Consider the following 59,706-nt stretch of genomic DNA (forward strand, 5'->3'; position numbering starts at 1 on the left):
CTGATTTGCAAAATATAAGGAATGGGCATTCAGTTATTCACAGGTTATAAAGTATTTTTTTATTTTGTCAGTAAGTATGTTTGACTACTAATTTATGACGAAGTCCCTCTAAAAAAGTTTGTAATTTGGGGCGCATTATCTCGCTGAAACAGGACAGGGGGGCCGGGGTGACTTCACTATCCATCCATCCATCCATCCATCCATCCATCCATCGTCCGCCGCTTATCCGTTCCCGTTCCCGGGTCGCGGGGGCAGCAGTCTCAACAGAGATGCCCAGACTTCCTTCACCCCAGACACTTCCTCCAGCTCCTCCGAGGGGAGTCCGAGGCGTTCCCAGGCCAGCCGAGAGACATAGTCTCTCCAGCGTGTCCTGGGTCTTCCCCGGGGTCTCCTCCCGGTGGGACATGCCTGGAACACCTCCCTAGGGAGGAGGGACATGCCTGGAACACCTCCCTAGGGAGGATCCAGGAGGATCCGGTACAGATGCCCAAGCCACCTCAGCTGACTCCTCTCAATGTGAAGGAGCGGCTCGACTCCGAGCTCCTCCCGGGTGACCGAACTCCTCACCCTATCTCTAAGGGAGCGTCCAGCCACCCTGCGGAGGAAACTCATCTCGGCCGGTTGTATCTGCGATCTTGTCCTTTTGGTCACTACCCAAAGTTCATGACCATAGGTGAGGGTAGGGGCGTAGATTGACCGGTAAATCGAGAGCTTCGCCTTTCGACTCAGCTCCTTCTTCACCACGACAGTCCGGTACATCGACCGCATAACTGCGGACGCTGCACCGATCCGTCTGTCAATCTCACGCTCCATCGTTCCCTCACTCGTGAACAAGACCTGAGATACTTGAACTCCTCCACCTGAGGCAGGACTTCTCCACCCACCCGGAGAGGCATGCCACCCTTTCCCGGTGGAGAACCCTGGCCTCGGTTTTGGAGGTGCTGATTCTCATCCCTGCCGCGTCGCACTCGGCCTCAAACCGCCCCAGCACATGCTGGAGGTCCCGGTCCGATGAAGCCAACAGGACAACATCATCCGCAAAAAGCAGAGACGAAATCCTGAGGTTCACAAACCGGATCCCCTCCGGCCCCTGGATACGCCTAGAAATGCTGTCCATAAAAGTTATGAACAGGACCGGTGACAAAGGGCAGCCCTGCCGGAGTCCAACATGCACTGGGAACAAGTCTGACTTACTGCCGGGAATGCGAACCAGACTCCTGCTCCGATCATACAGAGACCGGACAGCCCTTAATAGAGGGCCCCGGACTCCATCTCACTCAGCACCCCCCCACAGAATGGCACGAGGGACACGGTCAAATGCCTTCTCCAGATCCATAAAGCACATGTAGAGTGGTTGGGCAAATTCCCATGAACCCTCGAGCACCCTGCGGAGGGTATAGAGCTGGTCCATTGTTCCACGACCGGGACGAAAACCGCATTGTTCCTCCTGAATCCGAGGTTTAACTATCGGCCGTAATCTCCTCTCCAGTTATGCAAGGTTCTGTAGTCTTCACAGTTTTTAGTCAGTTAGTTAGTTAGTTAGTTCATTTTTATTTCAGTCAATTATAAGCATGAAAATCAATAAGCAAGATAATAAACATTTACAGGTTTTTCTTTGGTCAACATGTCGCGGCTGACGGCGACTGAACTGTGATTTTAACTGTTTTTTATTGAAAATGCTGTGGACAGTGAACTGTGTGCAGGAGAGCAATTCAACTGGGACTTGGCTGACAATTGCGCAGGGGTGGGTGTGTCTTCCCCTGTTGTGCTCTCTTCACAGGTGAAGCAAATCTTGCAATCAAGGCTCTCAGGTGGAGACAGCGGTGATAAAAAGGGGAAACAGATGCGGCGCAGCTGTTGAACGCACGGCAGAGAGACCGACAGCGCTGGAGGCTGAACGCAGAGGGAGATTCCTGCTTGCCTTCCTGGACGTTGAGAGGGACCCCCGCTTGATCACCTCATTTGTTGGGAACATCGCTCTCTATTCTCTCACATAGAGGAACGGTCTACCCTGGAGCTTGAACACGAGTGAGTGTAACTTCTTATAACTCAGTCCACTGATTGCACTCTTTTCCTGCCTTCCAGCCTGGTTTGACTCGCCGACGCTGTTCCTCTCCTGAGAGTCTGCCGGACCACGCCCCCTCACCTGCCGGACTGATCCCACGTCTGTTTTCCTGGTGCGGGACGCCAGAGCTCCCCCAGCGCACACAGTCAGGCGCGCAGAGACTGTAGGCCCTGGGCGGGCCAGTACAGACTGTTGGCTCATTGTATGGCCACAGGTTTTTACCACTGACTTTTATCATAGTTTTACTTATTGTCCTTTTTATTATATTGTCTCGGCTGAGCATTTTTAATTCCTATTCTTATTTGTTTTAGGGGCCACTGACTGACATCATTATCTGGGGGATACAGGATTTGATTGTAGGGAGGGGGGTTGAAGGGGTTTGGGCCACTATAGATGTTTCACGAGACCTGCTTTTAATGGTGTTTGCATGTGTTTTGGAAACTTATTGTTTGGTTACCATTGGCTAATGCCGTGATCCTTATTTGATTCTGATATTGGTTTCTTGCAGTGGTGTATCTAGGTCTCAGTCTAATTCTGGTGGCCAAGCTATTTAATTTGAGCCCCCTCCTCCCGTTGTTGTTTTTAATATTATTAGTGGCAGATCTTAACCCCCAGATTTCTTTTACCCCAGTGAGCCGAAAATATATTACTTGTTGTTCACTATTGAATAAAGTGTCGTAACCTTCCACCTGCTTCTGTGGTCTATTGGGGATCGAAAAGAACCTACCGATTGTGACAAACATGGTGATTATTTTGACCGAAAAGGTATGGGCTTGAAGCATAAAGCTTATCTTGCCCACCTTTTAACATAATACAATATGCAAAAAGAACAAATGAAGTATCATGAGGCTGCAAAAAAAATAAAATAAATGTAAAAATAATAGTAATAATAATGATAGCTCTGAAAACAGAAAGTGAAGAGATGCTAAAGAAACCGACAAAACCAATTTAGGTTGTCATTTCATCTCATGCATGTGCATGCATGTTTTTAGGAGAGATTTAAGATGCGTTTTATCAGTTTTAGCAAAATTCCTTTTTGAATGCCCAACATATTATATGCTTGGTATAATTTCTAAATGAACTGCAATAAATCTAACTATAACACTGGAAACTTAGCTACAGAACTTCATCAGTACTTTCTGAGGTCTTGCCGTAAAGTGATTCAGTTCTCTTGAAAGTTGACGATGATGGGAGTCCATACTTACTTCAGGTTGGTTTTACAGAAAAAGTAACTGAAAACTGCTGGAACTAGATGACTCTTCATAAAGATAATCAAATATTCCTCAAAATCAAAGTTAAAACTGATATTTTAATCTGAAAATGCTTCTTACTCTTGCTGCTGACCTCACTGACCTCTTCATTAAATGTGTTACTTAAAGGAGCATGAGGCTCCTTTTAAGAAATGAGACTCATTAGCGCCACCCTTCACCACGACAGCCGTTGGGGGTACTGCAGCCAACAGTGAAGCCGGCACGGGAGAACGTGCATGCAGCGTCATTTGACGTCACATCCGCAGGACAGCGCGGGAAACTCGGCCCCAGCACTGCAGCACATTTTGCAGCACACAGCCGGTTCAAGGCAACGGAGAGATATACTAGAGGGTTCACTCTTTTTGGTTTTGAACGCTTCATCTGACATTATTACTCGAAAACGTTTACAAATTTTTTTCATAAATCCTGCCTCAATCCTGCCTCAAGCTCCTTTAATATACTTTTATACCGTCATGTGAATTGCTGCCACTATTTGAAAACTTCACATCACACAATGTTGTAAGAATACAAACCCCTGTCAGGCTTCAACTGTAATTGTAGATGATCTAAAGTGATCTTAAAGGGCATCACACATCCCTTTAGTGTATGACTTATGTTAGGACAGCCCCGTTGAGTGCTGTCACTTATCTGCCCGTGATCAGCACCCTGAGATGCCCAAATACGTCAGATTAAACCACTGTCCTACATACACCAACAGAAAACCTTAACCACAGTTTACTCAGACGTTGTGCGTCGACCTTTGTGGGGGTACAGAGCCGTCCGGGAACAATTTGCATTGGTTTTTATTTCCATTCTGAGATGATGGAAAACAAATATACAAGTGGTTGGTACCATGATTTGGTAAGAACCTTTATCCACGACGTGTGTGCGTGGGTGTGTGTGCGTGTGTGCGTGCGTGTGTGCGTGTGCGTGTGTGTGTGCGTGTGTGTAATTTTTGTTTATCTTTTACTCTGTTGCCTAGTTCCCTTTTCTTTTTTGGGTTTCACAGACAATTTAAGTGAAACACAGGCTTGGTTTACCAGACAACTTTATCTCTTTTTCCTCAGAAATATTCACCAGATGAAGGATTTCTTGATTGCACAAGCTTGTACATTGGCTTTTAGTTTACTAATGTTAATTTGTGGATACTTGACTGTAAAAGAAATCCTACATTTGTATAAATTTGCAAGATACAATTGCAAGTTTATCCTTTTGCTGGTATACTAATTTGATAAATGGCTTTCTTTGAGTACAGTGATACATGACTGCAACACATTCCAACTGATTTGAAACCTTTAAATAGTGAAGAAAGTCAGAACCTTCTGTGTAAACATTTTTCTTTTCTGAAGCAGTAATTCTAAGAGGAGTTACACACTGATGCATTACTGACCTGTCACTGGTGACAGTTATTAGTCTCATTTGAGTATTGACCGCACTTTGCTGTTAAAGAGCAATATGGAATGTAGACTTATTTATGAATAACCCGAAAATCCTAATCAAAATGCCTTCAAACATTTTTATTTAAGGTGGGTGGCATTAAGATGGTCGCGGGGCTGCATTTGGCCGCGCAATGCAAACCTGAGTTTAAATGTACACAGGACATTTTTCACTCTCGTGCTGTGCGGAAAAATAAATCTACTTTGTATTCACAAAGAAACACGAACAAAACAAGTTCAACAGTGATGGCTAACTGTATAAAAACAAGTGCAACATGCAGTGAATGTAAAAGTCTAGACAGAAGAAATTTCAGTTTAAAAAAAATCAAAAATAACGAAATAAATGTCGGACTTGTTGCATCTTTAGTGCAACGTTCCTACTAACAGAAATCCAGAGGGAAAATATATTTATTGGGATTAATCTAAATGAAAGAAGACCTACCACAGCTATAATAATAATTTGTTTAAGCCTGCTCAGCCTTACCCATTCACAGCCATTTCCACCGGTACATAACGTACCAAATTAATCGTAATGGAGCCGGACTTCATGCAGTAACTCATGAGGTGACAAGATTTCAGCAGAGTCTCTGATAACACCTTAGATCAACAAGTTTTTACTGCCAAACCGACATCCGTCATTCACTGGTGTTCCCACTGGGTGTGCCGACCCCACATGCTTCATTTATCTGACTGGTCGTATGCCTGCCAGAATTAGGATGGGTGACTAGGTTAGTTGGGCTGTTTAGTTCCAAAACCTTGACTTCTCTTCACATTGTGAGTGGAAATACTTTTATATTACTTCTACACATACATTTGGCTGTGAGATCTATAGTTGAGGCTAAATTACAAAAACATCTTAAGGCTGACCGTTTCATCTTAAAACAGGTCTCAAGAACTAAAGAGAAAGTGCATTTAATAAAAGATTTTTAATTTAAAACTTGAACAATAAATCTTCATACATGGAGTTTGTTGAACATAAATATTTAAATACTGTAACACCTTTTAGTAGTAATCAGCCATTACATGGCAACATCATCAACACCAGTCCGTTCAGATCCAGCATTGAAAAACTCTGATCAATAAACTGATCAACTTATCAATTAATATTAATACTTAACATGGATATTTAAATACTTAAATAAGCTCTCAATTTAAATAGATAAATAAATAAGTATAAAAGTTGTGGCTTAAAAAAAGTTTGAATGAGATAAAAATGAATCAGTTGAGGTGTCGTAAAGCATTACTGCACGCAGTTATCGACGAGGTAGGTGAACAAGATGTCGATCTCTCCCACTGCTTTGTTTATGCCACGCTCGCGCTCCATCTGGAACAACAGAAACACACAAGATCAGTCCAGCGATCAACAACAATTGTGCGTTGTCTTGGACATTACAGAAACTAAACCAAATGTTAAATAGTTCTGAATGTTTTGGTTGATCATTGAATCATCTCTGCTCCAGATGATCATTTTTCCAATGTATGTAATACCTCAAGTATCAGTTAACAAAGTCATTATCTTTAGTTTATGTTCAGATGATACTCTGAATACACTGTGATAATACAATAATAATTAGTAATAAGAGACAATGAGGCGTAAAACCTGGCGTTGCTTCATGTTTAAAACAGGAAAGTCCTTTGGAAAAAACGTAGGAACTGCAGAGTTGAATGTTTTTAAATCTCACCTTTTCGAGCTTCTTGCGGAACTCCACAGTGTGTTGATGGTCGTGGTAGTGAGTTACATTCTGCAGAGACAGACAGGTTGTTCAGGTTATCGTTCAGCTCTCTTTGATCTATGTGCACACACACACACACACACACAGGTGTGTGCACAAGTTGTGTGTGTTGGCTTTGTATGAGCCAAACCACAGAAAGTCATTATCCATTTTAGGATCCACCGCATTGCTACCACAATGGATCATATTGCAAAGAAAAGCTAAATATTCATGTTTTTTAGTCTTAGAAAAGAAAACAAATACAGTTTTCTTATCTTTAATTTGTGTGCTGAGACACAGCTGCAGACGATGAAATTAATTATCCCATTTGACCCCCCATGAACCCCTTGAAATGCTGCTCATATATTAAAACACATGCATAAGTTACTGCAATCTTTTTAGCCTCAGAGACTTAAAACAGAAATGAAGGGAAGATTTCACATTTAGTGATTACATATCAACACACCATAAGTGATGTGCAGCTGTCAGGAAAGTTAAACAATCTAAGGTTAAAAATGTAATTCCTCCCATTTTATTCTAAATGCCGTTTAAAATGTTTCTACATGATTCAGTTTTTGGCAACAAAAAGCTTCACATCTCTTGAGTACGACTAAGAAGCTTGTTAACTGAATGAACAAAGTTGCACTCACGCAGCCACTGGTCTGCAGGTCCTCGCTGATGCGGTGGAGGTCCGTCTTCAGCTGGTGCATCCTGGGATGCTGGTTGCCATGGTGATGCAGGATGTTGTTCAGGTAGAAGTTGAGGATGTTGGCGTGAAGGCAGCAGATTTTCATGTGGTCCTGAAGGAGGGGGAGAGGTCAGAAGCTGGCTCGTGTTTGAAGAGTGTTTTCATAGATGTGAGGAAATTGGACTCACCGACTCGTCCGTTCTGGGTATCAGTCTGACGCTGGTGTCCTCCTCCAGCTCCAACTTCTGAGCCTGGAGAGATTTATTAGGAATTAACATTAACCTGCTGCAGGATTTCAGGTTTAGAATCTTAGTTTCCAATGATTACATGTAGCCCAAACGTTAATCAATTATACTTTAAAAGTGTATTCATAACTGTTTGTATATGCGTAACACAAGCCAAATGACTATTGGGATGAAGTTATCATTAAGACTAGACTTGGACTTTTTAAATGAAACACTCACATTTTGCGACACTTCTCGGACGGCGTCATGTGTCTTGGGGTCTCGTAGCGGGCTGCTGAGGGACTGGTGAGCTGGATGGGCTGCTGCCGGCTCAGTCCAGCCAATCACAAGTAAGAGGATAAAGGCAGCGGCAGCACCGACTGCTGGACGAAGGAATGAGCCATGTGCGGCAGTATCGAGCTTCATGGTGCAGGCAGAGGAACGACCTTAATCCACTTGTTTGGTGTAAGTTTTAAGCTGCAAGACAGAAGCACAATGTAAGTTATGCTGAACACTTAGAGTTAAATGAAGCTGCTGCATCCGAGCGTGTTCACTAACCTGTGAGCAGGTGCTGTTGTGAAGACGACTCTGAGACCTGGCCCTTTATACAGATCAGCCCTCCACCCCCACTGATAGAAATTGGGACAGTCAAAAAATCCCCAGCCGCACACACACACTTTCTCTGTCAGACACTTTCCCCTCGTGCAATCACAGACACACATGCGCACACGCAGGTCAGTGCTGACCTGTTACTATCTCTGTTTACTGTCATTTATACAAAAAGGAAATTAACTTTCAGTGAAGGTGTGATGACTTATAACAACCGTCATCAATTTGTTAAGTGCATTTTAATTTTGGTGTTGAGCATAGGTCTCATTTCCTGTGTGTTTGTGTGTAAGTGCTCCCTGGGGGTCACAAGCTGGAAGTGACTGTAACAGCACTGTTACAAGTTTCTATTGCAGATTTATTGTCGTTTCATTTTGTGATGTCTGATGCACTTTAAGGAATAATTGCAGATAAATGACAGGATACTTTAAGTGACTGTACAATCCAACGCTGTATTGTGTGTTAATGCTTTAACCACATGCTTCTAGCTGCAAGTTTCCTATCGTATTTAATGATACCACACAAAACTTGAAACAAATAAGAAAAGCCAACTGTCCATCCAAAAGCACTGCAAACACCAACTGCATAAACAATGGTTTTCAAAGGATCTGGCATCTTGTTATGAGTCCAGACAAGTCCAGACTGCTGATATTGCAAAAGCTACAGTTAATAAACACAAAGGAGGAGAGACTGTCACCTCTGCTTGTTACATTTGTTATTTTGTCATAAACATACAAGTACCGATCCAACTCTATAGAAGCAGTTCATGTAAAGCAGTAACACCTAGTAATTCATTTCCAGCTCACTAGCTGTAAAGCAGTTAACCTCCTGCAGTAGCTGAATGGTAATTTAAGAGCCAGAGCATCAGTCCCACCAGCTGTTTTACTTCTTAAATTTGTTAAACAGTTGATGGAACCAATTATCAATTCATATTTTACTGGAGTTTGTTGAATAATTGAACCAAATGTTCGATGCAAACTACTCTCAGGGTTATTATGGTAAGGAGTAGATATCTCTTACTACAGTTTAAAATACTTGGCATTGCTATTGCCTGAAATGCGAACAGAGAATATCCAAACAGTCATTTAAATATTGACTAGAAATAAGGAAAATACTTAAACGGCAAACTTTGATATAGGAGTTTCTCGACCACATGAGGATGAAAATTGATGAAAACTCTAAAGGCAATATTCCCCAAAAAGTCAAACAAAAATCCAAAAACAAAGGGACCCAGGATTTTGTGACAAGTACATAAATATCATTGTTCATTGATTGATGCCAACTCCAATCAAAAAGTAGAACATTTATCAAATGTCATTTATATAGTGAAATTGTCTAAGTGTGTGTTTGGAAAGTGTCATTTATATAGTGATTTAAAGCTGCCAAAAAGGAAACTAAAGACTGTTTAAAAGAATACAAAGGAGCTCAGTATGATTTTCCACAACACACCAGTCACTAAATGTGTGCTCTTTGTATCATCTTTAAATCTGGCTCCCCATCAGTGATTCCCTGGTGAAATCTGGTCCTGTGGGCATATAACCACAATGTTTACACATTCTTCTGGTTAATACCAATGCCTGGTTTCCCCTCAGCCTCTCATCACTTTTTCCTGGTTAGCTTTTTTTCCTCAATTCAAGGATCATGTAGCTGGGTCCTTTTTTATCTTTTTTTTCACTCTTTGTATTGGAAGTGGGCGTGTGTATCCTCCGGAGACTTGACTGCAGGATCATAAGCACGACAAGAAGCAATCACATGTCCTGTTTAAGACTGCAAATTTGCTGCAAGCTAGTGGTTTGTTTTTTGTTGTTTTTTTTTTATTGATAAGTTATATACAAAGAACATCAGACAAGTGCTCCAATATATATGTAACAAAAAAATAAATTCCAGTGAAATTAACAGAAGTAGGGAGAATGACACATAAACGAGTGAATAAATAAAATATGAAAAAGAAAAAAAAAGTAAATGAAAAAAATAAATAAGTAAAATGTAAATACAGTATTCATCTTTAAAAAAAACTTCTTGTATATACCGGTGGATGTTATACTTTGTTTGGTGTCAATTAGTTAAAGGAATTTAATGTACCGTTTTAAACTCAAGTAAGAAAAAAAAACCTTTAAAGTGGGGTGGAGTAAGCTAGTGGTTCGTTTGCAGCAGTTATTAATTGGCTTTTGCGTCACTTCCGCCTCATTACTCATGATATGTTGCAACATATTTTGAAGAGACTGCAGAGTGAAGTGGAGCACCCAGATAACAATTAAAGGAAATAAACCTCAGCAAAGCTACTGGGTTGTGACGTCTTTGGTAATGAGGAAGAGATGCTGTCTCTTATGGAACTTTTAAGTCAAATATTTAGATTTTTAGTGTGTTATTCCGGTCAAATGCTTTCAAACTGATTACTTATCATGAAATAAGTAAATAAATTAGTACTTATCATGAAATAAGTAAAGAAATTAGTACTGAATCCAAGTCTCGTTTTAAAGCATGGTGTAAAAGTAATAAGATTAAAGCTGCATTAGCAAGACAAATTTGTTTAGAATCTTTGAGTTTTCATTAAATTCATTAATGAGCTTTTATGTTAGTTACTGCCATTTATGACAAAATATACCGCAAGTAACATTTTTGTTTTAAGCCATCAGTAAAAAATAAACAAGTTTTTAAAAGAAAATGGAACCTAGAGTTTTAAGATGTATATGAACAGCTAACATTTTTTTGTTTTTCCAAGTCAAATATCTGTTGTTTGCTATCATGAAAGTTAATTTAATAAATTTGAACTGGTTTTTGAGCTCAGTGGATTGAGGCTGAATGCCAACCGAAATAATTCCTTGCTGATTTGATAACAGGACAACATTTACTCTCAACTTGAAGTTATAAAGAAAATCCAAAGTGTCACAGATTTGACAAAAGTGCACAAGATTGAAGAAACAAAATTCATTAAACCCTTTGATAGAAGATGTGCGTAAAATCATGTTGATGCAGGAAAGCCTAATAATGTCTTAAAGAGAAGCTGGAGCGTCTGAATGACATCTGAAACTGAGACCTTGCACTTCTCACTACATAACTGCTAATATTACTAATTAAATTGATGCAGGATTTTGTGATGTTTGTAAAATTGTCATTTTTACGTGGAGCCCAGTAATATTTTAAATGACTTCATTGCTACAAGTGTTGTCATGTTTCCACTGACGTAACAACTGAAGACTCCACGCCCCGTTCAGCTTTACAATGCTTGCTCACGTCTCTGCATTGAAATGAGGGGAAATCACCCGTAGCTGGTGTATCTGAACTCCACAGTCTCTTTTGTGTTTGTTTAATGCGCTAGCAGGCCATCTATTCTCCACTTTGACCGGAAGAAGTGGTGATATTTATTCTTCCCCCACTGTGACGTCACCTCACAGAGGATCTGACGATGCTTACGAGCCGTGGGGAAAATGTTTGGGGAAATTTGCTCTAAGTCCTGCTTCAATAAAGGTGGCTAAAAATAGAAAACTGTTGCAACAGGATTGATTCCCCTTATCTTTTGATGTAAAAATGCACATTTAAGATGAATTATTGATTACTGAAATTGAAGTATGTATTTCTTTAATTGTTATTGGCGTAAGCAAAACATGGCAACAACCGCTACAGATGAATCAGTGAGGAAAAAATAAGTGACCGGAGCAGAGATGTTCAGTTGATGTTGGGGTGGACCGTTTGATAATAAAACAGATTTTATTAAAATTTTCTTTATGGCATATGGAGAGTGCTGCCATACCAGCTCATCACTGCCCACAAAGCTCTTCTCCACTTTGCTTTACCTCGCATGGTGAATTTTTCATCTGTGCTCAGGTCAGATACAGATCTGACCAGTTAGTGGTAGATAAGTTATATGGTTACCACTCAGTGGCAACTCGTATTTAAACTCAAGAAAGATCGATATCTCAATACCCAGGACTGGTAAGTGTCAAGTTGTCCTTGGGGGGGACAACGAACACCAAGTGGTCTCCTGATATGATCTCATCTGGGTGGGCTGGCAAAAACAAAGTATGGCTACATAGTTTAAAATAGCAGTGAAGGAGTGAATGAGGATCACATTAAAAGAAACGTCTTACAGAAAACTAGTCACGGTTAAAAAGATGCTTTAAAAGGCAGAATGACAGATGGATTGGAGAAAACTACCAGAAAGGATTGTCTGGCAAGTGTCAGTCAATCATCTTAAAGGTGATCTGCAGCAGCCCCGCCCCCGTGACAGCAGAGACGGCATCAGTGTTGGCAACTTTCAAATTCACATTTGCATAATAATTACATGAAGTCAGAGGAGTTGGTATTAATTTCTTTTATCATTTTGATTGTAGTATTCAGTTTCACACAAACTGCAAAATATATAGTTTGATGTAAAATTCTTCCATATAAAAAGACATGTATCCCACTATTTATCTACAAAATACATAACTCTGTCTACAAATGAACTACTAAGCTCTACATTGAGTGCACACTTGTTTCCACGGTGACAGCCCTGGGGTCATGAGGTCATGTCTTCCCCCAGTAGTTCTCACGTCTCCTCCGAGCGCGTTCCAGGACGGCAGATGCAGCAGAGCAGGAGGCTGCAGAGTGCCAGGAAATCGCAGAGAGCCGGTCGTCTGGGCAACACATGATAAACGTCAACAAATTTAATGTGAACAGCTGTATTTAGACGTTTGTCATGAGGGAGTTTACCTTCGTCAGAGCCGCAGCCGCCTCCTGGACACGGGAGCTCCCTGAATCTCAAACCCAGGTTACCTGATAAAACAGAAATATTCACTGAGGAACAATCGTTCTGCCGTCTTCTGTCCCTTGTGTGGTAAAACCTCAGGCTTATACACGTTTGCTCAAATTCACCACTTTCCAGGATTTACTTGAAACCTGATATGCTGAGAAAACTGACGAGGAAGTGAGGAGAAGGGAACTTATTCAAAATTCTATTGTATTTTCTATTGTACAGTATATGACCCCCAATTATTACATGAATAAGGGAAGAAATCTTGAGCAGGACCTGGCTAATAAAGGGGGGAACCTCCTGCCGAAGGGTAAAGAGAGATCAGACAGAGAATGAAAAACAGATAGGAGAGACACAGACAATGGCTATGGTGCACTACAAGGATGACTAGATAAGCAGATATAGAAAGCAGACACGGAAGTGGTTTGAAGGTCAAGATGTCAGCAGGCATCTACAAGACATCCATACAGACAGGTGGAAGCAGCAGTGGGATGATCAGAGGGGGGACTGCAGGTCAGCACGCAGCTCCTGAAGCTCTGTAAAGACATGTTCAGAAGAGAAAAGGGGGGGGCAGACCAGCACAAGAAACTACAAGAACAATGGGGAACAATGATTGTTATAAGACACTTTTAATTAATAACTTAGGGCCTGATTTACTAAAGGTTTGCGTGTGTAAAAACGTGTGCAAACTTGACAGCACCCGCAAACCAAAGTGCAAGCTGATCTACTAACAGCGTGCAAAGAGGACTGCGCCTCTCAAATGTGCAAAATAGCACACGCAATTCATTTAGTACTTTTGCCCTGATGAATAATCAATATGGGGCGTACCCCCGCAGAAATCCTAAATACTGGGAGGGGAAGATGCAAATTGGTCCATTTACCACGCGCAATGAGATTTACCAAGCCTGAAAGTAATTGCGGGGATTGTGATTGTGTCTGTATTTAATACGTTCGAAAGGAAGGTGCAAATCTCCTCATGCAAAAGGAGAAATATTTTATTTGAATGTTAAATCAAGTATTATTCAGCAAAAGGTTGCCACAGGAGGCACATTCATTTTTTTATTTGTGATAATAAATAAATCACGTGTTTTCATGGAGAAAAAAGTGTTTCTTATTGTGCGCCTATACTTGTTCTGCAGTTGTCATACCCCGGTGTTGTGCCGTATTCAGCACCCCTGCCGTGAAAAGCACCCCCTTGTCTGACAAAAATGATATTCTCATTCCGTGTTCTGTTCATGTTCTGTTGTCCATGTTCTGTTTAGCGTCCAGTTTTGTGTTAATGATTCATGTTTAAATGCACTCATGGATTCGGGTAAAAAAAAAAAAAAAAAAAATCGGGTAAATGGTTATTGATGTCATTAATTAATAGCCTGCTTACTGTGTTGTCTTCCATAATATTTTTAAATATATATAATATAAACTCCTAAGTATGTGTTTGTGTGAGTGTGTATATAAATATATTGAAGTGTCAGTGTGTTGTTTTTTTTTCTTGGTCTACTTATCATTGAATACGAGGGGGTGCTTTTCACGGCAGGGGTGCTGAATACGGCACAACAATTTGCCTCTTCCACTAATATCTCTAACTCCAACTCGTCAAATTTCATTTTGCGCTTGCGACTATATCCTGCTTTCCATCCAGACCATGGCGCAAAGTTTGCGCCGCAAACCGTAAGACGCGCAACACCTCATTTAAATACTGCTGTTTGCACCTGTTATCAATTGCGCACCCAACCCACAAAACACACAACAACAGCACGCGCAAACTTTTTCAGTGCACACGCAATTTAGTACTCTTTATTTAGGATCTTAGTAAATCGGGCCCTTAGGGTACATCTGAAAAAAAGGAAAGAAGGAGGGGTAAAGGGCACTGTTTAGTGGATCATGTCGGTGCCCCCTGCAGCAGAGGCCTACAGCAGCATTTCTACAACAAAGCTAGGTTTGAAACAAACTATTATAGTCTTGTTCCATAGCTGCAGCTATTACTGGCCCCAACACAGTAATGTTTACACTAACTAGAGTTTTTAGTAAACAGAAGTGTTTTAAATGTGGCTTTAAAGGTGGAGGTGCCTCCTTAACCCAGATTGGAAGTTGGTTCCATAGTAATGGTTCCTCATAGCAGAACGCCCGCCCTCCAAATCTACATTTGGCTACTCTAGGAACTACGAGGAAACCTGCACTCTGAGAACTGAGAGCTCTGTTAGGAACATAAGGTATTATTAGGTCTTGCAAATATCGCGGAGCTAGGCCATTTCGGGCTTTATGCAAGTAGGGGAGCCAATGGAGTGAAACTAACACTAGAGAGACGTGGTCTCTTGCTGATTCCTGTCAGCACTCGCATTTTGGATCAGCTTGGACATCCTGCTAATGATAGATTACAGTAATCTAGCCTAGAAGATACAAACGCGTGAATTCGTTTTTTTGGGGGGGAGAGGATTTCCTAATCTGTGGGATATTATGGAGATGGAAAAACACTTAACATTTAATATGCTGTTTAAATGTCAAATCCACACAAAAACAACACCAAGGTTTCGCACAGTAGCACTGGAGGCCATAGCAACACCATCTAATCCCTTCCTAAAATGCTTGGGACCAAAAATAAATCACAGTTTTACAATTTATAACTTCCATTCTTATAGAAGAAAGATCTAAAAAAAAAAAAAAAAAAGATTGTAAAACACATGTACATCAGCTATTATTCACCCATCCATCAACTTCAGCCTTCCCATGTTCAAGTCATGGGTGCAGCTTAAGTGGAGAGGCCTAGATCTCTCTCTCCTCCAGCTCTTGCAGGAAGACACACAAGTGGAGAAATAAGATTCTCCAGTGTGTCCTGGAATATGGTTGAACTTGCTGGAAACGGCATGTTCAACCATATTCCCCAGTGAGGCGTCCAGAAAGCAGCCAAACCAGATTGATTTTGAGAAGCATCGACTCCACGTCCCTCTCGGTTCACAATCTTGTTCTTTCTATCCTACCCACAATTCAGTGCTGTAGATGAAAGTAGGAACAAAGATCAACTGGTACATATAGCCTGCCTTTTGGCTCAATGTCCTCATCACAGCAAACGCTGCACTTATCCACCTGTCGGTCTCCTTTTCCATTTCTTCCCTCACTCCTGAACTGCAAGATACTAAACTCAAATCCCCACCTCTGTGCTCACCATTATGCTGGAAGTCTGGGTGTCTCAGAGTGCCCTGGATGACGTGCTGTGGCGGTGGGACTAGAGGAGGTGGGGCTGCAGGTGATGCCGGTGCTTTTTTCTTCCTGTTGGACGGAGGACTCAAGGCTGGTTTGTGTTCGGGAGAGGGGCTTGAGGAGATGGCTAGATTCCCAGTCCACGCCTCTTTACGTTTGGGCGGCACGTTGCTCTCTGCTTCATTCGCTGAGGGAACCGCTGACCCAAATCTCTGGAAAAAGTCACATCAGTCTTACAATGTAAAATAAAACATATATTCTTAATTGGCAGATTGTTACCTGCTGTTTGTTTGGAGAAGAACCGTCAGCGCTCTTCATTTTTCCTACAAGTATAGCACCTCCTAAAGAACAACAACATCAGGGTTAATATTCTTGTGTTGTGCATGTTTGGGTACATAACCTGTTGAAATGGTCATTTTAAAGAGGCATGTTCAGATTTTAGTAACATTTAATGGAAAGTTCGCATTGAGTGAAAGCTGAGTTCATTTCCAACTGACATCAATATTTAAAGTAATATTGCATTTCATTTTATATTTTTTATTTCATACAATAAAAATGCTCTTCATAAAAGTATTTCTGCCCTACATGCAAGGACTTAATCACAACTTGTAAACACTGTTGTAGCAGCTGAGAGTTTTTCAGTTGTGTTCTGCAGACGCTGCTGTTCTCACGCCTGTTTAGGTTGAGGACTGTCAAGAAAACCAGCATAACTTTGGACTTGGGTGTTTTCTGCCCTTCAGATATGTCATTTCTCAGTGTATATATTGTTGTAAAAACCGTGATTTATTTATGGGTTTGGTGGTAGGTTTTTTTAAACTTTGTAATTTTCTCCTTTTGCTTCCAGTGAAATGTGTTACAACACAGACTTTAAGCTTGATCAGGCCACCCATGTGACAGCAGCAGAAAAAGTGCCTTCTTCATGAAATTCGCCACCTTTTTTCCTCCAAAAGTACATTTGCTGAGTGCCACCTAAGAGCTCTTCTTCAAAAACGTCACTCCACTGGACTAGTTTCCAGAATGCATCAGGCTTGTTTGGACCTTTATTTGCAAACCTATGACACAAATGTGACGTTGATGACTCCTGTATAAATGTCATTGTCCTATTATAATAGTGCACCAACACTCATCTCCATTTTGAAATCGTTCCTTCCAGTAAATCTCTCTGAAGTGTTTTCTAGGTCTTTTAGACCTCAACTTGACCTCCAATCTTCCTGTTAACTGAAGTTTACCCATTACAGTTAAAACCAAGGAAACAGCTTCTTGGAAACATTTTGGTGTTTTACATTTTAAGTTTATATAATTTTACAGAGTGCTGGGCAGATGCAGAGAGGAACCCAGGATGCCGGATTGTTGGGAGAAAGCTTAGCAAAACTTTAGTAGTGATTTTAAAGCTTTGAAGTTTGCATTACGTGGCTTTTCCAAACAACTGAGCAGCATTGGTCTGACAACATGAAATCAGAGGAATAGTAAAGTCTCTTAGACCCCAGATCAGTTCCTAATTCTTTCCTTTTTTTTTCCACTCTTAGGTTTTGAAAAACAAATAATACTCTTAAAACAAACTTTTTTTTGTTGTTAAATAATCTTTGACTTTATATTCTTCAGTCATTTTTGGCACTGAATTATTCACAGAGACAAAACTTGTGATTCCAAAACTTGAAGGCTGAAGTAAAAATGGTTTTATTTCCTGTGTGAGACTTTGGAACGTCAGTGATGTTCTGTGAACTGATGGAAACGTAGCGGCACACGAACCAGTGGCAGGTGTGGTAGGGTCATGGTGAGTCCTCTGAACCGGCTTTGTTTTCAGTCTGGGTGTTGGTAACCTTCCCTCCTCGCTATACACACAGAAAATCAGAAAACACACATTCAATTCCTCACAAGTGAGGCTGCTTTGATCTAAATTTCAGACCTTTGACACACTTTCAGTCTACATCGGAAATGTGATGGTTTTTGGGCAAAGACAGACTCAAATCTCTGAAAAACAACATCAGTTTGTTTGTAAATGTATTACATATAATGTGTTGCTGGTGGACCTTTAAGGAGCAGATCACATTTGCAGCTACATGCAGTCTGATGTGAGGTGATTAGTTGTTATTTCTGCAGGCTAAATGTTTTTTGTTTTGTTAAATGAGCTGAGGTGCAGGATGAGAGATGTGTTGATGTTTGAAACCCTGATAAGGACACATTTAGGTCAGGGGGTGAGGTTTATAAGCTGGTGTCTACACATTTATAAAACGGAGATAAAAAGGAGATACAACTGGTCTTAAGTGGTCAACCAGTGTGAATTTGGAGATGTATTTTCTGGATCACCTCTGACCTGTTGAGCTTTCTAAGCTATCAGCATGTCTCTTAGATCCCATCCCAATGAGGTCGGTCAAGTTTTTTTTCTTTGTACATAGCGAATCAACGGGACACAAGATATAAGAAATTTACTGTGACAATTAACGATGTAGTTACAGATTCATAGTTGTGTTACTGAACCGTAGCTGCACTTCAGGTGGAGGAGCTTCTGTGTTAACAGCGGGCCTTTCATGGGGTGAATTTGACAGAACTCAAGTTTCCATTACACTTTTCCTGAAAAGAAAATCGAATCTCCCAAAGTTCAATAAAGATAGCATTGCAGGGGGTCAGTGTTTCCATTGATCGCTGTTTTCCAAATAAGTAATTCTCGTAACTTAACCTGCAAGACTTCTCTTCAACAAACAATAAAAAATGTTGAAGAAAATGGACTAAAACTTCTTTGATATTTGACAAATTATTGTGATTCCCGCTGTTGAGAAAATAGTCAGAAAATGAAGGCAGCGAATGATCATTACAAGGCCCTTATGTAATTTATAATGATCAAGTAGCGTCATAGCCCAACTACATTGTATAAATGAGTCCGAAAACAGCTGGAAACGAAATCTTTATCATTTTGGATTGACCAGCTACGTCAAATCCACCTTCTGGAAGCGTAAAAAGGTTTATTCGAACTAGTGCCGCTTCCTTTTACAGGATTTCTCTTTTTCAATATTTGGTTTTGCGCAGATCTAGGGGTAATGGAAACACGCCTAGAGAGTTAAGCTGCTGTCATAGGGTTAAGACTTTCACTAAACAAAATGTTCACTGCTATGAAGATGATATTCAACTATATATATTTATCCATTAATGTAGATGGGACTAGTAATGAAGACATTTCCCTTAAGGAATGCCACAGTGGATCACCTGTTTCCATCTCATTACATCTTCTCTTACAACACATTACTATTTTGTATCTGATGGCATGAAAGAGATGTTGAAACGCACTCATCTGTATCTTGTTCTGCTTCTTCTTCCCAGGCTGTGAGCCGTTCAGTCAGAGGACCTGGAGATGTTTGTGCTTTCTTCTTGTATCTGTAAGTTTCTCCGGAGCCAGCAACGGAGGACATCTTACTGGAGTTGCTGGAGTAAAGCGAGACAGACACTCAAAAGTCAGCTCATAGGAGTCTTCAGATCACATGGCTGTTTCTATGCTGGTTGACTCTCACCTGGCCAGGTCCAGGGCCTCAACGCTGGAAATGCTACGACAGTCCGAGTCAGGAGACAGGTCAGCTGTGAGGCGGAGGGTGGGAGCGTCTGTACGAGACTCCGTGGTGTCAGTCAGCTCCCACAGGGTGTTGCGGTCAGAAAGCAGTTGGCCCAGGTGATCCCTGGAGAAGTTGGTCCCCCAGCCCCGGTGGCGGTACAACTGGGCCATCTCCCTCAACTCCTTCACCTGGACCAACAGAGAGTCCTGCACTGTTAAACCAGTCCGCAGTTTCAGGTGAGAATGAAAAGACCTGGCAGTTTTAAATGGTAACAGTTTTCTCAAGTGAAAAAACCCAAATGCAGATTGCTGCTCAGTCATTTTATAGACTAGATTAGTTTTCTCAGAAATTATCTCCTCCAAGCAATAATGCAAAAAGATATTTCAATACAGGACTAATATGTCAAATTAAACTTTTTTCTTTTAAAACAGACAATGTCACAACATGAAAAAAGACTGATTCATGCAGTGACTAACGAATAAAAACTGAACAGTAACCTGCATACAAAGTTTAGCTTTGAAATATGGAGGAAAGAGTCAATTTTAGGTGAGTTCTGCTGTTCATACACACACGACTTGTTCTGATAGCAACGTGACAGGACAATAAGATCGGCTTAGCTGCAGTTTTCTGACCTTTCTGCAATGGAAGATGGACCACTGATGTATGTGTAGAAACTAGCCTGACTTTTGAATAAGATGCTATATTAGAAGTGCAGTTTCAAGAAGTCTCCCCCATCCAATCTATTACATCAGCATGAGAAGTAAAAATCATTGCGCAAAGTTTTGATTACGCAGTTGGAGCTGCAGCCACAGTGACGCCTCATGTTGTAGATTCTGGTAACCCTGATAGCAACCTGTCCCTGACCTCCAAAGACCCTGATTAACCCTGACACCGTTTCCATAGTTACCTCAGGCTGTCCCTGCCTTAAACCTCAAAAAACCATATGAATCGTAAGCCTGACACTGCACATCCTTCCTGCTGAGTGACATAAGCTCTGCATCTGAGAGGCTGTCATCATTTCCTCTCCACAAGCAGCTTCTGACATCAGCTGACACCTTCCGTCCACATTTAAACTATTCAGATTTACCGCAGTGATGGACAGGTACACACAAATCACTGATCTGTCATTTACATGAATTAAATAAAGATTCAGTACTTTGACCTCTTACGTGTAATTTCCCCCACTTTAACTGAAAAATACCCACTCAGATTGCATATCGTTTATTAGCACTGGGTTTTTAGGTTTCTACAAGTGTAAGGCTGTAGTTTTAGTTTCAAAGTCAGGAAAATTGAAATGAGTTTCAACCCTTTATGGAAACACTGGAAATGTGACCACCTTGAATATTATGTGAGGCTATTGTTTATTATAGTGAGTTTTGGCTAAAATCTGCCATGACTTTGAAGAATAACTGTATATTACAGTATGTATTACAGTGATATAAAACTGAAAACTATGTTTGCACACCTATCAAGTTACCTTTCAAATATTCAAATTTTAACTAAATCCACAGAAGATGCATTTTCAGGCATGTTTTGCATTTGTCCATCCTGTTGTAAAAGCATGAAGAGTTGGCAGCATAAAGTTAAACACTTGGAACTATTAAAGCAATGCAGAAGAAGGAAACAAGAGTTTCTGTCCTGTTTTCTGTTTGTTTTTTGTATTAATAAGGAGAGTTCGTCCTAAACAACACTTTACACATTACTCACCTAAAGCAGGACTGACACATGTCAATGAACATCCTGCTCTTCAACATTTAGCATTTTATTCTGCCACCCAGAAATGCTGCAATCACGTTAACAGAGAGAGGCGATGGGTCTCTTGTACGTTCACATTTAGTCATTTAACTGCTTCAGTACAGTGAAGAATCTTGCCCTTACATGACCTTAACGTTCAGGTGGCATCACTTAGCAGCGCAGTTTTTGACACAACCGTCATCAGGAATTTTTTCATGTTGTAGTTTTCGGATCGTCGTTGCGCGTTCCCTTGAACTGCAACGTCACAAGTGACTCACTGCATATGCAGCATTTCCATTCAGTTAATGGAACTTCATCACGTCCACACTCAGGTTTTAAGAATAATGAGCCCACAGGTTCCTGAGCCCCCCGGTGTTCCGGTTCATCTCAGTTTCTTCAGGCGGGAGCAGGCCTGTCCAGATCCTCCATGCTTCAGTAGGAAAACTGATTTATATCATATATGGGACAAGGGTCAACGCAAACTGCTGCTCATGTCACTTTAAAAAAAGTTTAAAGACAAATCGCTTTAAAGATATGCTCAAACTAGTAAAACTACACAGAAAAAAAGCCATTGTCTGCAGGTTATTTTCCCAGTTGCTTGATGTTTTCAGCTAAACCGATGAAGTGTTTGATCTTGTAAAACCAGCGGCCCCCTCCTCAACAATACTTTCCACAACTGATGGGAACGTACCTGTCAGTGTGACTAACTGACAGCCGTTTCCCTGAAATGAATCTCTGTGGTTTCACTGCTGACACTGCTTTATGGTTTTTGATCAACCACACACACACACACACACACACACACACACACACACACACACACACACACACACACACACACACACACACACACACACACACACACACACACACACACACACACACACACACACGAGAACAACTACGGACGCAGGTCTGTCTTACATCATCTTTTAAAAACTTCTCATGTCTTTATGTGCATTTACACAAATTAACACCTGGGAAAAACAATATGCAAGGAAAATTATTTTTCAATGAATGCATGTTAAATAATCTATACCTTTAGCATATTGACACACTTCGTCTGTCTTCCCCAGTATGTGAGCATATACAGGACTGTCTAAGAAAATTAGAATATTGTGATAAAGTCCTTTATTTTCTGTAATTCAAAAATGTCATACATTCTGGATTCATTACAAATCAACTGAAATATTGCAAGACTTTTATTATTTTAATATTGCTGATCATGGCTTACAGCTTAAGAAAACTCTAATATCCCATCTAAAAAAATTTGCATATTCTGGGAATCTTAATCTTAAACTGTAAGCCATAATCAGCAATATTAAAATAATAAAAGGCTTGCAATATTTCAGTTGATTTGTAATGAATCCAGAATGTATGACATTTTTGCTTTTTTAATTGCATTACAGAAAATAAAAGGACTTTATCACAATATTCTAATTTTCTGAGACAGTCCAGTACACTGCTGAGATATCAGTTTGTTCACTAAACATAAATGGTTATGACAAAAGGTTCAAATTGCTCCCGGTTTTTGTGAAAGATGGGATACGATGCAAACCACTGGTTTCCGTATTTTTGGAAGTCAATGGATTAAGCTCACTTTAAAAGCAAGGACAAAAAAGGAGAGCTGAACCACCTGTGCTTATCATTGGGCAGTGGGGATTGACATCCTTTTTAAGTACGTATGAGTTGTGCTCATCTCAAAAATTGTACTTATTACTTCAGACACAAATGCACTTATCTGACATATTTAATTTCCTCATATGAATGATCCCCCTGATTTGAAAATATCTGAATATGTGCGAGGAGGAAAAAGGAAAATTAAAATTAAAATAATCAGTCTGGGTCACTTCAACTCCTAACTGTAACTTAGTGTTTCAAGTGAATCCTAACCTGCAGGGTGACAGCGCCCGTGTCTCCACGTCCCTTTGAGTTCCTGTAGAGAGGAGAACGAAAGCTGGACTCATACTCTGTCAATACCCTGTCAAACATACACATGACTGGATGAAGAGATTCATGAGGTCATACACCACAAACACACAAATGGACAGACACACACCTGCGTCCCCTCTGCACCTGAGGAGAAGGAGGAGGCGTCACCCTCAGGGGTGACTGAGGCTCCATGTTTTCTCTTTGAGGGCTGTCTTGTTTGGAGCGGGGCTTCTTTTGTGAGTCCTCTTTTCTCCTGTTGGTCTGCAGGTGCAAAGAGCTTAGTCAGGACTGTACCTAGGAACATTTCCTCCAGGTATCGGGGAAGAAAGAAAACACCCACTTACTGCTCAGCTTCCAGTACTCAAAGTGATTTGTGGAAAACGACATTTTTATGTTTTTCAGGAAACACGACAAAATAATTGTTCTCTTTTAATAGCACAATAATATAGAAGACTATTGGGGCCACTAAAAAAATTCTGAGAGAAAAGTCAGAATTTTTTTTTTCTTCTTCAGTGGCCCCCAATACTCTTCTGTACAACAACATACAATATCCACAGTTTTTGTTTTAATGCAGAGCCGTCCAATCAAACAAAGGAACCTCCCAGTTGTGTGGTTCCCCTCTGTGTGCTAGCACACATCTACGACAGGAGACGATGGCTGAGGTGTACCGCAATCTTTCATCAGAATAACTGACATTATTCTATAACTGACGGTACAGCAAGAGTCAGCAGCTGCTTTGAACCAGCCAGATGGCGGTTGTGTGTTGTGTGCATAGAAATACATTAGTTTCATTTCAGATCCTGTGTTAACACACTAACATTTTGCTCTGGCAGGATGGCAGGAACCTGGGGCCTCATCTACAAAGAGTGCGTTGATTTCAACGTGAATCCGTGCGGGGAATTCTTACGTACGCCCAAATCCACGCACGTTTCTTTGAACATCACAATCAGCGCAGATTTGAGCGCACATGCGGGAGCACAACACCCCGGGCAGGGCAGAGATCCAGAAGGATCCTCTTGGTACCTAAACCAGCTGATGGTCCAGTCTTAGTCCTGGACCAGCAGGTCGGTGTGATCTGATGCATCAGCAGGTTCTTCTAACGGAGCCAAAGCTCCATCAGCATTTGCGGGTTCCATCGTTGAGCTCCTGCCTTTAGTTGTTTGTTCAGATCATGTGGTTGATTGTGAGATTGTTGCAGCTCCACTCTTGTGTAATTTATCTGGTGATGTGGGGACTGTCGTGTCCTTCACGTGGTCGTGAACTTATTGTTGACGTTACGTTTCCTCATATTCTGCACTTCACTGCATCACCAGTGAGTGTCGCTAACAGACAAAACCTCAGAAAAGTGCGTACACCAGACATGATTTGTGCGTGAAAGACCGCAACTTTCTGCGTTCAAGTCACGTTTCGTACATCCGACCGTGAGCGTAGAAAGTTGCGTACGCACGTTTTTTTGTGCGCCGCACGTTTTGTACATGAGGCCCCTGGTCTCACCAAAAATATGATTTTAAAGCATTTGTTGGTTGTGCAGTTTAGACACAGGCATGGTATGTTCCAGACATTAATATCTTATGTTATGATGAATTCAGGATCTTAAGAGATGGAGGAAGACATTGAGTAATGCAAACAGGCTGGAAAGTTGGGCAAATAGGGAAACAAATGAGAAGTTTTGACGCCAACTTTGTCACCATCATCTTAATCCCTGCAAAGTTGTGTGTCTCAATGAAAAAAGAAATTATTAACTGCCCGTCACTCAAACTCATCTTCAACCGAAAAATCTTGAAAATCCCAGATGGTTTGAAGTTCTTGCACCAAATTTAAAGCTAAGCTTGGCTGGTGCAGACAAACGTTCAGAAATAATGAACTGTGTTTGCAGCCCAGGACTCAAAGTCTCATTTAATGCTTCTGCTCCAAGGTCAGCACAAGGTCATTAACCTATGGTCACTCATGCTTCAACTGAATCAAAAAATAATGTCTCCTAAAACAAGATTTAGTACAGGTACAAGTAAATCTCAGTTTTTTTGTGATTCTTTGTTCCTCCTTGAATGACGGTTAAAGCTAAGACTGCCGTCTGGTTAAAAGTGATTTCTCCCTTTTCAAATTACAGTGGCCATGGACGGCATAAAAAAGGTCTATATTTATGGCCATTAAGAGAGGGACAGAATTTTTAGGCCAGAGAATAACTGCAGTAGAAGAGTCAACGGTGTAAATACTGATAGGAGAGTGAATTGGAGCTACGGCACAACATGGACTGATACAATAGGCCAGTTACATCTCTGACTGCTAGTTGACTATTAGAGCCTGCATGTGAGAGCTTCATTTGTTGACAAGTGTTTTTAAAAGACGGCAGATCGTGAAAAGTTCATCCAATTAGACGTGGCGTTCATATACAAGTTTCTACGGCAATATGTCAAAAGACTGAGTGGACTTTATATCACCTGAGGTGGAATACAAGATATATTTTTTACTGCGTGAGAACACTGACAAAACTGCTGAGCAGTGAGTGCGGATAGTTCTACTTTTTTGAAAATTAAAAGTAGTGAAATAAGCACAAAGATACTGATACAAGCATGTGTGTTCTGTAGTTACCATTTGTGTGTGGAACAGTGGCAACTGCTGATTTTCAAGATGTTTCTGGAGACGGGGTCTGGTGGGAAGGATCAGATCCTGAAAGCTCTGTCGATACTCTGTTTCCACAGGAAAGGGGTTGGTCTTAAAGGGAGGGATGGGCCTGCTGCTGGTGTACAATACCTGCAGGATGGAGTGGAATCATGTGAGACAAATCACTGAAATCCCTGACAACAACATTTAAAACAGCAGGAAAGTCATTGAGGATGCCACCCTTCTACTCCCATCGAGTGGACTCTCAGGGGAACTACACGTCCTCTGATCCCACTAATTCTTCACTTTGTACTGACTGATGACAGACAGCCAAAACATCTCGAACCTCAACATCAGCTAAAATTCTCATTCCTGATAAATACAAGGCAGTCATAATCCACTACCATGACAGCTATATTATTTATTTAATGAAGTTAATTTTGTCACAAGATGGTGTGACTCTGATAAAGGCGAAAGGAATCGCCGAAAGATGTCGGGTACTTAAAAAACAACTAAAAATTCTTGTCCGACAAAAATAAATAGCAAATTAAATTGTAAAGCTATATTATTTAGTTGCTTAGTCCATAAAATAGCATCAAAAGGAAGAATCATTTTCAAGTTTACCAAGATTTAGTACAGTATGTCTGGGTGAAACTTGGATGCTCTGTCAAACTGCATCTCTCAGCTTCTAAGTAAATTCAACACAGAATGGCTTCAGAAAAATAAAATTAGCTTTTGCAGCAGCCTCATCCTTAACCACACATACCCCCTTATTTGAATTACCTCGAGACAGCTGTTCACACCAGACATCTTACAAATGTGTTTAAGTTGCAGCATTTCTGTAAAGAGGTCAAAAATGTTCTTATGACCATGCTGGTCTGATCCAAAGCTCCAGAAAACATCTGCTTAAAGTCAGATCTGTCAAAGGATGATTAGGCAGCCTTGAACTCCAGGGATTTGCTTGATTTTCCTCCAGCACTGTTAACATTCAATTGGTGTGTTCAGTAAAGACAAAAAAAAAAATACAGTTGACCATGTGCCATCAACCTAAACTGAGTTTGGTTTTTCATTATTGTGACTAACATCAGATGTTCTTGACCAAAATTGATCAAGAAAACCAGTGAAAACCAAGGGGCTTGCATCCCATTTCTTGCCACTGCGCATGGTTTAAAGATTGATCGTGGATGCAAACTGGGCATCTTCACCACATACGTCAACCACATAAAGAAATCCAAATGGGAACTTCACATGGGGCAATAATGGAACCAGTGAACAACAACAAACTGCGTTCATTTTCCTCTCCATTTATTACCCACATGGTTCCCCTGTACTAATGCCCACTCGGATAGGAGGAGTGTGGGGCTTTAATTGGTAGTGTTTAGTAACATTTGGAAATTATAGTCAATAGTACCCTGGCTCTGATGTTAGTTACATATCAGGTCAATGTGCTTTCAAGTGAATCTCTCACCTTTTCTGCCGTCAGTAAAGGTGAGGCCGTTACAGGTTTCTTCCAGCCAAACTGTCTGTTGTACTCTGACCTTTGACGGCCTGGCCTGTGACCCTCTGGCCTCAGCCCCGCCTTCCTCTTCAGCACATAGTCAACCTGTGACACAAGGTGATGGAATCCTGCTGATCCTCATGTTCTGTCAGGACATCTTAAACTGCATGTGTTGGGGTCTCACCGAGTTTGCTGGTGACTGCTGGCCATCATGTGCTGCACCCATCTTGCTGGGCTGTGGTTGGCTGTTGGGTTGGGAGGGGTGGAGCTTCACTAAGAACACAGATTATAAATCAGGACAATGTGACAGAACAGTTAGAGCTCTGAAACCCTGATACATGTTTATTATTCTGAGATGTAAAAAAATTAAATTGATGTGATGTCTTATTCTGCAGCAAGACAAGGAGATGTCACATCCAGCCTGAGTCATAAACATGATCTTTACCAACAAGAACTCTTTTTTTTTTTTTTTTAATCATATCCATTACTTTTATGCACCCTTAAAAAAAAGAAAAACAGATATACTACATGGTGTTATAAATTTACCAGATCTTCCATCAGTGGTTGATCCCACCGATGATCTGGTATCAGGTCTTCCTGGACGTTCTGGGTCTGCCAGATACCGATGTTCTGCTGAAGATTCAGGTTTAGCTGGAGATCCAGCGTTTGCTGGTGCTCTGAGAAGCATTTGTGGTTTTTGGCCCACTGATGTCTCCTCGTGAGCTGAGCGGCTCCTGGGAGCTGAAAATAAAATGTTAAAATGATAGATAAAAGAGACACCAGTCAAAGTAAACAAAAAAAGGGAGTGTGATTGACCTGCTGAAAATACTGTATTTTCTGGACTATAAGCCGCATACGCTCTATTTTTTAAAAAATAATAAAAAAAAGATATACAAGACCTGTATATAAGCCGCATCCGCTCTATTTAAAAAAAAAAAAAAAAAAAAAAGATATGCAAGCCGCAGATATTTATGTTGTTAGATTAGATATTTACTACATGTACAGAACGATTTTGAACTGTAAATGATGTACATGTTTGTACCTAAATAGATCCTTTTAACACGGCAGCCACTCTGCTGATTAAAACGGGACAGAACCAAGAGAAAATAACCAGTATTTATTTATCTATTTATCTGTTTGAAATCTGCTTCTACCTACTTCTATCTGCTAAAGAAGAAGAAGCGTATTCTTCTTTGCATTTATTTTGTCTTAGTTTTGATTCTAATTCCGGTTAGAGCGCCCCGAGTGGTGGAAGAAAAATCCACAGAATAGCCGCACCTTTGTATAAGCCGCATGGTTGAAAACCTATGAAAAAAGTAGCGGCTTATAGTCCAGAAAATACGGTAAACTGTTTTCTGCTCACTTCAAACCAAGGAAAGGACACCAGTTTAAGACTCTGCAAGTTTGATGCTGAGTGCAAGATTTCCTGAAAATCCAGTTATTCAGAGCAGAACCTGCATTTGTTCAAGCTTTCTGTTCTATCAAAGCATTAAAATAACTACCGGTAACTACATTGTACATAATACTAGACTGATGCTTATTTATTTCATTATTTTTATAAGCTACTCCGTGCTCTTATCTCTTATTCTGCCCTTTCTATATGTTGTTGCAAACTGCAAATCCCCCTTTGTGGGACAAAAAAAAAAGGTTTCTTATCCGTCTATCTATAAACTGGAAATGTATCCCTGTTCAGATACGTCAATATACACCAATTCCCTACCAGCAGATGGTGCTGTTCTGGACTGAGCCAAAGATTGATGCACATCTGGAACGCAGAGCAGAGAGCCGTAGGACCTGCCTGCACGAAGGACTACAGGCTTCTTCTTTCTCTGCAGATGTGGTTCTCTGCAAATGTCTGACACACACACATTTCAATCCTACTATTAGTTGTTTTTTTACCTGATATTTATCCATCCATTGTGCCATGAGTAGAGCAAAAAGCTTGGGGGAGACTTTCTTTACAGGTTACGACATTAAGGACATGATTACTTTTTTGTGGGACAAAAGACAAAAATGATCTCATCTTTAAGTAATAGATCAAGCTTTGTCATGCTTTGATATAAAACTACGTGAGAAATTCAGGCTTGTGCAAAAGTACAAAAGAATGCATGTATATGGAGGAGATTTGTTGTCCAAAAAAAATGTGAAAAATGTATGAAGTTACAGAAAAGATTAAAAAGAGATCTATTGAAAACATGTATTCATAGAACCCAGTGATACAAGTAGCTCTGTCATCAACAGAGTTGTACAGACGTTGATGACAAGCTGCTGACGACTGTTAATTTGAATGAGGTGTGCTGAAGCAGGGTAGCATAAAACATGCAGGACGGTGTGCCCCCAGGACCAGGGTTGGGAATCACTGCCTTCAACAAATATCAATATGTGCACAAAGCTGAATTTCTCAAGCAGTTTATATATGGTGGTGACAAAGCTTAACTTATTACTACAAAAGCTGAAACCATTTATTAGCATTAAGCTCAAAAGCTCAAAAATGATATGCACTCTTATTTGAGTCCATTTGGATTCATGATGGGTTTTACCTGTCTGGTCGGAGATAACGCCAGTTATCATGTTGCGTTACTGAGGACACACTTCTGGAGCGAGGGGCCCTGCAACTCTTCTGGTATTCACTCTGACCCTGAAACAAACAAGTACACGTTTGCTACATCTACATGGTCCTTTTCAGCCCAGTGTCCCCACTTGGCTGTTTTATGTAACTTCTACATATCTCATAAGTGATAGCACAGTAACTGCCGATAACCTTGATTAGGAGTTTTGTTATGTTTTTTTTAGTTTTGTTTTTTTCAATGTTGCAGATTGTTTCTAACATGTTAAAAGTTTTTCCGTGTCTTTATATTAATTATGGAAATACACTTGTTAATTGCCCTAAGGATTATTAAAGTACATTTGAATTGAACTGTATCAAATTATGATTAAAATATATTCATACATGAGGCTCTGAGCTTTGAAAGTTTACATTACCAATTTTATCAACAAAAAAATGGTATAAGTTGAGCTGATGGTCATCAAGTGTGGTATTTACCTAATTTACAGGCTTGTTTAGGACCAGATTATATTTTATGTATAGAGAGTATTTACTTCTTTGGTCATCTGTGATGCTAAGGGTGTTAAGTAATCACTTAAATTCAGTTTCAGAAAATAGGTAAGTAGAATTTTGAACCTAAAAGCTGTTTGTGAATAAATAATTTGCAAAGTAATATAAAAATAGAAAACATAAAATAAAAGGTTAATTCACACCTTTACACAATTGTTTGCTGAGTGAACCACAAGCATGAAATTAAAAAAGTTTTAAGGGGTAATTAATCTACTGTTGAGTTTGACATGCTTAAATTGATTCTTCTCCAGTATTCGTATGCCGCTACAAGCAATGTGGTCCAATAAAATAACTTGAAACTAGCCGTTGCAATATCTTGGTTTCTGTTGGACAGCAAATCCAAGTTTCAAAATAGGTGGTATATTTCCAGTGTTGGATTAATTTTTCTTCGAGATTTTAAATTGATTTTGGTAAAGTCAGAACACTGCGTAAAGTCTTCTTAAACACGTCACTAAATTGTCAGTGGAATTGAAGTCAGGGAGCTGTGCTGACCAAGCCTTGTGTAAAAACACTGCATCTCATGCTCACCAGACTCACCACCATTTATGCCAAGTGAATCCTGGCCTTATCACCTTGCAATAGTCATTTTATCTGGGTATTCAACAAGGGGCAGCCTGGGTAGAGCATCACTTCATCCACCACTATACTGCATATAGCTGGATTCAGACCACATGAGCGTTTTCCATGTTTCTACAGTCCAACTTGTTGTGACTAATTAGCCACGGTGGTGAATGAACCGATTGAACTTTCTTTACACGCACCTTAGGTTTGTTTTGCTGTCTGCTTCGCCGGTTTTTTCTCTTTCTCTTCATTGTTGTGGGATGTTGTTTTCCCGTGGTTTGCATAACATTTAATTAAAAGTGTGGTTTAACTTGCGGTAAGAAACGTTATTCTCTCTGTGGTTCAAACACACTGAGCCCACACACCTGTGTCTATTTAATACTTAATTGCCTTTTATTATTTTAATATTGCTGATCATGGCTTACAGGTTAAGAAAACTCAAATATCCTATCTCAAAAAATTAAAATATTCTGGGAATCTTAATCTTAAACTGTAAGCCATAATCAGCAATATTAAAATCATAAAAGGCTTGAAATATTTCAGTTGATTTGTAATGAATCCAGAATTTATTACTTTTTTTTTTTTTTTTTTTTTTTTTAAATTGCATTACAGAAAATAAAGAACTTAATCACAATATTCAAATTTTCTGAGACAGTCCTGTATACTACATAAATATCGACATAAATATCTAAACACATCTTAAGCAAGTATAATATACCATTTCCCCTATTTTATTTGATTCTCACACTCCTCGTTAACCCATTTCCTCTTCCATATACCTGTCTATAAATAAATAAGTAGCTTGTAGAAATTGAAAACCAAAACAAGTGGGGAGTGCTTTGGGAGGATATTGACCATTTTTCTTGTGTTAAATTCAGCCTGTTTTAGTTTAGGGCTTTTATGAATTAACTTTACCAACCACAGACTCGCCCTCTGTCTGGAGCTGGTTAGGAGGATTAGCTGATTATATCACTTTAAAACCATATTGATCCGGTCTCGTGTCTGCTGCTAAGCGGTAAACCGAAACTGGACATGCTCTGATTTAAACAGTGAATAAAGTAAATAAAATACCTGCTTTCATTCAGACAGGTTGCTATATTACTTAGCACGGGATTATTTGGTCCCGTTTGGTCCCACCTGTTGCTATTGTTGCTTACCTTGAAACGAACCGTGCGTTCTCACCCGCGGAGCAAACATCTGAAAAACACCCCCCGGCTCTTTTCCAAGTGAGCTGAGTGAGTTAAAGAGTCACACAAAGCAGCAAACATGTGGACCAACTTGGGGACATGCTAACTAGCGGCTCCACTTCACGGCGGCGTCAGTCTGCGTTGCCATAGCAGCGCAAGCGTCTTGCGCATGCGCGTTCTCATTGAAGACGGTTGTAATGACGTCAGCTTTGAAATACATATTATTTTATTTAACATAAACCACCGCATGTTGCCAGGAATTATCAAAGCAAATGAAAGAAAAAAAAAGGTTTATTTTACAAAATAACCAATTTAATAGTTTTGTATTTCTATAAACACACATAACCCACAACATTTTTAGACTGGGATGACTGTTCACTTTTCCCTTGTATGTCTCTGCATTTCTAATCCAGAATGACTCCACATCACAGGTTGCTGTTACAAAATTGCACCACTTTTATTCATTTAAGGCTTTTTAGTTTTTCTTTACATTTGGCTTCAGCCCCCCTCCCCTTCCCTGCCTCTCCCGCTGCTGCTGTGGGTTTCTGTAATGGAACAGAACCAGTTCAGACCACTTTAATACCAGTTCCAAATCTCCCATCAGCCACACCATTGAGAGTTTTAATCTGATACTCCACTGGCTGATCTGGTTTCTTTTACATTTCACTGGTCATCATGCCATACAGAGAAAAAGAAGCAGATTCATTTCAGGAATGGAAAAACATTTTTTCCTGTTTGCACAGCTGCAGCTGCAATCATCACTTGTTTGTCACTTTGACATGTTTAACAAGAAATCTAACATTTTGAGAAAGTCATGTTTTCTGGTTCAGGATGTGTGTGGTTGTCTATATATACAAGCATTTATTAAACAGATAATAAATGTTCCATAATGCACTACAATGTTGTTGAAAGCAGATACATTGACGATTTAAATGTTTATTATTGCACAATATCTAAATCAATTATAACATTTCCTTTGAAACCATCAAAAACATATCTGCTTTCAACTACATTACAGGCCGTTATAGCATTAGTCAAATGTTTACAAATCGTTCATTAATGTTAACACGTATTACGACAACCCCCCTTTACCAGAATTGTTAAGGCCTCAGTATGCGTTAAGAGAAGAGTTTGCCTGACTGACTCTAGATCTGCCAAACATCCAGAATGCGACTTGGGCCTGAGCTGTAAAACATGAGAGAGTTCACCTGAAGTGATGAATGCTGCTGCAGCCTGTGTGGAGGCCAGAAAGGTCTGAATGCAACAACAGCTTTCATGACTCAAGCACGCACTGCAACTACGTCAGTCCACCATGAACACTTGAAACGCTTCTTCCCAGGATTGACAAGCTGTAAATAAGCACTTAATGAACTGTTAATAATGCTATTAAAAGTAGATGCAAAGAGGTATAAGGACATTTAAAGCATTTATCAGTATATACATGGCTATGAGAACATAAAACGTGTATCTATGACTTATTTATAACACTAATACATCAACTATTTTTTTAAATTAATAAACCCTAATAAGCTATCCATACATTCAAAAATATTTTACATGGTCACAAAGAAACCTTGATGCTAAATGTTGTAGACCCATCTAAGAATGAGTCTGAATGTGGATAAAATCGATAAAAATAACTTTAATATCCTTATATCTCTTTACAATTATATTACAGTGTAAATAAATGTTTTGCAAACTGATTATAAATGAATAATGGGAAACCTCTCTTATAAAGCTGAAAAAATACAACAAAGCACTGATAAAAGCAGAAATTTCATGTTTGTGTACGTTTGCGGCCCATTTGTGGCCGGTGCAACCACAGAAGCTGTAGGCTGTAAAATCATCATTTAGACGGTCTACAAATGAAACTAATGGGTGATTTCTGCTCTCCAGTCTCTGGCTATTGATTGCTGATGAATAAGAGTAAAAGCAAGTGAAATTAAGTCTTTATCAGGAGGGTTTCCTAGGCTATATAGTCATCAGGGGATTCTTTTCTTTTTTTGAGCAACAACTGTATTTATACTATACATTACCATCACTTCACTGTGGCTGCAAACAGACGTTTCAGCTGGAAGCTTCTGCTCGGCATGCAAACTGTTGCAGCACCTCTGGGAGGTCAGACTGAGTACTGACAGAAACATCAACATGCTACATGACTGAATGTACTTGAGGAGAACCAGAATACTGACAGCAGTACCACGGTGTACCACAATACTCCTGATGGTACAACACTGTGCGCAGCAGTACTCACAGAGGTCACTGGTCCAACGAACTGTTTCTGTAATCTAACCACTCGTTTCACACTGAAGAGGAAATATTGAGAGGCTTTTTGCAGCTGCTGCTTCAGAGGCCACGCCCATATCACACAAAGGCGGGGCTCGTGCTTTTAAGCCCAACCCCTCTCAGTCTCATCCAGCTAAGCTACTGTTAAACATAAACACTAAGATTTTATATCAGCTTCTTTCTTTAATTGATGGGAATATTGTCACCAAAATCATCCAGGTGTGGGGGAGTAGTCCATGCCAACAATTTAACAAGTTGGTCTTCCATACCTTAATGATTCAATATATAACCATCAGTTAAAGGGAGCGTTGATAACACAGCCGATAATTCAGTGTTTCCCTCTCAAATGAGTGACTATTATTAAAAGAAAAAAAAAAGTTTAAAACAGGTTCTAATATGGTTACTAATACGGTAACAACTGTGGGGGATTCTGTTCAGTAAATGTAACACAACCCCCCCGGGCCATTACAGGAACTGGTTTTGTTCACTGTAATTATGCGGCTCACCTGCTCTCAAAACACACTCACAAACACATACACACACGCACACACACACACACACACACACACAGAGTTAAGGTACTGGACCAGTGTGAGTCTGCTGTCTAAAGGCAACATGTCTGCCCTGAGCAGCAGGTCCGGATCAAGCTCACTGCGCTGCTAGGATCACAAGCCGGCTCTCACCAATGATATCTTGTTTGTCTCGAGGTTACAGCATAGTTATACTTCCTCTAATGCAGCAACAAGTTGACAATGTTTGTTTAGCTAACCATGTTTGTGTGTTTTTTGGAACGTACAATGCTTTCTGGAAAGTCAAACTAGATAGAAGCTCACAGCAACATCCCCATGTTTTTTTTTTCTTTTGTACGGAGAAAAGCTCAGAAACAGAAATAGTGACTTGGTATCATGAGCTTTTCGTCAAACAGCTAACACATTAGCAAGGTCAATCGCAGGTCAAGAAACAGCGGACATCTGATTCTAATGCTTCACAAAATGTGTAACATTAGTGTTGGTTTCATAATGCTTTAAATGCATTTTGTCAGATGCTGGGTAAATCTAAATGTTTCGAGCTTTCATAAATGCATCACATCCAGCGACATGACCAGCTGTATCATAAGCATAACAAGTAGCTGAACATGTACACAATTCTTTTTCCAAATGTAAATCCAAACAAAGAGTGTTTTATTAAATTGAGCTTTTAGGCCAAATGACGCATTTTAACAGTTTCTATGTTGGCATTCTCTTTCAGTGTTGCCATGTGAGTTAGCTGCGAGCCCACTCAGGTGAGCTCAGTCTGAGCAGCGCAGTGAGCCGTTGTCAGGACCTGCTGCACTCCCCCGCCCCAGTCCCTCCCATCCCAACCCAAAAAATTAAAATCAAAAACATTGACTGATTTTATGTCTTTTCACACAGAATTATAATAATAACCACTGTAATAATAATCACTGTAAGGATCCACAGGTTCAACCACAGCCACACTAAAACACACAGTCAGCCATGTTAGACATGTTGTCCCCGCGGCAACAGCAGCTCCAACATGGCTGATGGTCAAACTGTTTGCTACTGGCTTGGGACTGCTGGAAAACAAGTAAAAGGAAAAGAAGAGAAGTGAAAGAAACTTTTAAAAATCAGAAAGCAAAATACCACTCTCCAGCACAGAGTGGCCCAACAAAGAGCATGATGGGAACTGCAGTTTAAATCAGGGCAGTTGTTCGGACAGCCCCCGCATTCCTGCAACAGCAGTGTCTTCATCATCATCATCATCACCGTCACAGTCTTTTGATGTTTGGTTTTTATGTTTCCAAGGCAATAGACTCCATTAGAAAGTATCATGGGGGGGATAGTAGAAGTGGTCGTCATGGTAACAGAGGTCAGAAGTGGCTGATGTTGATGATGACATGTCGTGTTAAAGGGGCATGGCTAGCTGGAAGATGTCCTGTGATTGGTTGGTTTGTAGGTTGTTGGTCAAGTGAGGGGAAAACTGGAGAGAAAACAACCGGAGTGTATGTAAACATAACAAGTACGATACATCTGTGTTTGTGTGTACTTATTGTTTATGTTGTTTAAGTTTCACCTGTTATTAGAGAAGTTGACAGGTGGACTTTTTGCGGGTTTTTCCTGGAACTGGACTCTTCCTGTTAATCTGTCGGACGAGGTCATAGAAGATCTGCAAAGACACAAAGACGTTATAATTAAAAGGGACAAACATCTGACGTTCATGGAAAACAAGGTTTTTGGTTTGAGTTTTATAATAGTGATAAAATTGAAACAAAGTGTGTGTATCGTGCGTGGTCACCTCGTTGACATTAATCTTGCTCTTAGCCGAAGTCTCCAGGAAGGCGCAAGAGTTCCACTGGCGGGCGAGGCCGATGCCCGACTCTTTGGCCACCACACGCTCCACCTCCAGATCACATTTGTTCCCAACCAGGATCATTGGAACCTACAACACCACAACAAAGATTACTACAATGATCCAAACACTACGCAAGACTGGCTTACTCAGAGTTCAAAGCCTTTTATTATCATTGCACATTTAACTATACAACGAAATTGAAGTGGCAATCTGAAGGTGCATTATTTTATTATAAAATAAAAATAAAGCGGAGAATAAAAATAGAATATGTACAAGTAAAAATATATAAATATGGAAACATGAAAAATATATGCGTGAGCAAAAAATTGATCTTCACACATTTATATAATTTCCCTTTGGGCATTAATTATTATTATTATTAATTATTGATGAAATGAATGGAATTAAATGCTTTGTTCCATCAGTACATTGGAGGTTTAGTGCCAATGTGTTGCGCTGCTTTAAATGTACTTTTAGTATATAAAAGGACAGTAATGATTATCCTACATATTCTTAACTGAGGGGTTTTCTAATACCCTTTGACATCAAATCTGTTGTGAGCTGCAAACAGTGTTGACTTAATAACTAATTCATTTACAACAATTTCCAAATGAAAAAAAAAATTGTTTCAGTGATTTATTATGCATGCGTTTGATTAAGATAATTATTCTTTTCATCTAAAAATAAATCTATAATTTCTGAATTTGTTTTTCATATTTTATTACAGCTCACAATTTCTGCATTTCTGGTTCAACTTAACATTTTCTATTAATACCTTTATTCTTTTGAATGTTTACAAATTAAAAGCATTTTATTTTCAAGAGATGTTACCTTTCATGAGAAGAATTTATAATACTAATAGAAATAAACACGCAAGCACAACAAAAAGCAGCAGTGCACACTCAGATCAATGGAACATAACCTGAGCATTTAGTTCCTGCAGTCACACATGGCCTAAGTATGAGATATTTAGGACTTAAAGCTTACTTCTGGACAAAATCTGGCCAATCGGATTCAAGCATTGGAAAACATCCAAATCATTTCAGAGCTGCCGCACCTGTGTGAAAATAGCTTTACAAAGGTGTGGCCTAACATAGACCTCATGTCCAGCAGGTGGCAGCAAAGCTACACCTTTCCATTATTTCCCTTTGAAGAAAGCAACGAGTAAGAGGCATCTGCCTTCAGATGTCTCTCAGTGATAGTTTGTTTATACTATTTTTATTTATGAGTTTAGAGGGACCACGAAGCTGCATTCTTCACTGAGAATCACTTCAGTCAACGAATGACTGTTCATTTAAAGGAAATAAATCTGTGATTGTTAAGAAGTCAAACTGTTCAAAATAGTGAGTGTGTGTGTGTGTGTGTCATACATCTTCAGTGTCCTTCACTCTCAGGATCTGCTCCCTGAGGTCCTGAAGATCGTTGAAGGTGGACTGAGCTGTGATGGAGTAAACCAGAGCGAAGCCCTGACCGTTCTTCATGTACAGGTCTCTCATCGCCGTGAACTGCTCCTACACGCACACAAACAGGCACACACGGAGGTCGTCAGGGAAACAGGCAAACACATGTGCACTGTAGTGGTTCATACACATGTAAATCTTACTGTTCCTGCTGTGTCCAGGATCTCCAGCATACACTGCTGCCCATCGACCTCTACTTGCTGAAAAGAGAGACAAAAATGTTTAACATCATTATTTTCTGAAATGTTTAAGTTTTTCCATCAATTCATGTCATTAAAATCTCATTAATGAGACATGTTATCAGGTTCAGATCAACAGAGTAGCTCCTGTACCATCCTGTGGCCTTCAGAGGATGAGGGACAACACTTGGGGCTTGAAAAATCTAAATTCTGATTTTATCACATTTATTTCTAGTCTTGAAGTGTACTTAGGCCAACAGTTAAATCTAATTCAGTGCATGAACAAGCGCTTTCACTGGAACCAACTGGTATTTGTCCATTATTAGTATTAAAAAGTCTTCCGGCGCCAGAATCAATCCAGACCAAGATCTAACTCCAAATCTTACTGAATTCAAATTTGCTATCAAAACACCCTTTTTACTGACTGGTGAACAACATGTAAAATAAATGTGTTAAATGTAAATGTGTTGTGAAGATGACAGTTTATGATGAGATGAACACATGTGCATCATAACAAGATGATAACAATAATAATAATGAGGAGCTCTGAAGACCAGATCTGTCCTACCTTCCTGTAGGAATCCTCTATCGTCGGGTCATATTTCTCCACAAAGATTCCCTGAACAAACTGGACAGTCTGCAGAGAGAGAGAGACAGAGAACAAGTCGAGCAGTTGTCTTAATGCAGCTCTATTCTGCTCTCGCTGGAAGTCATCAGAATGGAATTGATGCACCACACTGACACGTCTCCATTATATCATAGGGAGTGAAGCACTTCTTTGTTGTGAGCCTGCACACGACTGAGACACTGGAGCGTTTGTCAGTCTGCACTCACGTTCAAGCTTGAGTGAAATCAGAACTAAAAATTGCTTGAGAACTTTTTAAACTCAAGTTTTACTTTAAATTACGGCTGCAATTAAATACTTTTTTTTTGATCCATTAATCTACCCATAATTAAAATGAATAGTGCAATGACTTGAACTATTTTCTCCCAGCTATTAGGTTATGAAATTAGCCTAAGATTGTTTAAGGCATACTGAAAATGATTTCTTCAGTCAAAAATATGTGATTGATATAACTTGATTATTGACTGATGTCATTAAAAGTAAACATAAACACCATTATTCCTTGGACAAGTGTGAAACAGGTGTGTGATGACGTAAACGTTTAATAATCGATTATTAAATTTACTGGCAACTAATTTTGTAATTATTTTTGTCACTTATGTCAATTATTTGTTGCAGACCTCCTGTAAATATCTTTTATTTTTCTACCAGGCAGTCTTGAAACGCAAGTGAAAAATGTTATCTGTAAATAAAGCTATTTTCACAAATGTTATATATTTGAGAAATCACTTGTGTTCGAAAGACTTGTTAGGAACATTTTTAAATTATGTAAACCACTTTTGATCACATGAGGACACATAGATCTTCTGAATTGACGAAAGAGCCACTGACAATACTGTGCTAATAAGAGAAGAAGTTCACCCACTCGAGATGCAGTGAGGAAAACTGCAGCTTCTCAACTGACCACTAGGGGCTTTCCTCTTATCCTGCAATCAATTAATCCCTATACAGACCATAAACAGTCACTTTGAAATATTTAACATGTTACATACCAACTTGGAATAAGTGTGGGGGTTTTTTTTTTGTTTTGTTTTTTAATTTCAGAGTATTTAAAAAGGTTTAGGAAAAAAGGTGGCAGGATCAGTTTTGTAAAAGTTATGCAGGAAAACCATGGGATGTGTGCAGCATAAGAAAAAAGTCACAACACAGTAAAAAAAAAAAAACTTTGTATCATTTGTAAGTTTTTAAATTGCAATTAAATGGCAAGGAAAAACATGGAGGAATGAAAGTGCGTTTTTCCATTTTAAAAACAAGATTGGGAAGGGAGAAACAGAAACTAACTTTGCATGTGTGATGCAATGCTGGGAAAACAAAAACAGACCATGGTACAGTCTTAATGTGTCACTAGTGGCAAGTTTAATGGTTAAAAACGGTCAGTTTTGTAGTAGAAGTGTTTCAATTACATGTTAGGAACTTTTGAAAGTTGTGCTTCATGAGGAACTTCATCACAGTGGGGCATCAAGAGTACTGCCGATTTCAGAGGGTTTTTTTCCCACTTTTAAAAAGTTTGATAATAAATCCAGCACGACTGTCAACGTCTACCAACACAAGTAAGCACACAATTCTGGTAGTATGAGCATTTTCTCAGGCATTTTGTTGGAGTAAGATGATCATTCTTTTTCATTTTAAATGTTTCCGCTCACCCTTTTTTGTTTAGTTTTATAATGGGTGTAAAATAGTTTGGTTCAACGACAGAAAAGTCAAACGCCGGCTTGATGGCTATCTGGTGTCTATGCTGTCTTTCATTAACAATAAAATAAGTAAATTGATTCAGATGTTTAAAATTTCTTGAGCTGCAGGTTTCCACTCAACAATCGACTGTATTTATTTTTTAATTGAGAGCTTTCCCCTCTGCTGTGGGTTGCGCTCAGGCTTGGGATTAAACTGAACGGAAGATTTGATGTGATCTGCTGGGTTCCTTTGCTAGGCTGATTTTTATAAATTGTCTTTAAATTAATTTTAACCCAGATAACAAACGATATTCATTCAATGTTGAATCATGGTCAAAAAGGTTGATTTTTGATTGGCTTACACTTTTAACCAATGTTGAAAAGATGTCATTGAATCAATGTTGTTTTGTGGGTGAATTTTAATGCCAACATCTAATCAATGTTATATCAACGTATACCATTTATTGCCAACCACTTGTTGCATTATTTAAATGTCAGGCTTCAACGTGGATTCAATATTTCTGCCTAACCATATTTCAACGTTGATTCATCATATTTTGCTATCTGGGAACTGAACTGAAATGGTATATAATCACATTATTATTGGATTGAATTGAACCGTATCTAATTGAATGTCACTGTACTTGTTTACATTCTCTAATGTCTCTTATGATTACTTTTCTCGTGGATTGGCTAAAAACAAATTTACTGAACTTTCAGAATGCTATATGCACGTGGAAACCATTTATTGTATCATATATTACTCCATTTTGTACTGTCATATATAAACAAATTAATAAAGCCTGCATCTGTTTGGAGCTTTAGTGTGTTCAAGTAAATGACAATATTTAAAAAGGTGCTGAAGTTTGAGCGTGTGTTCTTGGAGCCCGAGCTTGTGAAGAGGGTGTGTTCACTGACATCAGTAAAGTCTTGTGGTTTGATACAAACAACTGAGTGATGACATCCAAGCTGGGACTTACCAGTGCTGACTTTCCGACACCTCCTGATCCCAAAACAACCAGTTTGTATTCACGCATCCTGACTGTCTGTCTGCTGGGTGAGAGAGAGAGAGATAATGTCAGTGCTAATGTCAGCCAATCACAGAGCAGCATCACATAGAGCCAATAGTACCTGGAGCTATAAAACTATCAATTACACATACACGGATGTCCTGCCTCTCGCTGGGAGGTAATAAATACCCAGCATGCATCAGGGGGAGTTGGGCGTTCATGAAAGTAGTGCGATCAGGTGATTACACAGCTGGTGGCGATGTCACGATGCTGGAATCCTTCCTGGTAACTGTTGCCATGTTCCTATATGCGCGTGTGTGCGCGCATACCAGTCATGCCTCACTGAGCATGTGCAAACCGTGGTGTCATGGCAACAAAAAGCAGTATGACAGAAACTGAGACTTGCACAAGTTTAAATTTCTATCGATATGAGGACCCCCAACATGACACTAAGTTAGACCCTAAAAGCAACAATGTTATATTATTTCTCATAAATTTTACTTACTTTCAAGACAAGTTCAGAGAAAATAGTAAAATTTATTTTCTTTTGGGGTCAGTCTGTTTCTTAGGAAAAGTCTCCGTCATGATGTGCACTTGAAATTTAATTTGTACATATTGAAAAGAGACCATTTTCATCTCTCTGTCCATCAAAGAAAAAGGCTCAAGAGCAAAGTAATGAAAAAATTCAAACCAATAAGAGGAAAACCAGAAACGTTCGGCTCTGGGTGATCCGTCTTATTCTGTAGTCAGGGATGCAAGTTTCAGAAATCGGATGCATTACCTGAGCTCAAAAGACACAAGGCTGATGTTGTTACCAGAATGTTTTAATCTCGTTTCTTGCGACACACGCACGCGCTGGAAGCTCGTCTCAATACAGCAATGACTGTTTCAGCAGACATTTGAACATCTGATGTCAGCCTTTACCATCTGATGCATCCATTTTAATTCTCAAACAAACAAGTACAGCACTTTATTTTAAGTTCAAGGCGTTCTCCTGTGGAGAAAAAAAGAGCTTGTCCTGTTTTGTGATGTGTTTTTATATTCTGAGATGAGTAAAAAAGGTTCAAAACCACTTATCTTGTGATAATTACTGTCTCTACTATCAGTTTTAATATGAAAGATGAAATAAAAGGCAACTGAGTGGTTTATTTTCAAAGGTGAGCCGTAATGAACAAATAACTAACTAAAAAAAAAATTTAATTAAAATGTTTCCCACTGAAGTGCATATTTGTGTTGTTTGTTTACAGTTGTTTAAAGAGAGAAGCAGCCATGATTTCCTCACAAGGATACAGAAATATACACACACACTGAGTTTCTCATCTCTGCTAATGAGGGTCTGCTGATGTTACCATGGTGATGAGATAAGTGTGTGTGTTTAGCAGGTGCTGTCAAGACCAAACACTAACATTTCTCTCTAAATGCCATCTTTCCAGTATGTGATTTTGCCTAGAAGCCCCATTTCTGACCAGTAAGCTCAACACAACAGCGATGGACAAACTGACAACAAAACCAGACTCAACGTAAGCGTTTATGGTTAATTTCTTCATTTAAAAAATAAAAAAAAATTTAAAATACACCATTACATGTAGGTTTGTAGGATAATCTATGAGAAGCTGAACGGCATATTATATATATAGCAGTTTTCTCCTGATAATCTTTAGGTCAAATAAGCAAAATACATGGAGAAATCATTCTCTTATATTAATAGATAAGTTAAATTTTATAATTTTCCCTGCAATCCATACTAAAACTGATTTTTCTAAGTATTTGATTTATCTAGAAAAAACTTGCAGCACTTTTTTTTTTTTTTTTTTTTAATAATATTGGAAGTTTTTTCTTGATGTCTTGAAGAAAAAAAGCGGTGTCATCGGCATAAAGAGCACCCTGATGCTGTTCTACTTGTTAACACGTCCAGTGCAGCAAGTCATGTGAATTTTTAACTCCTGTTTTCATATATGAAATATCCTAAAACTGCATCTGCATATAATAAATCACTACATACAATAAAACGACAGGAAATTTTGCAAATACTTATTCAAGTCTTTCTGCCTTACATACTCAAAAATCACACTACTTGTGGTTTGGTTTGACAAGATGTGTTCTACACCTGTACATGGAATCAATTAAAAACATTTTAACAAATTATGGAAGAATAAAGAAGAAAAATATATATTTAAATGAAAAAATTTAATTTGCCATTTGTATGATATTGACTTTTTCAACTCACACTTGGATCATTTCTGATTTGCCCAAAACCTATTTTCAAATCATTTTGATCGAGGGACGTGGCCAACTTCAGAGATCTGTTTATGTAGAAGTAAATTCTTCATGTCTGGAAAAATGTTGACATTTCTGACACCAGTATCTATTTTAGACACCAACATTCTTCACTCATTGCTTGTTTACTATAGTGACACACGACTTCACTAATGACTATCCTCACTTGGCAACAGTGACTTAGCAACCGCCCAGGACATTTGATGAGTACAAGGATACATGCTTTCAGTTGTGTAGCAACAACATCCTATGTAACCTTTAACTATCTGAGAATTGTAAGCTGATCGCTCACATTCACACCTGAAAGCTGCCCAGTAAAAATCTTAGACAGCACAAATCCGCTAACAAACCATTAAAAAGTAGCCTGTAGCAGTTCTGTTAAAATGTCATCATTCGGACGCCAAAGATAAAAATGTGTAATTTAAAGCTCAACTATCATAGAATAAATGTAACCGTCCTATTGGGGATTTTTGGTCAGATTTCTTAAGTTGTACATTAGAAAAAGTTGATGGAAATTGTAAAAATCCAAAATAATACTGTTTTTTGTGTTCGATAGAGATGCTTCTTTGCCCTTTTAAAGGAAAAGTTAATGTACATAATAAGGGATGGAAACAAGTTTGTGTGAAACTCAGGGCGGACTTCAGCTCTGCCAAACTGAAAGGCTTCATGAGTGTAGGGGCACCCAATGACAACTCTTACTTTCGTGCTCATTTCGTGACCAACTCTCCCTTTTTTTCCCCAGATGGCACCAGTGTGTTTGGCCTGCTGTCTGTCGCTTTCAACTTTGTTTGCGTTTTCTGATGTTTAGTCACTTTTACAACCTTTTAGTTGACTGGGTAACCTGCCTATGTTATTTTAGCTGGTTTTGTTTGTATATTCATCATATTATTTACCTATTTTACTCTATTGTGATCATTTTGTGATCGGTAACTGTGCAAAAAACATTAGAGAAATAAAGTTGATTGATTGATTTTGAATATGCAAATTGGAAAAGAGTTGATTGAACAGAAACAAATTGAAAACAAGTTTCTACGCTTGTTGGAAGTTTTTTTTTTCAGTTGATCCACATAAGGAGGACTGGAAATGGCTTGAGTGAATCAGCTTGGGAAGATGTTATTGTCATGATTGATCACATGAGTGATCATATGAGTGATCAACAGTTTCTGCCTATGGGAAATAAATGTGTCCAACAGTCTCCGACGTGGCAGAATAAAGACAAAAGTACAACTCCTGAAGATAATCAGTTTATCTTTGCATCTTCTTCCTCAAATTTCAGTTTCCGGTTAGCGACCACTACTCTGGATATTACAGCCATGTGGAGTGTAATCACAGAAAGCCACCTGATCACCACAAGGCATACACTAGTTTATTCACTCCAAAACAGCTGATGGAAACAAGCTTCTTAAATGTTTTTTACGAACTTCAAATTCTTTTGACAGCCAGAATGAAATATCGTTGTTAACATCAACACTGACCTGTAATAATTTCAAACTCTCAGAAGTTAATATGTAAACTTTTATGGGCCTTCTGATGTATCTGTATTTGTGTATATGATTTAATAATCATTGCTGAACTACCATCTTTGCATAGCCTGGAGATGAATGTACGAAAAAAAAAAAAATCACTGAGGGAGGCGTTTCCACATGGAGTTTTTCAGCCTGACTGTAAGTGAAAGCACAGAGAAATGTTGGTGCCTGGAGCGCTGAACAGGGCTGATCTTGCTACGTCGCTCCATAGTTTGATGCAACATGTCCAGACGAGTTTAACAAATCGCAGGAAGTCTCCAACTGGAGCAGCAGAAGGGAGGCCAGTGAAGGGAAAAGTAGATGAGCTGAATATCAGACATCTTCCATTTCCTAAGTTTACATTTGAACCTCCTTCCTGCAAACCTGTCCCAAGATCTGTGGGGTACTGAATCTGGAGTTTCCTCATCTCAACTCCCAGTGAAACATCTCGCTGACTGAACACAGCGAGATGAACAACCGTCATAACGGAAACAGAACAGCACGGCCAAGATGCTGAAGATCAGAGGAAAGCCTCAGTGTGCTTGTTGGCTGAGCCATATTTAAATAAAGCTCACAATAAAAACCAGAGGCGACAATTGTTTTGCTGATGATTTGAAGCTTTTATCAATCTTTTTTTTAATGTGCATGTTGAGAGAAAACCAATTTTTTCCACTCATTAAATGCATCACTATGGCCAAGTCAATGGAAAGAATGTCTTTGACACTCCAACTTTGAACAGCCTGCAAGGAAAAATACCCAAACTGCTTGAGACAATGAGGTAAATCACAGCCTGCAGCCTCTGCTATCGATCGCTGGTTGATTTTATTATTGTATGCAGTTGATTAGTCATCAAGAAAATCAGAATCAGCCAGTCAGAGCATTATTAAAATTGTGTCTATAAATCATCACTTTAACAAATCCAATACATGTCATGAGAGTAATTAAAAAAAAAATTCTTTTCAATTAATTTAAATTGCTGCACATCTGATGACATTTCAATACTGCAGATAAAAAAAACAGGATGTGAGTAAGTTGCTGCTAAGATTGGTCCAACAACATTCACAGTCTGCTGGATTCTGAGAGAGAATCAGACCTATCAGTCAGTAATTAATAAGAAAAAAAGGAGAAACCAAATACAGCTAATGAAAGCAATAGTTTAAGATCACTTTGAACTGTACGATGTTCTGGGGATAAAGAGCCACATGTGACTCATTTGCTAAGAAAGACTTAAAAGGCTTTTAAAAAATGACGGAGAAAAATGTTGCAATTGCAAATGATGTCTTTGCCCAGTTCATCTGATATCACCCAGATTATAGAGAAATAAATTCAGTTCATTACAAGCAAAAAACTGTGCATTATATTCAAACTTCCAGCACATTATGTAGGATTTGATTTTTGATTAAGAAAGCTGAGTCAACGAGGTTTTTAATGGTGAAATGTACACCTTAGCACCAGAGTTGTGTTGGCTTTCACCACTGAAGAAGAAAATCTGAACATCCATGTCAGAGTTATAGCAGAGGCTGCAGGACAGGCAAGTGTCAGACATTATTTTAAATAGTATACAATCTAATGGGAACCACATATCCAAATGATCAGCGATAACCTTAAAACTAAAGAGCTTTACAATGAAGAGAGTAAAACAGTTCACACAGTTGTTCTAGTCTGCAACTGTCAATCTCAGAAATGACAACTAGACCCACATGACAGCATCAACAATAAACAGAAGAAAAGCTCTGCGGCGCTGGTAGAAAGTTTTCATGCGACTGCTCTCGCACTGATCACAAGGTAACGCTGTAGTTTGAACTCCACTGCACTTATCCAACAGCTCCACATTGTTATAAACTAAACTAGCCAAGAGTAAATACAGTTGGAGCAGTTAGCTGATTCATCGATTGGGGGCTCTAAATAAACTTTAACTGCCACAACCATTTCTCTTGCAAAAGCTCGTTGACGGTGATTATATTGACAGTTCCCTCAAAATTAAAAGGCTTTCTTTTTTTTTTCAAACTAGTGGTGAGGTTTAAACTGCTGGAGTTTATTCTTTAACAGCATAAATAATAAATTAATTGAAAGCAGTAAGTACATATGCCCACTGTGCAAATAATGTGGGAAGATTTTAAATCATGCTCCACTTGACCCAGTAAAAAAAAATACATTTTGCTATTCTTTTTATGTGTTGCACTGCTCTAATTAGAATAAAAACTAAGTAATCACATTTAAACCACAAAACGTAAATTATTTCCTAGTTCCATATGTTGAAATTTGAAGATTGTGTTTTTATTTAGCAATGACAATAAAGCAATAAACTTTAAAAACCCCATATTGTACATTTCTGTCTATACTGTTCATTTCTGTTTATACATTTTATCTGTCATCTGTCATCCTACGTCACTTTTTGTAAAGATTCCTATCCGGCACTATTTAAATCCTCATATTGTACATTTCTGTTTATCCCTGTTATACATTTTACTTTATTCTATCTCTCAGTTTATCTCCATATATATGTGTTTGCTTTTATATTTTTATTTTTTATCTTTATTTTTATTCTTACTGTATTGCACCAATCACCACAACAAATTCCTTGTGTGTGTTGACAAACTTGGCAATAAACCCCCTTTCTGATTCTGATTCTGATAATAAAAAGTACAGTAAATTAAGAATATTTAGATTGTGAACGATAAAATAAACATTTGAAGACATCGTCTTGAGACGAAGAAAATTATACCTCTACTTTTGGTCGTCTTACAAGCAAAACAATTAACAAACTACTGGAGATACACACACATATATATATATATATATATATATATATATATATATATACATATAAAATATTCAAACATAAAGGAGGCTTTTCCATGCATTTTAACAATTCCCATGGCTGACACTTTTACTTGTAGTGAAGTATGTTTTGTGTAGTATTACTAGGGGTATTTTTTTGCAGTACTTCCTGTTGTGATGACACCTCCATCTGCCCTTTATTTATATGTGACACAAGAGGCCTTGTAACTAACTTTTTCTCATCTCATGCAGTTTATCACTGCCTGCAGGTAAGACTTTCCATCTCAACACCAGGCAGAACCTGAAATGTGTCTAGATTTACTCGTGTTTTATAGGGTCACGGTGCACGTCCGCTTTTTCCAAAAAAGGCCTTTAGAGGGCAGGGTGATGTTAATCTAGTGAAGTAAAGTTGTCGGATGTGAAAGATGGGCTTAACACACACACATATCCCTGAGTCAAGCAGAACTAGGTGGGGCCTGTCAATACTCAGTGTGTGTGTGTGTGTGTGTGTGTGTGTGTGTGTGTGAGTGTGAGTGTGTGTGTGTGTTGCTGACAGTACAACAACGGGGGAATAAAACCAAGCTTTGTCTGTCAGAGAAAAGTCAGACAGAGTGTGAGAGAGGCAGACAGTGCCCTCCAAACCCTTCAGCTCCGCAGCCAGTCTTGACTCACTTCCTCCCTTTATCCTCCAGCACGACAGCGGGGCTTCCGCAGCTTTACAGCCGCCCCAGCGGGCTCCCTCCCCGGGCTGCTCTGCCACAAGGCCCCGCTGCCCTGGAGGACCTGGAGACGGGCTGCTAGCTAAAACCCACACACATGCGACCAAATACGGATATAATGACACAAAAGACACCTGCTGCAACAGCTCCTGGCTGTGTAAAAGCAACTATATTTTCGCTAACCCAGCCCCTGTCTGTCCATCTGTCCGCCGGTCGGATGCTTCCGCAAACCCAACCCAGCTCGGCCTGTCTGCTCCTCCGTCTACCGACCACCTACACCCGGCCCAGCCCGCCCCCGACTGGTCTACGGCTACAATTAGGGTGGCGAAAGGGTAAAAAGTAAAAGATTTAAACGAAACAACGCGAAGAATAAGATAGAGAGGCGAAGGAAGGGAAGTGCTACTTACAGTCATCCACCCGTTCACACCGCTGCGAGTTCTCTCTCCCACTCTGAGTGAATGTCGCTCTACCAGAGCCGCTCCCTCCTGCTGCCGCCGCTGTCTGAGTCCGCGCTGACGTACCAACCAAGGCGCTTCCGGTGGGTGTTTCAAAATAAAACACTCTACAAGTGACCTACTATCATCTCTATTATTATTAGGCCCAATCCCAATACACCCCCTACTTTTCTTCACTAGCCCTACTTTCTTTCACTCGCCCTTCTTTTCTTCACTACCCCTAAAAAAGAATGATTTATGGTTCCGCGTTAAATCGACGCAGAGCCTATGGCGTAGTAGGGTACGGCGTAGGGTACGGCGTACGGCGAGCGTCGCCGCGTAACCTACGCCGTTGGCCTGAGTTGGTGTAACGCGGAACAAAAAATCAGCCTTTATTCTGGCGAGGTTGCAAAAAACGGGCAAAAAAGTGATTATGTACATTTACTGAGTGAATATTATGAAAGTAAAATATATATTTCTCGCTAGAAATGTAATCAAAACTAATTTTTATGCAGAAACTAACTCAAAATATTGATTTTATTCACTAAAAAATAAGAAATGTCCGCCATGGTTTTTTTTTTTTATTCAGTCCGCAAATGACGACGCAAAGCATTCTGGGAATTGTTTTGGTCCCTAGGTCAGCGGGTGAGGATCGCAAATCCCTCGCTCCGTAGGGACAATTCATAGCCACTACCCCTCGTTTTCTCCACTCCCCCTAGGTGAAAAGAGGAATTGGGACACCACTACCCTCACAGGAACGCGCAAAATTTAGGGGTAGTGATGAAAATGAGGGGTAGGGGGAGTATTGGGACAGGGCCTTATTATTATTATTATTATTATTATTATTATTATTATTATTATTATTATTATTATTATTATTATTATTATTATTATTATTATTATTATTATTATTATTATTATTATTATTATTATTATTATTATTATTATCAGAATCAGGTTTATTTGGCCAAGTCAGGTCGAACAAGACAGGGAATTTGACTCAGGTTGTTTCACTCACTGTACAGTAAATAGACAAATGACAGCTCTTTTTAACATATATACAATTTTTTTTAAAGTGAAAGGTTATTATTATTATTATTATTGCACAGTGGTAAATTACTCTGAGACTCCATTAGTGATGAGAGTTCATCAGTCAGTCATATCTTGGTATGTGTGGTCCCCTCTCTGTCTGGGCCGGGGTGGTCTCTGCGGCGGTGTCCCATGTAGTCGTTGGCTTGGACGGCTCTCGGTGGGGATGGTTCCCATAGGATGGTGTTTCCTCACCTGGTCTACGGTGCTCAGCCATACTCCATTTTTATCACAAGGGTGGGGGGTGCCGGGTGAGTATGCTGTGTGTATGTGTGTGTATGTCGTATAAATGAGGGTACGGGGAGTGGGGGGGTCAAGGGAGATTGTTTCTTTTTACTTATTAATGTAAAGCACTTTGTGTTGCACTCTACCTGTATGAAAAGTACTATATAAATAAATAAAGTTTAAAGTTTATCAGAGCAACAGCTTGGGGGAAGAAACTGTCTCTGAGTCGAGGTTTTGGCGTACAGAGCTCTGTAGCGCCGTCCAGAGGGGAGGAGTTCAAACAGACTGTCTTGGGTGTGAGGGGTCTGCAGAGATGCTACCTGCCCCTTTCCTGGTGGACAAGTACAGGTCCTGGATAGATGGGAGGTTAGTCCCAATTATCCTCTCTGCAGACCTAATTGTCCGTTGCAGTCTGTGCCTGTCTAGTTTGGTGGCCGATCCAAACCAGACAGTGATGGACGTGCAGAGAACAGACTGTATGATGGCAGAGTAGAAGGTGGTCAGCAGCTGCTGTGGCAGGTTAAACTTCCTGAGCTGATGCAGGAAGTACAACCTCTGCTGAGATTATTATTATTATTATTATTATTATTATTATTATTATTATTATTATTATTATTATTATTATTATTATTATTATTATTATTATTATATTAAGGATGAAAGATCTGCCGGAAAACTCCAGAAATTAATTTAAAATAGTTGATCAGGTTGAATTATTCCTTTTTTAATTTTTTTTTTTTTTAAAGGAAGAAATGTGGGAAGATTTCAAATTTGACCCACTATTGATAAATAGATTTTAACTATCTGTTAGGTACATCAATTACAATTATTAACAGTTAACAACAAAGAGAGACATATTTAAAATCTGCCTTTTAAATCCTTACTATACCATAAAGTGAAAAGGGTGATTGAATTATTTTGACAAAAAGAGAGATAAAAAATAAACTACTACTACTAAAAGACAAAATCTACAAGGCAACAATCTCAAGGTTTCTACAATGCACCATTAAAAATAAAATAAAAGCAACTGTCCAAAAATAATGTACCTTCATCCTCTTAGTGGGTACATTTTTTACACATTTTTCAACTGAAAAAGTTTAGACAGTATGCTGTAAATGTATGAGCAACTTTATTTTGAAAAACATGGCACACTTACATCCGTTTTTTTTGCGCTCTCTTCACATCGCAACACGTTTTTTTTTCTTGTGACATTTCAGCGTCTCTCAGCTGCTTCCCGCTTCCTGCTGAGTGGAAACACTTTTTGCCTTTTTTCAGTTTTGTCAGAATAAAGTGGTAGTGATACTTTCATTGTCTTGTTTTAGTGATGTTTTAGTCAGATAATACACCAGTGCATAGTCAAGTAAAAAACTAAACAACATATTCTTATCAAATTTATGAAAAGTAATAATGACCATGGAATTAATATTTGAGAAGAAATTTTGAATTATTATAATTCTTTACCACGTAATAAAGACAGGCTTTGGTGTATAAAAATGTTTTAATTTGCCTGATTATTTTTAACAATAATGATAATAACAACACATCAGTTATAATGATAACAATAATAACAATACTACTAATAATAATAATGATAAAACAACTTAAATGTGACTGATTGTTAGTCCACATGAAGACTCTTAGATGTCTTGATTACAATCTGGCCAGAAGTTTTAAAAAAGTGAATTGTGAATTTAAACTCAAGGCTGACAAGGTAAAATATATTCACAAATTGTTGTTGAGGTATTTTCACAGTGGTGTGCTACAGGGCCTTTTTTAAGACTCGATAGAAACCACAAACTTTGGTTGCGGTTATGTCACAGCCATATATCAAAAACTCAAACTTGAACAACTGATGTAATGCAATCCCACAAGTCTCTATTATAAGACCAATAATTTTTTTTTTAAAGAAAACAGTCCTTCTAGAGATTATACAATTATATTTGTGTGTCAGCACCGGTAAGTATTATTTTATTTTAAGTTAAAATTGTTAGTTTCTGGTCTTATTTGGTGGTCTCGAAGGTGGAAAAAGACTGGACTCCAGGATCACTATGATATCTATAAATAGAGACTTCACAGATATAATTTACAACTGAAATTCTGAAATCATCAACAAAAACATTGGTAACGGGCATGCCTTGTTTGCTACTGTGGACAGGTTAACAAACCCCCTGTGTCTATACCATCTGAACTCCACTCTGCAAGTGCCTACAAGGAATTTGCCAACTTTTTTACTGAGAAAATCCTGGAGATTAGAAAATTAGTCATTACATCAATATCAAGTCCAGAAAGATGGCTGTCCAATAAATACCAATTTGGACAAAATTACTCAATTTTACACAATCAACTACAAGAACTGGGACGATATTATGGATTTGCTAAACTTCTCCCCCTGTCTCGATATTTTACCCACAAATCTCTTCAAGAAAGTCTTACCCATCATGGCATCTGATCTGATTCAAATAGTAAAACTCATCCCTTTTGTCTGCTGCTTTCCCCCTGAAAGCACCTGACTGCTGTCAATAGTGTGACAGCAGTCATCAAACCACTATTGAAAAAGAACGATCTGGAGAAGTTTCTATTGCAAAATTATAGACCCATCCCAAATCTTCATCAGTGAGCTAATTGAAAAAGCTGTATTCTATTAGTTAATTACCTTCTTAACTCTGACCACCACCTTGATGTGTTCCAGTCAGGTTTCATGCTCACCACAGAACTGGTGCTGCCTTTGTCAAGGTGTTCAATGACATCCATATAAATGTTGACTGTGGAAGAACGACAGTGCTGGTATAATTGGACCTCAGTGCAGGATTTTACACGTTTAACCCTGGTATATTATTAGAGCAACTAGAGAATTGAGTCGGACGTTCTGGCACAGTACTTGACTGGTTTGAGTTACTTCAAGGAGATGGACTACATTGTGTCAATAGGTAATTTTACATATGAATCTACAAAAAATACATGTGGAGTTCCCCAAGGTTCTATCCTAGGACCCCTTCTATTTAACCTGTTCCCTTTTCTGCAGAGAAGCAGATGGGCATTGAAAATAGGCTGGAGCTGAACAGCTACATGTCTCCACTAGCTCAAATAATAATAAAAATCAAGATAAGTTCCCATAAGGCAGATGACACACAACTTTACATAGCAAAATGTCACCAGCTGACAATGAGCCCATACAAGTGTTATGTGGATGCATAGGACAAATCAATGAGTGAATGTGCCATAATCTTCTTCAGATGAAAAAAAACAAAACTGAAGTAGTTTTTTTTTTACCAAAAGAAGAGTGTTTGAGAGTCAGCACACAACTTTGGTTATTACAGCTACTAACCACTGATAAGGCCCAAAATCTGGGTGTAGTCATGGACTCAGACTTGAACCTTCAGAGACACATTAAGACAATTACAAAGTCAGTCACTTGAAGAACCTCTCCAGGATCAAAGGGTTTATGTCTCAGTAGGTCTTTGAAAACTTTATCAATGTATTAATCTCCAATCAAATTGAGAACTGCAACAGTGTCTTCATAGGTCTGCCTTAAAAGTCAATCAGACAGCTACAGATAATCCAGAATGCTGTTTCACAAGTTCTCACTAGAACTAAAGTGGACCACATCCATCCAGTTCTGAGGTCCTTACACTGGCTCCTTTTATCTCTGACAATAGACTTTAAAATACATCTGTTAGTTTATAAATCACTGAATGGTTTAGGCCAAAAATACATCAGAGACTTGTTGCTATATCAACCACCCAGACCTCTCAGGTCTTCTGGTTCATGTGGGCTCTGTGTCCTCAGAATCAGAACTAAACGTGGAGAAGCAGCATTTAGCTTTTATGCTCCACAGATCTGGAACAAACTTCCACAAAACTGCAGGAATGCTAAAACCTTCAATACCTTTAAATCCAGGTTTAAGACTCATTTGTTTACAGCTCATTTTTACTGAATTATTCACATTATTTTTAATTTGAGTTCTACACTGTAACTCTAGCTTAAGTGTAACTTGTCTTTATTATATCACTGCACTGTAACTCATGACTTTGTATTCATTTATGTATTATTTACTTCTCATGTTTTTATTATGCAAAGCAACTTGAATTGCCTTGTTGCTGAAATGTGCTATACAAATAAAGATGCCTCGCCTTAGTTGTGACTATACTGAAGTAAAAGCATCAGGTGGTACTACAAAACGCTTGAAATGATATCAACAAACAACTCATGACCATTTAAAGAGTCTATATTGCAGGTAACTGGAATCTACATGCCTGGTCAACTCAATTTCTTTATCTGTTAATCTGCTTATCTCAGCATTAGCACTCTAACACTGATGACACATGTTAAATTGAATGTTCACTTCATCTGAACGTTGGGTGAAGCTTCTACTGATATTCTTATTCTTACTCTATAGAGCTCAATATTTTGAGCTCAATATTTTGAAACATAAGTTGTAATTTATTTCAAAAGACTCAAAACTATAATAATTTGCTAAATTTATCATATTAAGTCATAAAAAAAGAGAAAACAGAATTATGATCACTCTAAATGATCCTAAAGATTAATTCACTCATTATCGACTTTAATGGTGGTCACAGAGCTGAGGATGTCAGGCAAATCTTTTCTTCTATCAGCTGATATGAGCCTCAAAGTTTGCCTTCCACTAACAGGAAAAAGAACTGAAAATGGTACGGCCGGTAGTGTGTGTGGACGTGTGTGTGTGTCATGTGTTACTGCAGAGAACAGTGAAACACGTCAGGGCGTGTTGACATCAACACGCCCCAACACACACAGGCATGTTCCCCGAAGAGGCCACAGTACAACTTCGAAACAGGTCTTTGGCTTTTGAGGGCTTCATGGCCACGAAAGGAGCTCAAGACGCTACAATGGGAGGGTGAGAACGGATTTAGGGTATGTCCACACAAGCACTCACTCTCACACAGTGTTTACTACAGTAAGATATGGTGTTGTGAAGCCACACCCAAACAGGAAAGAGTCACCAAGAATAGAGTCACCCTCCACCCACCCAGCTTCCCTTTCACTGATACACGTTTCCTTTAAGTGTGTGTGCATATGTGTGTTGACATTTTACATCTTTTAGGTACAAAAGTAAAAACTGGATGACCAAAAAGATGACAGGGATTTTTGATCTATTAGACTCTATTGACAAAAATGTGTATTTTTTTCTTGTAAAAGCTATTTGAGTTAGAGTTCATGAGTGCTTTACAACACCTTGCATGTGTTTATCAGATAGCAGGACTCAGTGTCCTGGGTCCAGAGCCCATAAACTATGTTACCACTTCTTGCTAGAAATCAAGTAACAAGATAAATAATCATAAAAGAAAATATAATACAAGTAGTCTTGAAAAAATAACAACAATAAAGCTGCAAGCAGCGATGAACGGGCCCTCGCACTCATGGCCACCGTCCCCCATAAGCAGATCAGACATGACACCACCCAAGACTTCCTATGTCAAATCAGTCAAAAGTTATAGCAGAAAATAGGGCCAACCAATCAGAATAAGGGGCGGGACTAATTCAGGCCAACGAAGGTCAAGGACTCAATACAGCGTCCGATGACACCACCCACAAATCTTTATGTCAAACCATTCAAACGTTATAGCAGAAAATAGGGACAACCAATCAGAAGAATGGGCGGGGCTAATTCAGGCCAATGAAGGTCAAGGACTCAATACATAGTCCGATGACACCACCCAGGACTCTCTATGTCAAACCATTCAAAGGTTATGGCAGATAAAAGTTTTCTAGGGGGCGCTGTTGAGCCATTTTGCCATGCCCATTAATGCAAACCATGAAATATCAAATGTATCTTCAATCAATCAATCAATCAATCAATCAAATGCTTGCATGCAAAATTTGGTGACTTTTTTTGGGAAACTATCAAATATGGACCAATTAGATGAAGGGTGGCGTCTAGCGTCGCCACGGTAACACTTTTGAAAGAGAAAGGTAATGCGCGTAGTCACAGGATGGAGACGCATATTTTGATGTATAACACACCTGGGTGCACGTTACGGTTCGGGCCGTATTAACTGTCGAAGGAATGGCATAAATTGCTCCAAAATTACGCGATTAATTCAGAATGTTCAAAATGGCCGACTTCCTTTTCGGTTTCGGCCATGGAGCCAAGAGACTTTTCTTTAAGTTGCGCCATGATACAGGTGTGTACCGATTTTCGTGCATGTACGTCTAACCGTATCGTGGGGCTTGAGGCACAAAGTTTTCTGGGGGGCGCTGTTGAGCCATTTTGCCACACCCATTAATGCAAACCATTAAATATAAAATTTTTCGCCAGGCCTGGCTTGCGTGCAAAATTTGGTGACTTTTTGGGCACGTTTAGGGGGGCAAAAAGGCCCTCCTTTCGTCAGAAAAATAATAATAATACAAAGAATTCCTACAGATACAATAGGGCCTTTGCACTGTAAGTGCTCTGGCCCTAATAAACTTAATTATCCATTTTCTATACGCACTTTATCCTTTGCAGGGTCACTGGGGTCTGCTGGAGTCTATCCCAGCTCGTATTCAGGCGAGAGGCAGGGGTTACACCCTGGACAGGTCACCAGTCTATCACAGGGCCACATATATACAAACAACCAGACATACTCACACCTACAGGCAATTTAGAATCATCAATTAACCTACTATGCATGTTTTTGGACTGTGGGAGGAAGCCGGAGTAACTGGAGGGAACCCACGCACACCAGGGAGTCGAACCGGGAACCTTCTCGCTGTGAGGCAACATTGCTAACCAACAAAGCCACCGTGCTGCCCTAAACATAATAAATTAATTAAAAATAATAACCACAGGGAGGCAAAACCGCCTTGAAAACGTTTGTGAAAATTAATGACAAGAAGTTAAGGAAAAGAGACAAAAAAAGAACAATTATCTAACAGTGACCACAAAAAGATGGAGGTGATTAAAAAGAGACACATAAACTAAAACAAACCCCTTCAAAACCCTTTCAACACAGACAAAATTAGTGCAGACATAAAAAATGAATGCAAAGTAAAAAACACAGTAACACAACAGAGTTTATGTGTATTTTTTTTAGTTGACGTGGAATGATAGAATGGAAACAATAAAGAATACATCTGTGAAGGGATAAAAAAGAGAAAATACAAAGCATAATAGCTACAGGCATTTGAATTCATATTAATACAATGTTATAATGTACACACACACATATATATATATATATATATATATATATATATATATATATATATATATATATATATAAAATGATGTATTTATTTATTATTATTTATTTATTTCAACAATATAGTCCCATTTCTTTATTTTAAATCCTTTATTTTAATTGATTCCCCGTCATTACTAATGACAGAATGAGGACTGCGTCGCTGTGACGACGAGGGAACCGGAGTTTCTTTTTCTCGTTCTCTGCGGCTACGTAATAATTCACTTTTTTCCATCCATCCAAATCTCTTTGTGAACACATTTGAGGCAATAATAAATACAGATGTACAATCTTATACACATTACATCTTTGAGGGAAGAGTTTTGTAACTCGTGAACTTCCTGTACGGTCACATAATGAAACGTCTCACCGGAAGTGTCGTCATGGAGACGTCTTCCACTCAGAAGTTCAGCGGTCCGTGCTTATTTTCTTGATGCCAGACTTTATTGTTCATGGTCAATGTTCTGACTGTTTAAAATCTTGAAATAAAGATTTGTATTTAAAAAAATTAGAATAAATAAATAAATAAAATAGGAGAAATCATCAGCATGTCAATGACCAGCCAGGCTCGCAGGTACACATGTTAATCATGATCCATAATGGTGGCCCAGTCCCGAGCCACCATTATTCTCCTCTCAGGGAAGTTTCTGAGTCGTTAGATAGGAGAAATAGAAAATAAATAGAAATAGATAAGAGATTAAAATCAGGCAATCTTTTTTTTTTAACCCCCAAACTGAACTCTGCCTCCCTCTGCTGCTGGAAACGGGTCAAAAAAACCGACGACAAACCACGTCATTGTTTTACACAGTGTATGGTTATAATTCACCTTAAAGCCTGATTTCCTTTCCTGTCTGTAGCTGAAAACAGGAAGCTATGTTTGTCCTCATTAAAATTCAAAAATATTTTCTTAATCCCCAAATGAAAATTAATTGTAGTAGTTATGATTTAAATTTCTTCAAAGATTAATTGTATAAAGTCTTTGCTTTTGGGCAGGAAGGTGAACGCCAAGGTATTTGTAAAAAAAAACAAAAAACTATCTGACTTAATCATGGCTTTCCCCAAATCCACAATCATCTCCTTTGTCTTGTTCACATTCAAGATGAGATGTTTGATCCCACACCATGCCACAAAACAATCCACCAGTTCTCTGTCCTCGGCCTCTTGTCCACCACTGATGCGGCCCACAACTGCAGTCATCTGACCAACATCTGGAAGGACTCCGACTTGTACTGGAAGTCTGAGATATAGTGAAGAGGAATGGTGACAGTAGTCCCTTGCCAGACATAACCATTTAGTCCCTAAAAAACTTGGCCTGGTGGTCTGATTTTAATCGCCATGTTTATTTCCACAAATCTAACATTGTTTTTTTACCCTAAAACTTTATTTCCTTAATAATTATGTGTATCTCCTAATCATAACAATATTGCAATGGAATACTTTAATTTGTTGGTACATTTTTTTCATAGTTGGTAAGTAATAAAATGACAGACATCATTGAATTAAAGCAGGTTTGTGTTCTTGCTGACTTTGAGCTGATTTGTATCTTTCAAGCGGCCTTGTTGCTGCCTTTATTTAACCATTCTCTCACCTGCAATGTCCGGCCCGTACATTTTTGTGGTTCAGACCAATCAGATGAACTAAACTGCAGAAATCCTGAAACATTTTTATTTGTTCATTTTCATTTTCCTGGAGTCTACAACAGAATCCTGGTTTTCAACAGTGTTCTCTCATCTCCAACAATCTGTCAGTGTCATGGTACTTCTTTCATGTACTGATAGTGAAGAGTGAAGAATGATTTCCAAGATACAGAACTA

The 59,706-nt window shown here is 39.2% G+C and overlaps 3 protein-coding genes across 6 annotated transcripts; all 3 read right to left on the reverse strand.

The window, feature by feature from the left end:
• Window positions 1-5,717: 5,717 nt before the first annotated feature.
• il22 (interleukin 22) lies at window positions 5,718-8,122 on the reverse strand. Its single transcript, XM_061714725.1, has 5 exons — window positions 7,616-8,122; window positions 7,340-7,402; window positions 7,114-7,263; window positions 6,434-6,493; window positions 5,718-6,075 (listed from the first exon to the last, which is right to left on the reverse strand). Exons 1-5 carry the CDS (start codon window positions 7,799-7,801, stop codon window positions 5,992-5,994), a joined length of 543 nt encoding a protein of 180 aa, XP_061570709.1. The 5' UTR covers window positions 7,802-8,122; the 3' UTR covers window positions 5,718-5,991.
• A 4,162-nt stretch (window positions 8,123-12,284) lies between these two features.
• On the reverse strand, window positions 12,285-32,254 carry mdm1 (Mdm1 nuclear protein). Of its 3 annotated transcripts, XM_061714826.1 has the most exons (16): window positions 32,049-32,249; window positions 29,756-29,853; window positions 28,936-29,070; window positions 27,762-27,956; window positions 27,400-27,488; window positions 27,186-27,320; window positions 25,706-25,867; window positions 23,244-23,377; window positions 23,078-23,165; window positions 19,412-19,638; window positions 19,191-19,325; window positions 17,658-17,740; window positions 16,188-16,249; window positions 15,874-16,120; window positions 12,674-12,736; window positions 12,285-12,597 (listed from the first exon to the last, which is right to left on the reverse strand). In XM_061714826.1, the coding sequence occupies exons 2-16, from the start codon at window positions 29,784-29,786 to the stop codon at window positions 12,488-12,490; spliced, it is 1,896 nt and encodes a 631-aa protein (XP_061570810.1). In that variant the 5' UTR covers window positions 29,787-29,853; window positions 32,049-32,249; the 3' UTR covers window positions 12,285-12,487. The 3 variants fall into 3 exon arrangements, with proteins under 3 accessions (XP_061570810.1, XP_061570809.1, XP_061570811.1); XM_061714825.1 differs by lacking the exons at window positions 12,285-12,597; window positions 12,674-12,736 and having other exon boundaries at window positions 15,405-16,120; window positions 32,049-32,254; XM_061714827.1 differs by lacking the exons at window positions 12,285-12,597; window positions 12,674-12,736 and having other exon boundaries at window positions 15,405-16,120; window positions 23,078-23,120; window positions 32,049-32,253.
• Window positions 32,255-32,286: 32 nt separating this feature from the next.
• LOC133424315 (ras-related protein Rap-1b) lies at window positions 32,287-49,435 on the reverse strand. 2 transcript variants are annotated; one of them, XM_061714830.1, is made up of 8 exons: window positions 49,350-49,435; window positions 41,631-41,703; window positions 38,924-38,992; window positions 38,320-38,376; window positions 38,087-38,227; window positions 36,660-36,803; window positions 36,438-36,530; window positions 32,287-36,344 (listed from the first exon to the last, which is right to left on the reverse strand). In XM_061714830.1, exons 2-7 carry the CDS (start codon window positions 41,685-41,687, stop codon window positions 36,444-36,446), a joined length of 555 nt encoding a protein of 184 aa, XP_061570814.1. In that variant the 5' UTR covers window positions 41,688-41,703; window positions 49,350-49,435; the 3' UTR covers window positions 32,287-36,344; window positions 36,438-36,443. The 2 variants fall into 2 exon arrangements, with proteins under 2 accessions (XP_061570814.1, XP_061570815.1); XM_061714831.1 differs by having other exon boundaries at window positions 41,631-41,700; window positions 49,350-49,432.
• Window positions 49,436-59,706: the final 10,271 nt, after the last annotated feature.

This window comes from Cololabis saira, chromosome 23 (assembly GCF_033807715.1).
Source record: "Cololabis saira isolate AMF1-May2022 chromosome 23, fColSai1.1, whole genome shotgun sequence".
Taxonomy (NCBI): domain Eukaryota; kingdom Metazoa; phylum Chordata; class Actinopteri; order Beloniformes; family Belonidae; genus Cololabis; species Cololabis saira.

Bases quoted from the DNA above. Each gene is read 5' to 3' on its own strand.
- il22 (XM_061714725.1), bottom strand. From the start codon at position 7,801: ATGAAGCTCGATACTGCCGCACATGGCTCATTCCTTCGTCCAGCAGTC. The intron at 7,264-7,339 runs GTGAGTCCAATT...CCCCTCCTTCAG, and splicing joins TACCCAGAACGGACGAGTCG to GACCACATGAAAATCTGCTG. The intron at 6,494-7,113 runs GTGAGTGCAACT...CTGTCTCTGCAG, and splicing joins ACCTGCAGACCAGTGGCTGC to AATGTAACTCACTACCACGA.
- mdm1 (XM_061714825.1), bottom strand. From the start codon at position 29,786: ATGATAACTGGCGTTATCTCCGACCAGACAG. The intron at 27,489-27,761 runs GTAAATTTATAA...CTGTGTTCTTAG, and splicing joins AACCACTGATGGAAGATCTG to TGAAGCTCCACCCCTCCCAA. The intron at 19,639-23,077 runs GTTAGGATTCAC...CTGTTGGTCCAG, and splicing joins CGGGCGCTGTCACCCTGCAG to GTGAAGGAGTTGAGGGAGAT.
- LOC133424315 (XM_061714830.1), bottom strand. From the start codon at position 41,687: ATGCGTGAATACAAACTGGTTGTTTTGGGATCAGGAGGTGTCGGAAAG. The intron at 38,228-38,319 runs GTAAGATTTACA...GTGTGCGTGTAG, and splicing joins TCCTGGACACAGCAGGAACA to GAGCAGTTCACGGCGATGAG. The intron at 36,531-36,659 runs GTGACCACGCAC...GTGTCTTTGCAG, and splicing joins GCAAGATTAATGTCAACGAG to ATCTTCTATGACCTCGTCCG.